The 72,089-nt window shown below is 37.2% G+C and overlaps 1 protein-coding gene and 1 non-coding gene across 2 annotated transcripts; both read right to left on the bottom strand.

The window, feature by feature from the left end:
• Window positions 1-28,967: 28,967 nt before the first annotated feature.
• Window positions 28,968-29,039, bottom strand: TRNAP-UGG (transfer RNA proline (anticodon UGG)). The gene has a single exon. It is a non-coding gene; the product is annotated as a tRNA-Pro (tRNA).
• Window positions 29,040-64,614: 35,575 nt separating this feature from the next.
• LOC137235743 (dynein regulatory complex subunit 5-like) lies at window positions 64,615-68,083 on the bottom strand. The gene is given in 7 exon segments (XM_067758604.1): window positions 64,615-64,890; window positions 64,960-65,210; window positions 65,277-65,473; window positions 65,548-65,725; window positions 67,430-67,756; window positions 67,759-67,773; window positions 67,879-68,083. Coding segments are annotated over 7 exon segments (1,347 nt in total). The 3' UTR covers window positions 64,615-64,716.
• Window positions 68,084-72,089: the final 4,006 nt, after the last annotated feature.

Genomic DNA, 72,089 nt, shown 5'->3' with positions numbered 1-72,089 from the left:
ACTTTTCGCAATTTCTACCCCATTTTAACAGCTATAAGCTTCAAATTTCACCGATTGCTTACGTATATAGTATGTATTGTTGTGTCAAAAAATCATAGAGATCGGTGATATATATAATATATATATGATGGTATATATAGTATATATATATATAGTATATATATATTTTTTTTGCGATTTCGGCCTCATTTTAACAGCTAGGAGCTTCAAATTTCACCAAATGCTAACGTGTATAGCATATATTGTTGTCTGAGAAAATCATAGATACCGGTGGTATATATAGTATATATCTCATACAACCGATTGTTCAGATAAGAAACTTTGCGCAATTTCTTCCCCATTTTAACAGCTAGAAGCTTCAAATTTCACCATATGCTTACTTATATAGCATATATTGTTGTCTGAAAAAATCATAGAGATCGTTGGTATATATACTCTGGTATATAAACTCTAATTTTTGCCCCCTTTTTACGGCTAGAAGCCTCAAAATTCATCAAATTTCATCAAATAGTTACGTTTACGTCATATATTGTTGAAATACGTGATTCGTTGTCATAGTTTTTACACGCAGACCACAAAAAACCTGAAACTTTGCATCCTCACACAAAGTACCTACCTGTTTTTTATTTTATATTTATCTTAAAAATCGTTAAGGTATGTAGATCTGTTCACTATATATTTCTTATCTTATACATCCGATTATTCGGAGATTACGAGCGGGATAAGATTATTGTTCAGCCCCATTCATGAAAGGTATGAAGTCTTCGGCACAGCCGAAGACAGTGACGTTCTTACTTGTTTTTGTATTGTCGTCGTTCAATAGAAAACATGTAAATACAAACGAAATTCACTAGAACTTGCAGTCTTATGCATTCCAGTAACATCGCCACAATCAACCAAGATCAGGCATTTGTAAAAAGAAAGGAACTTCAGACTTAGCAATTTTTTTTTGTTTCTCCTTGCCTATTCACATACGAAATTTCGCGAAGCACTGTTATAAACATTCTCACTATACAGGTAAAATACTTGCTAATATATTTTGCCTCCTCTTCTTTTGTTTAAGTACAGTTTATAATTCTGAAAAACGTTTGAAAAGTACCAAAGAGTGGGAAAAATAATTTCACTTGCAAAGTGTGAAAGCACCCTTAGCCAAATCAAATGTGAAATTCTTCTTCTAATGCTTTGCTTGCAACAAAAGTTGGAAGTTGGCTACTTTTTCATGTCAGATGGCGCTAGTGTCGCTCGAACTGCCGTTCTCCATAAAAATACGTGCAATGTAAGAGACAGGGCTTTTAGTCATATCATACAATTTTTGCGAAGATTTTGTTGGCATTATTTTGAAGAATCTTTCGAAGTTCTTTCAGAATATTAACGACATAAATAACTCCAATATTCAGTATTGCAAAACGGCCTTAATTAGACTACTTTGGAGTAGTACTTCACAATTATACTTCACAACTAATAACGTGCTTAAATCAAACTGATTACTGATTCCTCAGCTTGCGCTGGTTTTATACTCTCGGTTACCTCGTTCGACCATTTCTCCTTAGGTCTATACGTTTCACGCACATGCCTTCTAGAACAGTTTTATCTCATGCTTGGATCTTTAGCTATATATGTACACGTATATCTATAGTTTATGCTTTTCTTCTAGCCATAATTATGCTCTTAGCTGCCTGCTACATAATCTCTCTGCTTCAGGCTGCTGTTTATGTGTACGGAATATTCTTCGTTACCTTGTGCATAAGTGTGGCTGCTTGCTTTTTTTGTTGCTGTGATTATTTACTAAGAGCATAGTGATGCTAATATTCGCCACAATATTTTCGGTTTGATTTCAGTGCTGTTTAGGGGCTAGCTTCATTACTGTCTCTAGGATTAGCACGGAATCTATTCTAAATGACTTTTGAAGCTGCTTGAAATTTGATACTTCAATACTTTAACACAGTTTCAAGACGAATATGAAAGTCGGCACCGGCACCATTTCGCAATTATTTTTTGGTTTATTTAAAAATTTCTCGATATAGTTTTTGACGAATGATTGCGAAGACATATTAGATTATTATTAGGCATTATTATTACGTGGCTAACTTGTTATATGGTAATGAGCGGCGGGCGGGCAGCTATCCTTGTGTCCTAGGCTAGATTGTCGTCTTGGGCGGGGTATTTCACCACCGACCTCACCCACAGCCACTGGTGTGCCTGTTCGTCAATCGGTAATTGTCCTTACTACAATTGTTAAGTTTGGTGATAAATTTGAAATTAGTGTTGATATTACTCTGGAAAGTCTTAAGACTGCACTTTATTTTATTGTATGCACAATTGCAGTGACAGCATTTATTAAGGTTTAGGCAATGATGTTACTGCTCACCTCCATCTCTTCCACCGATGAAACCTCTTCAAGTTGACTCAGTTTATTATATGCAAATTCTGATATTTTAACCAGTTCGCTACCTCAGATATCTTAAGCAAAATGCTGCCTTTCAGATGATAGCCACGGCTCCTGGAGCCACATTACTTTGTTAGATGCTTTTCTCCTCCAGCATTTCTACCTTCTTTCGTTATTCAGTTATTTACAGCTTTTCAAGTAAATGTGTATCTCTCCCGCTTCTAGGTTACTAAGCATTGATGACAATCCTCCGTTGGCTGAGATACGGGAGGTATCTTCCAGCCCTGTGCCGGTATCCTTGGGTTCTGCAGCAGTAACTAGCACAGCGCGTCCTCCAACCTCAACACTAATTAATCGTGGGGATGAGCCCTGAGAGGGAAGTGGATCGTTCACTTAGTTCCGTACCATTTTGATTATGATACTAAGCAAACACTGTAAATAAAACTTATGGTTGTTGTGTTTGAAATTTATAAATAAATAAATAAATAAAATAAATAAATAAGCAGCTATCTCTCTCTCCAAATCTCCAACTCTTATGGAATCTACCCATATGGATTGTTGCGATCTAGCAGCATCACTGCGTTATCTTCAATTTGCTCCTCCGTGTGTTTCTTTGTTGCCTCCTACTGACTTCTTAATCACTCTCTTAGCCTTTGTTTTATTAGTGAAATTTGTTTGATATCACTATTTCTTCCTTTTCTCTGCCTTGCAGTTCTCGATGTGCAGACATCATATCTTTAGCGACTCCCTACATTCATCTGCGCTGAGTAGATGCCTATGAGCTCTTCCTACTCGAAATGTTTTCGATTTGCTTCCAATCGCCAGACAAACCTCTTCAGCGCTGCCTTTACTGAGATAGAGCTCTCCTCCCCTCTCTATTTCGTGCTCGTATTTCCACACCGATCTAACTGACGATCCGCTATCGTCGCTCTACTGGCTAGGGCCTCTGTTTAAAGCGCTGTCTCTAGTAACTTTTACCGAATTTATCTTGATCATACTTTACTGACTGTCTGACAAGATACCGCAGAAGTGCCCTTCCTGCTGTAAGGATACCATTACTTCCCGATGTGACTCGGTGCCGAAAAGTTTCAAATAAGGTGAAATAGAGTGTAAACAATACATAATTTGCTAGAACTTGTCAGGCAGTATTTCAGAAATAGTCACAACATTTAATCCTCTCATGGCCGAATTACGACCGAAATCAGCTGTGACTCAAAAGTTGCTACACAATAATATTAACATTTTGCCCAAAAACATTCTAAGCAATATTTTGAAATTTGCTCGTATAATCCCGAATGGCCCGGAAGTGATTTTGAGATGACCCTGCAATAGTTTAAATTTAATCCCAATTGATCTAAAATGGTCCTAAAAGCATTCTACTAATTAACAGAAAAAATCCCGAATTGGTTCCGAAAGCAGACCTTATTGGATCCGAACTAATTGTAAACAATATCAGCAGTCTCGAATAGGAAAATTCACGTAAAAAAGTCTAGACGCAAACCACGACTTATACCTGATTTACCTTCAATTTTTCCAGTTTTGTTTCTATGCACACTCTGTGTAGATACTTAAGAGACTGCAAAACAAATAAAATTAAACCTTAAACTGTTAAACGTTAACAGATATGGGCTTCCAAATGGATATGCGGGCGGTTTATGGACTCTGCATTAAAAGCAACAACAATGGCAGGCAGAGTACACATTATAAAATTGGCCGCACAAACGAAATGCTGGTCAACAACATCGAGTAGAACAAACTACCAGATAGCTTTTCATACATCTCAACTACCCTCGTACTCACACACACATTTCTATACACATACAAACTTACACTAAACGGAAATTGTATGCCAGTGCACGCATCGCATGACCACTAACTCCTTTTGTGCCTCATTCCCTGTTGGAACTTTACGTTGCGATTGGGTTGGACTGTCACTTGCATTACAACTCCCTCGGGTGCCATCACAGCCAATTAGGAGAATATTTCGAAGCTAAATCGCTGCTTAGCAATGCAAATGGTGTTTCAACTATGTACTTTACTTTACCCTTCTGCAAAAAGACTTTGATGAAAGTTTATTCTACACGTACACACTTTGTTGTTTGGTTTTGAATGCATTGGAATTTCGCACCATAAAATTTCTGGGAACACTTACCGTTCATTCTGTTTAATATTTACTATTTTACGTTTGCTGCTTGCATGCAGATTATAAAATTTACGCGTGATATATTATTTTCAATTGAACACGATTCAGTAAGTCCACATTAAGCCTCTCAGGTCGTCAGAGCCCCGCCGGCTAAATCTGTATATTGAGGAAACTGTAAGGATTTGTATTGTGCTTAACAGCCAATTGAATCCCCATGGTTGAATTCATCTATAGTTATAAGAGAGATTTTGATATAGAGGTCGGGAAACCTCCTGAAGAAGTTTCTGTGGTAGAGGCACAACTTCAGGATGGTTTGGGTCCCTCTGTCCAGTTATATAATCATCTACAGTGATATCAATATTTATAAATCTCCAATAAGTATTGAAAGTAGGCGTGGTTAGGTACTATAGCTGTTTGCAAATAACTCAAGGCAAATAGGGTGGAAGAGGTAATGTTAGGGGAAGTGGATGAAAAACTTCTGAAAATTAAGTTAATATATGCAATATAATTTTCACGAAAATTTACAAGCCTATTCAATAAAATGGCATTTATTGAAGAAGTTAAGGTTAATGGTAAAGGATAAAGGGAAGGACATGGTAGATACGTAGGTGCAGAAGTAATAGCAGAGGGGAGAGGAATTCCAGGCTGAGTGCTGACGGGGTTCTAAAGATTGATCCATCAGAAAACACGCAAATTGTGGGATATGCTGATAATATTGCAGTGATAGTAGTGGCCAAGAAACTGGACCTGCTTCCAGCAGTATGTAGTGACGCCGTAGGAAGAATAAATGAATCGCTGAACAATACGGGACTGGAGTTAACTAGCCAAAAGACAGAAGCGGATTAATAAGCTCCAAACGGTCGGCGAATGAGTTAGTCTTAACTGTTTGGGATCATCAAATCATCTTAAAGGATTCTCTAAAATACTTAGGAGTGCACCTTGACTCTAAGTTAACTTTCAAAGAGCACTTCAGAGCGGTGGGTTAGAAAATTACCAAAGTTCATGGGGCACTTATGCGAATAATGCCTAACATTGGTGGTCTAAGCGAAGCTACCCGTAAGCTATAGTCAACAGTAACCAGCTCGATAATACTATGTGCAGCACCAGTATGGTACGGATCTAAACGGATCAGTCATAGATACACATATTAGCAGCATACCGACTTGCAGCTATAAGAATAGCAAGTGCTTATCGGGTGGTGTCCGACGACGTGATTCTGCTCCTAACCCGAAAAATCCCAGTGGACTTATTGGAAATGGCCGATCTGTATAACTCTAATATCGAGCGACCATCGGAAGACGCCAAGAAAAAAGCAAGGACACAAAGAATAGCTAAGTGGCAAGAACGATGGTAGGCCTCGAGTAAAGGACGTTGGGCCTTCACGTTCAATGGAATGAGTAGAAACACAGCGAACTGAATTGCCATCTCACGCATACACTGAGTGGACATGGCGGTTTCGAGGAGTATTTGTGGAAGCATAGGAAAGAGGAATATCCTCTTTGCCCAATGTGTACCACCGAGTTAGAAAAAGCAAAACACGTCATGTTCCACTGCCCCTGCTTTCACGAGGAAAGACTCACCTTGCATAGGTGAGGAGGAACATATTACTAGAAATTTTGTATTACAAATGTGCAATTACAAAAGGTATTTAAAGTCATGGCACGCCTGATGGATGCTTAGCGAGAGCGCAGGCGAAACAGTGCCGATTAAATCGACACTCAGAGCAAATAGCGGGAACCTGGACGCGGGGACAATAGGAGGCTCTTAAAAAATGGGAAATATGGAACGCCACCCTGTAGTAATGCGAAAGTGGTACCGGGGTGGGCGACGGTTCCAAAACTGGGCTGTTTTTTAGTCTACGGACACACGGTTGCTACGATGGCACCAATTAAGGTGCATTGGGCATTTTTAACGCTCCGCAAAAAAAAAAGGGGGAGAGAAACTACAGGCTGAGTGAGACTAAAAGTGAGTGCTATTGGCATAGAGTGTCCGAAAAGGGAAGGAATTGCAGAAATGGGGTAAAAATGTGTGCGGAGTAGCTAATAAAATAGGAAGAGTGAAAAAGATGAGAAGAAGTAGAAGAACTAAAGGAGAGAGAAAAGAAAGAAATGCGCGCTATGAAAGTTCTTGATTTTTGTTAAGTTAGTTTATAATGCCTATAAATAAGGATGCTCCCAATTTCAACTTAAAAGAACGCGGAAATCCGCGCTTCTTTGATAATATCAAGGTGAAGAAGTACTTTCTTTTACCATGGTCAATGAAACTGGCATCAATTATCACACAACACTGATGACTGGTGGCTTTGTTGAATTCGGAATAATCATCTAGGTGGTTTAAACCTTAGACCGTTCACCAGTTCAAGTTACAGCGCCCTACGCTTTTTGATTGCTCTTAGACACCTCAGCGGGTTATGGCGTATAGAATATACCCGAGGCAAGTATGCCTATCGTAAAAGGCGACTAAAATACCCAATTGATTCAAGGAATTGTGTAGCGCACCCATTCAAGGGGTTGCCAGCGCAAGATATAGCTTCTCCAACCCAATTTTCAACCGCATCTACCCTTGGCGAATCCTGTTTCTTTAACTGCCGAGGTTCTGGCGACCCCAAGTTGTTTATGGATCTATGGATGGGAGGGCGGTATGGCTTAGAAGATTTCATGTGGTCATACTAAATCGTTCCCGAGATGGTTCGGCTGGTGTATTAATAGTGCTTGTTACCGGAACTTACCGGATCTGTATCCGGCAAAGGACCATCAACATCGATAACACTCCCCAAGGCCTTCGGGGAGTATCGTTATCGCTACAACATCAGCAACAACAACATAGCTCTTAGACAATTGCCTTCCGTTATTTTTTCCACCACTTTTCGGATCTACTTCAATCGAATTTGGGCCAGAGTTATTTTCGAATTCCTTGTTGCCGTTTCTAGGACGATTGAGACCTACAATTCCATCCATTGGACCTTTTATCAATTCTTTTTGAAACGGTTGGCTGCTTCGTTAGACAAGCTTTCAGTTTTTATTAACACCGGTACCATATTCAGTTATCTGGAGAGTTTTTCCATCCATCTCGTCATGTGTCCCTTTCTGAGTAAGCACCTTTACAAAGGATCTGGAAAGACCTGTAGAAAAAAGGCTCAGAAAGACTGCCAAGGGAAGGGTGAGATTAGTTTAAATGCTCCCACATGCTCTTGTGACACGGGTATAACTCCCATTAAATTAAAAAAAAAAAAAACAAGACCCTTAACTTATCAACCATCTCTAGTATATATCATGGATCTCAAGCAAACATAGGATTTCAAAAAGGATTAATCTGTATGTTTTTTTCCTGCACATTATTTTCACACATGATTCGGTAATTTGTAGTCATACGAAAGATGCAAGAAAATTAGGAAATTGCAATTTCCTGCATATTAGATTTTGCTTGTATTTTAGCGGATAAAGCTAAACATGTACAAGCTCACACACATTTATCGAGGTATTCCGTTTGAAGGAAGCTGATAAGATACACATATCAGTTTGTAGCTGGCGTGTGCTCTCAAACCTTTCTTCTTGGCGAAATTTTACTTTCTGAGCATTCTTAGTGGAGATTAGCGCGGTCATGTGCCAGTTGATTCCAGGACGCTTTCAATACCGAAAATTGAATATTTAGATCTATTTCGTACCCTTCTTCCCTGACGATTCCCCTTACATGGCGTTTTGGTTTGGTGAGTCCCAAAAGACACTGCTGCCCACTCCAAAAAGACAAAAAGCGTGCAACGAATATTTCTCAATCAACTCTGGTCGCGAGTTGAGAAGTTGGCCTGCAGCTCGAGCCGCAATTAACCCGTGATACGCCGGATATAAACTTATGAGCTGTGGCACACATGAATTTTTACTAAAACTGGCTTTATTTCCTTAAAATCAGGCTATTGTGCATCGGTTTTAAATGAAACTTTTGTTTTTGTGCCAGGATATAACACCAACCCTGTTGCGCAGATCTCCTTGCTTGACCTGAGCATGCAGCTGGAGGTTATTGGCAGTCACTCTGTAACTCCATTTACCACTAATAGTCTACTTTTGTCCAGATGGGTCTCGGGTCAGCTAAGCAAACGCCAGACTAACATTAACTCTTGCCAGGGTCGAGCTCTTTCTGGCTGGTTGTGAATGTAAAGCGCTCTGCGAAACTATTAGGATTCACTAAGACTCGTCTCTCAATGGAGATTGGAGTGTTGGTAGGGCACTATTTTATTAACGTTGTGCGGCTTAATATTTTGCACAACACCAAGGGAAGTTGTAGGCTTTGATTCTACATTGCCAACCAGAGACACAAAATATGCAGGACATATGTTCATTACGTATGTATGTAGTGATTATCCTGGGTTCTCCCTGCGAAGTGTGCTTTCCTATTTTGCTATGGTTAGTAATTTAGTTCAGCTAATGGGGGTCTCCGGACATGATTCGGAAGCTTCCGACTATATGCGGATACGGTTGCAGGAATGGCAATATTACTTCGTATTTCGTCACAGCATTTAAAAAAAATTTCCCAGGTTCGCTTGGTATACAGAGCTGCAACAAGTCATTGGCAGCTTGGATGGCCTGATTGGAACCTGTTGCCATTATGAAACAGTCGTTCACCATCCAATCTTGATTAATTGCACTGTGTTATGGTGAAAATACGCTTGTTCTGATACAAATATCAAGTTGACGCTTAACCGTCTAAGCAATTTCACTACTATGTTTGGCAGGTGCCGTTGGCAAATTGGAATAATACATGTGGGTCCACCACACAATTTTTAGTAGTAAGTGAAATGAAAAATTTGGTATACTGTGCTTATTTCTCTCATGTCAAAAATTGCACCTCCTGACCAGCCTATGAGCTGTCATTGTTGTTGTAGCGATAAGTACACTCCGACGTTGATGGTCCTTTGCCGGATGCAGTTCAGGTACGTTCCGTTAACAAGCACCATTAAGGCACCAGCCCGACCATTTCTGGAACTATTTAATATGACCGTGAGGAACTTGGGGTCGGCAAAGCCTCGGCTGTTAAAGAAACAGGATTCGCTATGGGTGCGTGGGGATGACAATTGGATTGGAGAAGCTATATTTTATGCTAGCAACACCTTGAAAGTGTTGCGCTACACAACCCCTTGAATCAATTTTGCTTCTTACGACAGTCATAGCTGCCGGAGGTATATTCTAAGCCCCTGATCCCATGGGGGGGCAGCTTATCAGCTGTCAGGCTCATACTGAAGTGCTCGGCAATTTCATTGAGAGATATGCGGCATTCATTCGACTTTGTGTTGTCAAGACATGATTACAAAGGCTTTAGTGTGACTTGACTGTTTGAGAAAATAATCACGCGCCTCTCATCTTCTTAAGTCCCGGAACAAGCAACAACAAAGCAATCTAATACACATACTAGGGACAAAGGGGAAGAGATGTTACCTCCATTTCGTGGAGTATGGTGCCGTGTTTGACTGTGTCAAAAAGTTTTGACAGTTCAAGTGGTACGTGAACAGAGCTCAGCGAAGCACTCCCACTAGTTTCTTCGATACTAGCAGAGAGTTATCAACTTAAGTAGCGGTTTCACCCTTGTCTGTTGACATTTCTCATTAATGACACAGGACTTCGCACCCCAGCCAATTCTATATACTCGTGTGGACTAGGGATTTGTGTGCGACCAAAGGCTTTTCATTTCACTTTAACCACAGCTAATTTCTGGGAGTCCTGTTCCAAGGTTTTTTCTGTGGCTGTTAACTTAAACTGACCACCGGACGTTTTTACATCGAGAAAGCTTTATACCACTTGCTATCGGCAGTAAAGCATATACACCACTTGAGCAAACTTGCTTAATTTTAAATACGCAAATAAATGAGCAAAAAATCAATCGATATTATTCGTAAATGCTTTCACGTAAATAAATATCAAAGCAAATAAGTATTTATCTCAATTGAAGTATAGCATAGATTTGGACACAAATGACGCCACACCACAGCATTTATTGCATATAGTTATATATGGGGTATTCCGTCACATTTCGACCAATTTTGAACCCGACACCTTTAAAATTGGCTGAAAGTTGTTCTTCTTTTTCTAGCTTACGAAAGATGTTTTTCAGAAGTTTTTCAAATTTTTTCATCCAACTCAAAAAAAGTTATGAATTTAAAAAAAAAACACCGTTTTTGTTTTCAAAATGCTATAACTTTTTCAAAAATTACCGTTTGGGGAAGCACGAGGTTTCACACATTGGCGCTAGTTATCTCATCGAAGAAGCAACTGACGCGCTCTTGTTGGACGGTCATAACCGTCTAAACGGTTAAGCACCAATAAAGTAAATAAATTATTTGCAATGATTAATATTGAAACAGTTTTTAATGTTTTAGTCGAAATCGGTGCCATTTGAGAGCAATACGGATTGCGGAGGTGCACTGTTCCTTTGTTGGATGTTCCAACGAAAAGAGATACCACATGTAGACCGCTCGTCGAACTTGCAATGGCTATAACATCTATAGGAAAGATCGTGAGATAGATAAACAATGTTGACTAGTGGCCGTCTAATGACTCCAGATCGACCATATTTGCCATGACAAAGTTTCGAAAATCTCGAAGCAGCGTCGTCGGCCATTTATCCCCGCTTCTTTGAAAAAATAATGGTGCACAGACGCAGGACTAAGAACTGACCCTAACCGGATGGCCATTGTACTCTTTAACAGGGGAAGGACACTGAACTGGATGAGGCAAATCGTAAGAACTTGGAAGTGACTTCGACTGTAATCTACTGTGGAGAAAGTACGTCCACAACATCACATCAAACGGTACAAGAGCAATAATAACAGGGAAATCGTGGAATTGTAGCCCCAAGATCATAAGATGGATGTGCACAATGATAGTGAGCTCCATCCAAGTGCATCGAGCAGTTGCGTGGAAATCAAGAGCTCTTCCGGCGACTGTACATAAATTAACCACCAAGCTTTAAATGTTGGCGTTTGTCTTCATTATGGGAAACATTCAAAGTGCTGCTCGAGTTAACGCCTCTATACATAGTAATTGAGCAGGCAGCCAGGAGCACTTAAGTGAACATTGCTAAAGAGAAATTTGGGAGAGACAAAATGACGGAGCTTCAGAATATGGGGACAGTAAAAGAATTTATTCCACTCATCAAACTTCCCAGGTATGACACCAGGAAGATGATTAAGTTTGAAAAGCGTTTCAGAATAGACGGGTTAAGGGGGCACTTCCACACTAAAGGCGTTCCTGTAGTACCACACCTTATATGTTGTACAGATGCCTCGAAGTTACGAAACGGTGATCTTCAGCGCCAGAGTCAAAATGTTAAAACCACTCGAAAAATGTTTAAGCTTTTTCAAGGCCAATGATATAACCCGGGGGGGTGGGGGGGATGCAGAGATTAGCCTGAAACTATGCTATGTTAATGAGAGGTTCGTTATACTCAGCTACGCTACAGTCAGGCCTCGCTCAAGGCAATATCTTCAGTTGAGAGGAGATCCGCAAAAGTGCTTGAGTGCATAGAGAGATTGCATCGTGTAGAGGTAATAACAGCATTGGTTTGGCTTCGGTATCGGGCCACAGACAGAGCCAGGTAGGCAGCGGCCTAAAGGCTCATAGGGCCCGAGCCCACCATGGAGATAGGGTCACACAATGTCAAGTCAACCTTTTGTCATGTTAATTGCGTCATAATGTAAAACTAACATTGGCATAGAATCAAAAGTAACAATGAGTAACGTTTGACTACGTTTGTAACCCAAATATGTAAACTTTACGGCGGTTTCAAGTTTTGTTCATTTGGTGAATGTTTCAGAAACCAACTCGGATGTTAAACTCCAGGACTGCGGTTAAGCAACTAGCGCTTAAAGCGTCATAAAATCATGATTAACCTCCTAATCAGCCGTAAAGTTTTAAAAGGCATACTCACTGGTCACTGCCACATGTACACAAAAAGCCACATGTACAAACTATATATTTGGTCAATAGCCTCAGTCGGCTCTGCGACAGCAAGGATCATATTGCAGAATGCGATACAGTCGCGAGAAAAGACTAAGGGTCCCTGGATCGCTAAAATTTGAAAGTAGGCACATAATTTCTCTTCGATCACAATTCTATACTTGCTCAGGGAACTCGGCTTGGGCGAGGGTACAATTGATGTATAGGTCGCAGTGCATAGCCTCACAACGATCTATCCATTTAGTCCCTACTCTAGGACTTTTAATTTCAATGCAATTTTCTATGAATTCACAAAAAATAATGTTTCCACCAAAACCTTCAACATATCATAGAGTTCGCCCTAACCATACTCCTCCAATGTCTACTCTCATTATCTCATTTATGTGTCTCACTTCAACACCACCGCATACGCAACAACGCCTACAACCATTTGGTGTTAAAACTGCTGACAACGGTTGGTTTTAGTGACAACAAGCCGAACATTTTTTAGTTAAGTCCCTTTTTTATGTCGCCAATTTCTTGTCTTGCCTTGGCTGATGGTCAGCAACTTCTCATCGTTAGATTTATCCGCTTCTACACAGTAATAGTAAACGTTAATCTGTAATGAGGGTGATTTCTGTGATGACGACGAGTATTTGTGGTAGATTTGTCCACTTAGTATGTGGTATGCCACTGTGGACTTGTATCACAATTTTTATCACTTACAACACGTCAGGCATGGAAAAATGGACTATGTAAAGTAAAAGCAGTGGATTTAGTGAAATGTTTTCGCTTGCTGACCGTCCACCATCGCATCCATCCACAAATGATGATCCTCCTGATGAAGCTTATTATTATGAGAGTAATGGTAATGTTGAATATCACAGTGGCTTTTCAGCATTTTCTTAACACTTACCGCTTGTTTAACGCACTCACATTTAACGGTACATGTGTAAGTTTTTGGTGATGGAATGAATGCTTGGGATAGCCGAGATTTATGCTAATACATTGCATGCTGTGCAGAATATGATAATGTAAATAATTTTGTATGTTTGGTTTTTATTGTCCATTTGGAGCTGATGCTAAAATATTGTCTGTGCATAAGTTGCACTTTTTTATGATTGGGTCCTGTGTTTTTTATATACCCAGCTGCTGCCACAGTCTGCCATACTGTAAGTCATAGGCTTTCTTAGTCTATTCCTGTCAAAATCTCCTCTGAGTTATATCGTGTCATGACAGCTCGCAGCTGCGGCGCTAATTGATCATAGCAATCCTTATGGACAGATGTCTTTCGAAAGGTGGAGAATTAAAGAAAGTGAGACGTAAAGGAGCAACAATGTTACGACCCTGAAATATCTAAAGGGAGTTTTTCACAATCTTAAAGAGCACATGGTTTCTATTTGTGGTGAGGTCCGAGAAGACACAGTTTCTGTTGCAGAATGTATGGATACGGCTTTGGAAGATGCTTCACGTATCTGGGTTCACAGAAGAGGTTCGGTTCCAAATTATCACAATAAACCAGAAGGCCGACGAAATGTTGTAGGCAATGTTTGGGACATGCATAATAGTTATGTCATCATCAGGAAGATAGGGCCAAATAACAATAATCAGAACTAGTTCGAAGTAGTGGAGGTAGAAAGTGAGAACACACCCGTATCTTAGCATCCTTCTATAAAGCCTACTATTTGAAGGCACCCCCAGAGGCGCACAAAATTCTGGTGGATGAAGGAGGTCGTAAAGAACAGCGAATAATAACCACAATACGTGTAGAGGTGCGGTGCCGCAAGGTGCAGTGATAACACTATATTGTCAATAGGTTCGGGCCCTCACATTAATGAGCTCTGCTGTAAAATAAACAACAATCTCCCTAGCTTATTCAGTTTTCCTCGCCACACGAGACGAGGCTTCCGACGTGGACGACACAAGTGTAATAAAATCCCCTGGCATTTGGATCTTTGCAGCTTCTGCAGTAGTCGTTATACGGAATGTCCATCTTTTCGCATGCGTACCTACTACCCAATGACCGGTGCAGACTGCTATCAGTTTGCGTGTGTTAGCCCTGTATTTGTTCAGAAGGCTTCTCGTCCTCTTTCCATCATAGTTTGCCCAAATGGATTTTGATATTGCACAGGTTGTAATGTTATTCCACTTTGCTTGTGCTTTCTTCAAGTAGAAGCTTTGGATATTACCCTTGGCTACTGCTAAGGGTATGCCTACTTCGACACTGGTTATTTCTTCTTTCATCTCCGATGAGCCCCTGCGTGCTAGCTCGTCGGCCTTCTCGTTACCCTCTATCCCCCTATGATCCGGGACCCAGATAACGCGTAGTTCTAGATTGGTGGATAACTGGAATATGATTCGCTTACAAGCCTACACTAATTTTGAGTTAATGTGTGGCGAGGAAAGCGCTTTTATCGCTGCTTGGCTATCCGAAAGGATGGACAACTTTACCAGCTACATTCAAGCCCTCCAGTGATTTGAAGGCTTGCCAAATCGCGAGGATTTCTGCTTGAAAGACGCTGCAGTGCGATGGGAGTCTGAATGATGCAGACAAATCTAGGGACTCAGAGAAGACTCCGGCCCCACTCCCGATTCCATCTTGCAGCCGTCAGTGTAGATTTGGATGTCGTAGACCCTTATGCCCGGGTTTCTCTTCCACTCGTTCCTGCTTGGAATGGCGGTATTCCAACGGTACTACATGTACCATCCGGAAGTTTCTTTAGGATACTACTATGCCCTTGCTGAGTATCTATCCAAAACCCAGGCTCCCTGAGTCTCAGTGCGAATCTATGCTACTCATCCCCGCAATGGTCCTGTCAAAACACCGCGCTCGTCGAACACCATGTACACAGTGAGGCAAAAAAACTCCCCATGAAGGCGAGAAACTTAATAATGAACAAACAATTTCTTTGAATACTTAGAAACCTCGACTTTATAACAGATATCTGATTAAAGCGGCCCCCAATTAATCATCTCCGCAAGCATAAAAAGGCGCTAGGGGTCATTTGCAATGAGTCGAATAGGCCCTATGCCGATAAATGGCCGGCAAACCCCTTTCTCAATGATAAATACCCGCAACTTGCAATTGAGGAAAGCAGACTTCTAAGGGAGTTGCTCATCACTCAGGCACAACCTGGATCTGGATACTGTAATAGGTTAAAGTCTAACTTGTACAAATTGAAACTCGGACAAACGCAATGTATGTCCTGCCTGTTTTGTATTTCCATGTGAACCTAACGATCTTTTCTATTGCATTGTGGAATCAACACCTCTATTGCACATGCCTTGTTGGTCAAACCCTGTTAAAACTGCAAGTTTTCTTGTACTTGCGTCAAAAGATATCGATGGCAATTAGTGAGTAATCGCGCCTATTAGAAGAAGATAAAACTAGGTCCATGCTTGGTTATATATCTATTAAAAGGCAATTTGCAATCAGCCAACAGGGGTCTTATTCCTAGATATGCTGGATTAATATCAAGTAAAAATGCCTACATCATATTGGCCTACAATCATGACATAAAAAGGCTGAAGTCTTTAGAAACTCTATTTGAAGTAGCCAAATTCCAAAATTTTTAGATAGCAAACTTGGGCAGCTTAAGAACCACTGTTAAAGAGTTGGAAGAATTCAAACAATTTCATAAACAAGATGTTAATAAATATATTCAATAAATTCTACCATTACTCGGGATCAAGGGACGAAGCAAAGCTGACACGGTGAAGAAAAGAGCTTGGGATTCTTCAGCAGATGGAAAAGTCAGAAAAAGAGCGGTAAATGGACGAATACAGGGATCTGTTGACGAATTGCAAAAACATTAGCCGATTAGAAAGAGCATAAAGGGAAACTTCTATGCAGACGTTGAATTATAGCGAAATAGCAAAATTCGAGAAAGTCTTAGCTAGTGACGAAATAGTTTAGGGTCTGGTTACGAAGGACAATGGATAATGGACATGTAAAGAGTTACAAAGTTTCATCGGGAGATTATGCAGAAGATCCAATGAACACGGTCACAAGGCGAATAGTGCTAGGGATGTTGAATTATACCGAAATCGACTGGATGGAAACAAAATTTCCAGGTTTTCTACTGAATTATGTCCCGCACTAGTGTTGTTGTTGTTGTAGTGCTTTGCCCCATACAGTAGGTGCGACCGATCACAAATTGTCATCAATATCCTCTAGCGGGAGTCCAAGGAAACTTGTAGTTTGAACAGGGGTGGAGCACAGCGAGAGGGGTGTTAGAGGCGTTGGTTCCATATTACAATTGAAGAGATGGTTGGTGCCATGTTGGGATACATTACAAGCAGAACATGGATGTTGTATGTCGGGGTTGATTCTGGATAGGTAAGAGTTTTAGCTGTTACAGTATCTGGATCGAAGTTAACGTAGAGTGACGCGCGTTTCCCTAGGGAGAATGCGTTTCTCTTCTGCGAGTTCTGGGTATTTTTCTTTAAGAACTGGATTCGCCTGGCAATTCCCGGCATAGAAGTCCGACGCCTGTTTGTGGATATCACTGGGACCTGCTTGTGCTTTTTTGCTTCATACGGCTGTGTTCTCAGGTGCCGTATTTCCTCATAATGCTTACGGAGATTGCTCCTTAAGCCCCTGGGAGGTGTAAACTCATCAATCAGATGTCTGCTGGGATGCCCAGGTTTCTGAGCATTCAACAGAAACTGTTTGTTCGGCATTTCATTTCTCTCCCTAATGGGGGGTACGGTGTTCTGGGGACATAGGCACACAGCCCGTAGCGGTTCTGAGGGCTGTAGTGTAACCCCCTTGAACCCGCACTCTTGGCGAACAGTTTGATTCGCCTTCCTGCTGCATTCGGAAAGATGATTCATGTGTTCCAGTAAAAGTAAAAGCCCGTTGGTGCAACATCTTTCCAGATCAAAATCTTATGCCAGCTGAATATAGGAAGGAAGCCCTAATACAAGCTTGTATGGTTGCCGATTACTTCTAGCGAGCGGTACCCTATTGAAAGCGTGAAGGATTTTACAACGTGGTATACTGTTCAGCCCGGACTGAATTCCGACGACAATTTTTTTCTTTTTATTTTCGCTTATTTTTTTGTTTTTATGTGCTAATGTGTAATTTACAAATTTGTGAAATATGATACTTGACCAACCATTTGTTTGCCGCTTTGTCCTATTTGTTTCGTATGCATTTGATTTATGCTGGCTGGACCATCATATGTGACAGTGACAATGACAATCGTAATCTCGATTTTCTGCTAATGAGCTTGGAATGATTGGCTTTGTTTGCTTTCGTTTGCCTTCATTTTAGTACCTTACTTATTTTGATTGACAAATCACTCCATATTTATAAACTTTTCTACAAAACCACTAATGAGTTGAGCGCTTGTTATATTTGCTTTGCACATTCCTCAATATAAACCCTTGTTACTGGTTCTACTTTTTTCGAGCGCATTTTATATCATCGAATTCCTCAAAGTCCATTTGTCGAAGTTACTAATAAAATGACTTTTCCGTTGTCACCTCAATTTCCGCAGCTGCAGCCCATCGTCAACGGTCTGAGCGCGCTCGCTAACCAACCAACAGCTGCCCGTTTCATTATTGTACGCAATTTTATATTCAAATGGTTAAAATTAAAATCTGTGACAGTTTATTTGAACAATTTAGACTTACCGCCATTATTGTCTTGGCCATTGTACCTCCGACGTCTTCATTGCCATCACTATAACATTGTGTTTGTTGCTGTATTGCTTCGACTTGTCAGCTAGAGTCTATCTCTTTCGTCTTGCTACTGCATTGTTCTCATTCATTTAAGCGCTTAACATCACGGTTGCCACTCTGGTCCATTTGGACCAAAAATTACCCTTTTTGTTTAGATTTGGTGAGCTTATGAAGGGTTTGAGATTTCTTAAGTTTCTAAAATAAAAGTCAGATTACTATACTTCCAAAGTCTTATCATCTCGAGCGTTATCTCAACGGTACTCGAAACCTTCCTATAAATAACCACCCCAATTTAAAGCAGCTCGATTCTGAAAGAACTCAAATGCAAAGATTTTCGAAATGCATATATGGTGACTATACTGGCTGTACGTCTTCTCTAGCGTCGAGTCCTTAAAACTTTCAATGTCACACATATAAATCTCAAACTGATAAAAAACTCAAACTGATAAAAATTAAAATATAGAAAGCGCGTGTTTCATGCCAGATTTCAGTACTTCATCAGCAGAAGACATATATGACATCTCAGTTGGCAGAGCAGTACGAATCACAAAAGGCTTATATATCTTCGCAGCTAAAGGAGGAAATTTCAGAGCAGGTGGCTTCCAGTATTGAGTTGAATCTGAATGAACAGAAAATATACATATATGGCATATCAGTTAGGGCTAAACCGGGACACTTTGAAAATTCAAAAGATATAGCCGCCCCCTCCCCCCCCCCCCCCCCCCCCCAACAAAAAAAAAGTTAACCTTTTTTATTTACGGACATAAGTATTATTATACCTTTCATGAAAATGAAATGGTATATTAATTTCGTCACGAAACCCAAAATTGTAAGTCCTTAAAGGAAAATAGATAGGCCCACCATTAAGTATACAGAAATAATCAGGTTGAAGAGCTGAGTTGATTTAGCCATGTCCGTCTGTCCGTCTGTCTGTTTGTATGCAAACTTGTCCCTCAATTTTTGAGATATCTTGATAAAATTTGGTGAGCGGGTGTACTTGGGTGTCCGATTAGACATTTGTCGGAACCGGCCGGATCGGACCACTATAGCATATATCCTCCATACAACCGATTTTTCAGAAAAAGAGGATTTTTGTAATATCTTACTCAATTTAACAGATTGAAGCTTCAAACCTCACCATATACTTTCGTATATTCCACATATTGTTGCCTGAAAAAATTGATGAGATCGGTCGTATATATAGTATATATCCCCCACAACCGATTTTTCAGATAAGAAACTTTTCGTAATTACTGCCTATTTTAAGAGCTAGAGGCTTCAAATTTCACCGAATGCTTACGTATATAGCATATATTGTTGTCTGAAAAAACCATACAGATCGGTGGTATATATAGTATATATATGGTGGTATATATATATTATATATATATAGTATATATATATAGTATATATATATATTTTCGCAATTTTAGCCCCATTTTAACAGCTAGACGCTTCAAATTTCACCGAATGCTTACGTATATGGCATATATTGTTGTCTGAAAAAATCATAGAGATCGGTTGTATATATAGTATATATCTCATACAACCGATTGTTCAGATAAGAAACTTTTCGCAATTTCTACCCCGTTTTAACAGCTAGAAACTTCAAATTTCACCAAATGCTTACGTATATAGCATATATTGTTGTCTGAAAAAATCATAGAGATCGGTGGTATATATATTATATACTTCATATAAACGGTCATTTTTGCCCCTTTTTTACGGATAGAAGCTTCAAAATTCAACAAATTTCATCAAATAGTTACGATTACGTCATATATTTTTGAAATACGTGAAGCGTAGTCATAGTTTTTACACGCAGACCACAAAAAACCTGAAACTTTGCATCCTCACACAAAGTACCTACCTATTTTTATAACTTTCATGAAAATGGAATGGTATATTAATTTCGTCACGAACCCCAAAATTGTAAGTCCTTAAAAGAAAATAGATAGACCCACCATTAAGTATACTGAAATAATCAGGTTGAAGAGCTGAGTTGATTTAGCCATGTCCGTCTGTCCGTCTGTCTGTTTGTATGCAAACAAGTCCCTTAATTTTTGAGATATCTTGATAAAATTTGGTGAGCGGGTGTACTTGGGTGTCCGATTAGATATTTATCGGAACCGGCCGGATCGGACCACTATAGCATATATCCTCCATACAACCGATTTTTCAGAAAAAGAGGATTTTTGTAATATCTTACTCAATTTAACAGATTGAAGCTTCAAACTTCACCATATACTTTCGTATATTGCACATATTGTTGCCTGAAAAAATTGATGAGATCGGTCGTATATATAGTATATATCTCATACAACCGATTGTTCAGATAAGAAACTTTTCGCAAATTCTACCCCATTTTAACAGCTATTAGCTTCGAATTTCACCGATTGCTTACGTATATAGCATATATTGTTGTCTGAAAAAATCATAGAGATCGGTTGTATATATAGTATATATCTCATACAACCGATTGTTCAGATAAGAAACTTTTCGTAATTACTGCCCTATTTAAAGAGCTAGAGGCTTCAAATTTCAACGAATGCTTACGTATATAGCATATATTGTTGTCTGAAAAATCATACAGATCGGTGGTATATATAGTATATATATGGTGGTATATATAGTATATATTTAGTATATATATATAATATATATATATATTTTCGCAATTTTAGCCCCATTTTAACAGCTAGAAGCTTCAAATTTCACCGAATGCTTACGTATATGGCATATATTGTTGTCTGAAAAAATTATAGAGATCGGTTGTCTATATAGTATATATCTCATACAACCGATTGTTCAGATAAGAAACTTTTCGCAATTTCTACCCCATTTTAACAGCTATAAGCTTCAAATTTAACTGGTTGCTTACGTATATAGTATATATTGTTGTGTCAAAAAATCATAGAGATCGTTGATATATATAATATATATATGATGGTATATATAGTATATATATATTTTTTTTTTGCGATTTCGGCTCCATTTTAACAGCTAGAAACTTCAAATTTCACCAAATGCTTACGTATATAGCATATATTGTTGTCTGAAAAAATCATAGAGATCGGTGGTATATATATTATATACTTCATATAAACGGTCATTTTTGCCCCTTTTTTACGGATAGAAGCTTCAAAATTCATCAAATTTCATCAAATAGTTACGTTTACGTCATATATTGTTGAAATATGTTATTCGTAGTCATAGCTTTACACGCAGACCACAAAAAAACCTGAAACTTTGCATCCTCACACAAAGTACCTACCTATTTTTTATTTTATGTTTATCTTAAAAATCGTTTAGATATGTTCAAATTTCACCAAATGTTTACGTGTATAGCATATATTGTTGTCTGAAAAAATCATAGGGACCGGTGGTATATATAATCTCATACAACCGATTGTTCAGATAAGAAACTTTGCGCAATTTCTTCCCCATTTTAACAGCTAGAAGCTTCAAATTTCACCAAATGCTTACGTATATAGCATATATTGTTGTCTGAAAAAATCATTGAGATCGGTGGTATATATAGTATACATCTCATACAACCGATTGTTCAAATAAGAAATTTTGCGCAATTTCTGCCCCATTTTAATAGCTAGAAGCTTCAAATTTCACCAAATGCTTACGTATATAACATATATTGTTGTCTGAAAAAATCATAGAGATCGGTGGTATATATAGTATATATATCATACAACCGATTGTTCAGATAAGAAACTTTTCGAAATTTCTACCCCATTTTAACAGCTATAAGCTTCAAATTTAACCGATTGCTTGCGTATATAGTATATATTGTTGTGTCAAAAAATCATAGAGATCGGTGATATATATAATATATATATGATGGTATATATAGTATATATATATAGTATATATATATTTTTTTTGCGATTTCGGCACCATTTTAACAGCTAGAAGCTTCAAATTTCACCAAATTCTTACGTGTATAGCATATATTGACGTCTGAAAAAATCATTGAGATCGGTGGTATACATAGCATAATCTCATACAACCGATTGTTCAGATAAGAAACTTTGCGCAATTTCTTCCCCGTTTTAACAGCTAGAAACTTCAAATTTCACCAAATGCTTACGTATATAGCATGTATTGTTGTCTGAAAAAATCATAGAGATCGGTGGTATATATATTATATACTTCATATAAATTGCCCCTTTTTTACGGATAGAAGCTTCAAAATTCATCAAATTTCATCAAATAGTTACGCTTACGTTATATATTTTTGAAATACGTAATTCGTAGTCATAGTTTTTAGACGCAGACCACAAAAAAACCTGAAACTTTGCATCCTCACACAAAGTACCTACCTATTTTTTATTTTATATTTATCTTAAAAATCATTTAGGTATGTAGATCTCTTCACTATATATTTCTTATCTTATACATCCGATTATTCGGAGATTACGAACGGGATAAGATTATTGTTCAGCCCCATTCATGAAAGGTATGAAGTCTTCGGCACAGCCGAAGACAGTCCCGTCCTTACTAGTTTTTATTTGCACAACACAAAAATAAAACCATGAACAAATGATATACCTTCCAGGTATATTTTCTAAAACCGCTAATCATAACTACAATTCAAAATAAATACTTTTAAAGTGGTTCATATAAATAAGTAGGTACATATGTGTCTATATATGTATGCTTAAATACTAGGTTTCGTGAATGGAACATTTTTTACATAAGTATAAAAGGATAAAATTAAACAGCTCAGGGGCAGAGATCAGCTGCCTCTTTATTGTATTTGGATTAACAAAAAAAGAAGAAATTTATTTTGAAGTAGACGCATCTCATAACATTGATTTGAGCTTGGAACGGTCGATAAAATCAAGAATATATGAGCCTCCACCGTCACTTCTTCCAAGCTTCATAAAAGACCATTTCCCTTTGTATGAGAGAAGGAATTTACGTTTCCTCTTTGGAATTTTCTAAAAGTAATTGAAAGTATTATAAACACATCTATTTTATAAATTATGTGAGAAAACTTACAACGACATCAAAAATACCCAACTTGAAGAACGAAATACTTAGCGCAAAACAAAAACAGCTGCAGCTAATTAGGAATAACACTTTACATCGATAATCGATATATGTGTACTATGCAATGTGTAACTATCTAGCGATGCTAGAATTTTACAATTAAAGTCGGTAGTTGGTACTTGTATTCAGACTAGTTGGAGCGCACATTATAAGCAAACCAAATAGTTGGTAGATTTCATGGCTCTTTACAATCGATTAGATTGAAAAACCGGGACACCTAAACGAAACCCGGAACATTTTAGGGTTGGACCGGGACACCAGGACAAATGGCCTAAAACCGGGACGTCTGGCAGCCCTAATATTAGTTGACTGAGCAGTTGAAGACACAAAAGTTGCGCTTATCTTTTCAGCTATAGGCAGAGGTGACAAGGTATCAAAGGTATCAAAGCTTCATTATTTGATAGTTGTGTTCCTTTTCACTTACTGAAACTCAGTAGTGAGGAACTGGAATGCAAATCATAAATTCATTCATTGAAACGTGAAAGATAATTCGGAAAGGAACATTTATCGAAACTTGAGCGAGCGTAGGAAGCAGATATTACAAGTAAGTTTGCTAATGAGTGATTGCAGGAATTTTCCACGGCCGTTGAAAGGCTAACTCATTTCAAATGCTCACCCACACAGTAAATACATGAGAGACTAAAGATTAAGAGCTGCATAAATAGTAAACGGAATTCCAAAACGAAGCGAGCAAATCCAAATGGGATATATGTTCAGACGGTTTCGCATGCTTTTTTCGAAGCAGTATCATCGATCTTATGCAGGCCAGCTTATTCTGGCTGTCGTTTGGTAGCGCCAGAATGGAAAAAGAGGCAAGCCCAATATAGAGTGAACAGGAAAAGTTTATTTAATATTCCCCTTGCTTCTGCTCTCTTTAATCATTACGCTTGGCTGACTCGACTCGACGCTTGACAAACCGCTGCGCATCAAAGACTCGGAAAAAAAAGTTATGATATATTATATATGTAAATCAATCGCGTGAACAGGATTAGCCTGGTTTTATTGGGTCACTTGAAAACAGCGCGCTGCCACAACGTCCGTTACAAAAAAAAAAAAAATGTGTAACTTGGGCCATTGTTTTCTCCAGCGCCAGTACCTCAGGTACATTGAGCTGAGCTTGGCAAGGCAAGGAACAAATTGTATGAAGACTGAAGAGGTTTCAGTTGCTCTTAAAAAAACAAGAGTAACGCTATCAGGAACAAGCTTTAGGAAGATGGAAGAAGCGTAAACTGGCAGAGAAAAGACAAGAGTGACATCATCAGTAGTGGATTCATCGACGGGAATCAACCGGATTCACTGTGCGTGATACGCGTGATTCACATTGCGTTACTCGAAGCGACTTGGTCAATAAGAGAGTGATACCATCATAGAAATATACTACAGTTGTGGACACTAACGGATGATAATCAAGTGCTTGGAGAGTTATAATGCAAGGAAGTAATAGGGAATGTGGCTACGTATTATAAAATTTTGGTAGCGGATTTGTGGACAAATCATTGGTCATTTCTTAGTTGAGGAAAATTTACCATCAATAAGAGCAGCAGGGTTGTGATTAAAGATTGTGGTTCTTGTTATATATTTTTAAACCTCTTTAAAAAAAATTTGGGTCTTGTAACAAAATTCAGTGTGTCAACCATACCAAGCAGTCATCCCAAAAGCCTTGCCACTTCATTTAAATTTTCACTTTACTTTCATTATACTTACAATTTTCATTATGCTCTAAATGCTTAAGTGCGGTACGTATTTAAATAAATGGTGTATTCAAAAAAGACGAATTTTATTTTATACTTTCCAGCTGTCTACAACAAAATCAAAATGAAAATACTAGCACGCTAAGCACTGCTACTGTGGTTGCAAATTCGTCTACATCCGCAACAACTTCCTTGCGAGGATGTCTCATTCCTTTCACTTACTCGAATATTACCTTTTTACTGGTCACCTTTTTACTTATATATATATTCGCACTTAGCTTACGCATAGGGATTGTCATTTCAATGTTATGTGAATTTGTTGGGTGGGTTATGCCACCGCCACTTTCACTGCTTGATTGGGTTTCGGTTGGTCGAATTGTTGAGTTCATTGAGTTTAGATTCGCTGCGATTGACAGTGGCAGCTTTTATTTTGTTAGTATGTATTATGTTGAGGATTTCAATTGTAATTTTATTTTATATTTAAATTTTAAAATTCCTTTCCGGACAGGAAAATGGACAATTTGTGTTTGTGGCAATTGATTGGCAAGTTGTTGGTGTAATATGTATCGACTTCAGAATAGCTTGATTAATATTCAGTGTGGTTAAAGCGAAGATGAGTTAGGTATACGGTCTTGGTTGATGTTAATCAAATTTTATTATAACACCTTGCAAGCCAGCTCTAGGAAAAAAGCAGCTAGAAGACTGGCCGTTGCGTGGCAAATTACGTCAGTTCTACCAGCCCTAAGAAAAATAACAATAGATGGCGTAGCACTAGAATATGGAACAGTAGTAAATTACTTGGGCGTCATTTTTCACACCAAGCTTCTTTGGGAGCAACACTTCAACTCAATGATAACTAGAGTTCGTGGCTCTAGTCCGTCATGGTATGCAAACGTGTAGCGCGCAAATCATTGGGCTGCATCCCACATGTACTAAGATGAATCTATACTATGACAGTAAAACCCTTCGTAAAATGTAATCGCTACTCATCGTTATTGTATAAACATGCTAACGGTATATGGCGGTAAATCCCCTCACCCTCCTAATTAATATTAAGTTAAAAGCAAAAATTATAGTCATATCAAACTATTATGTTTTATTGCATTAACACGTTCTTTGTACTTCATATGAAAATCTTTAATACTATTCTTATAGGCATAGGTATAGTGGAACTAACAAAAGTTCGGTACGCTGAGTCCAAATAATTATTGCACAGTGTTACAAATAAGATGCATATAACACTCTCAAGAGCTTTGGGCAAAAAAGTTGTTAGCTAGTGGGCTCGCGGTTTTTTTGATAAAAATGGCTGATCTTTCCCGCCTTTGGCAGGAGGAGGACGCGATCTGTTCACCCATTAAATATTATACTCAGCACTTTTACAATCTTGTTACTTGCCATTTGTAGTGTAGTATAGCAGGGAACCCACCTCTGGACATGACAACTTAAACTTTGAAAAAGTTTAAAACGTGATATCAAGCACATCTGTTCAAAGGGATCACGGTGATCAGTCAGCGCCATAGTTGGGGATTTCTTCAGTACGTCACCCATTTTTCCTCCAGATTCTCAATTTCACTACCGTTTGGCTTCCGCGAGAAATAGGGAGTTTTGATGTTACCTCCCTTTGACTTATCACCCACTTCCAAATCCGTGATCTATGTTGTGCGCATATCACCACTACGCATCCCCCTGCCGTCCCTTTAACTTATCAATACAGCTAACTTTTCCCACGGCCGTGTGAATCGTTCCTTTCTGCCTTTTGAAATAAGGCTTGTAGGCTCCAGCCGATCACTGCTTCTTCATTCTGTCAAAAGCTTCCTCCTCATACCAGTTACAGTATCGCAGTGAAGCTGTTGTCAGCCAACTGCCTTCGACCACCTTTTACAGACCCATACCAAGCGCTCACTCATTCGGCAGTACGTTACTCTGAGAGGACTCCCTTACTCTCTCTGCTTTGTACTCTTCGGCACTCTTATTCTCTTCGTACACCTTTCCACTCTTATTCTTCAGATCAAGGCGGAACGATACAAGGTGGCCGCATCGAACAGCTGATTATAACAGTTTTTATTTGATTTGATACATCAACCTCCGGCGCAGTACGATTTTGACATTTGTTCATCGAATTTACAAAAACAAAGTACATGGAATTCTTATTTATGTATGTAGGTATGTCACCATGCTGCCACCTTGTATCGTTCCGCCATGCTTCAGATTAACGTAACGCTCTCTCACGAAGCTAATTGGCGACTTGCTCACTTCACTCTTCAAGTTCAACATACCGCTTTTTTCACTTCCATTTTCCCTGGCTTGCAATTCGATTCTCCTTCTCTCCTCTCCCTCTACATAAGACTGTGGATTAGTCGTACGGCCAACTGCAACGGTATATGTCAACTGCACAATCCAGTAAGCACAGTCCGCTCGATATTCTGGTTTTACGGGGCAATTCTTGGTCACCCAATTCCCGCAGCCCACCTACGGGGCGGAATGGCGTAGGTACAAGCCTCTTAATTATGTCGAGCGATATGGAGTTTGCCCGAGTCTTGTTGTAGTTGCTGTTGTTGTAGCGATAAGGACACTCCCGAAGGCCTTGGGGAGTGTTATCGATGTTGATAGTCCTTTGCCGGATGCAGATCCGGTACGTTCCGGTAACAAGCACCATTAAGGTACTAGCCCGACCATATCGGGAACGATTTGGTATGACCACATGAAACCTTCAGGCCATACCGCCCTCCTACCCTTTAGATCCATAAGGAACTTGAGGTCGGCAGAGCCTCGGATTTTAAAGAAACAGGATTCGCCACGGGTAGGTGAGGTTTACAGTTGTGTTGGAAAAGCTATATATTGGCCTGGCAACCCCTTAAAAGGGTTGCGCTACACAACCCTTTAAATCAATTTGGTATTTTAGTCGCCTCGTACGACAGGCATACTGGGTATCTTCTAAGCCCCCTAGTCCGCATGGGTTCGCCTAAGTCTTCACTCCACTTTATACATTGGTTGACTCAACCTACAAAAGTTTGGATATTTAAAAGAATAAATGTATAAAGTATTAAAAATATGTCGAACTGTTACTGATCCCCTCAAATCTTTAGATGCTTTTCAAGTTTTACAACCAAGGAATTCCCCCAACAATTGTACAGTGTATAGCAAACAGTTCCCACGCCATTCGATTGGAATACACATATCACAGTTTTTTTTTTTGTAATTTGTTGTTGTTATTGTTATTGCTTGTATATCAAACGACTACACGATTGTTTTTTTTTGTTTGCAGACTTTGTATTCCCAAGATCTTCATCTGTATGAAAGTAGTGAACATGTCAAGCATATGGAGAAAACGCCAGCAAGAATAAGAATATGCAAATGAGCTTTGTGGTTCAACTGAGTCAATATGAATAAGCATCATCGGCTCATAGACACTCATAAAAAACTTGACTAAACCTTAACTTGTACAACGGTAATACGCTACTAAAGGAGTAAAATAATCACATAAAAAAAGTTTCAATGACAACGACAAAATCCTGAATTGAATTTTTATATGCAAAATTTCACGTTTATTTCACCCACTAGCAAGTTTTGTTGGTAGTAAAGGGCGATAGGAGGGGCGACAATAAAATAACATTGACAGTTGCTTATTGTTTCTTTATATATTTTATATGTTAATGCAAAAAGCCAAACATGAATTTGTTGTTGTATCGAGATGTCATATTTAATATCTGCTCTTAATATATGGTTTGTTGTTGTTAATGTTGCGACATTTTATTTTATGGGCATAATCAAAAAATTTGATATACACAAATTTAAAGAAATGTAGAACGTTTTTATACTCACCCACCCACTTTCATATACCACAATAAATTTTTTTCTTTCTTCTTTTAAAACAAATAATTTTTATTGCCTGATTTTCCGTTTATTTTGTGCGAATTCATGCGGTTACAAACGCATCATAAATACCAAAATTTTACATTCGATTTGGTGCTTAGAAGTTGAATGCCATTGGTGTTGGAACTTTATGTTGTAAATAAAATTGTATATAAAAATTAGAAATAGTATTGTAAAAATTAAAAGATTCGATCGGGCTCAACCGGGATTTGAACCCTGGACCTCTCGCACCCAAAGCGAGAATCATACCCCTAGACCATTGAGCCGCACAACTGAAATTGTTAGGTTAATGGTATATAAAGACGATAACGCAAATCAAATACATATACACATTTTTTTTGTTATTTTTTCGCTGTCTACTTTTTGGCGTTTTGTGCTATTGCGTTGTTAAAAAACTTCTGTTACGTTAAGAAAAACTAACACACGTGCTGTTAAGGTCCCGAAATGACCAGCCCTATGTTTTCTATGTATATCGGCTTAAGGTTTATAATCTCAGAAGCAGTTTTCAACATTTATAAATTTTATTGATTATTCTTAGGTTTATAGACAAAGTTTAGGTTTATATATGTACATATATATGAGCTCTTATACTGTTTTCACACAGACGGCTAATTGAATAATAAAGGCATTTTTCTACATTAAGACGCTTATTGAGCTCAATCTTCCCTACAAATTTCGAATCTATAATTAATCATTAGTAGCTAATCGAATGCCTAATGAAGTCAAAAGCACAATGCAACTCTGTTGGGAGCGTTCAGTTTCTTAGTTTTTGGTGTGTTCAGTGCTTAAAAATGTCATTTGTCAAAGTAAATGTCATTGTCTGCATGGCGGAACGATACAAGGTGGCCGCATCGAACAGCTGATTATAATCTTTTTTTATTTGATTTGATAGATCAACTTCCGGCGCAGTACGATTTTGATATTTGTCCATCGAATTTACAAAAACAAAGTACATGGAATTCTTATTTATGTATGTAGGTATGTCACCATGCTGCCACCTTGTATCGTTCCGCCATGATTGTCTGTCATATAGCATTGTCATTTTATTCGCTTGACATTTCATCCTTCATACTAATCGAGCAGTTACTTCTGTGTGAAAGCAAAAAATTTACGATTTCATTAGAAGGTGAAATGAGATCATTAAGTATCTGTGTGAAAACAGTATTACGATACATTCTAAATTGTTATGCTTAAGACAGTATTGTGTATTATTGGTTTTCACATATGTAAATATTTCTTTTTACTATTTGCAATGCTTATTGCTAAAAACTGTGATAATTTCTGATGCAGTTGGTAAGATTCTGGGGCGTAGCGACGGGGAAGGCGGTTTTGGGGGTTTAAACCCTTCCCCCTTGCCTCCGTATCATTTTGTTTTAGGTCGTTAAAATTCAAATATTTGATGTTTTTATGTCTATGTTAATAAATTTCTTTATAATTCTGCTACGTATTTACTTTGTTGGTGATATTATATTTTTAATATGCAAGCATATGTATGTACGAAGTGAACACATATATTTTAATCATATTCTGCTTCATAATAATTCTGCAATTTATTAAATATACAAATGTACATGTTAACTTTTACTATCATTTCATAAAGAAGTTTCCTTGTAAATTTGCCTAACGACCATCTACATACATATCAGAGAACAGCAAAAATCGAACACAACAACGTTCGATTACATTCGGCAACATGATCTTGTTCAATGATCCAACTTGCTTAAACCAACATAATCGACATTGATTTAAAATTTTAAATGCGTGAATATTATCAATTCAGGCGTTTGCTCGATTGTGTACATCGGAATGAAAAGGCAAATATTTTTAACATTTAAATAATGTTAAATTTACAGCATTTTTTTGAAGTACACATTTCCTATTTTGAAATATAATGCAAATTTGATATTATTTTCCATGTGGAAATCACATTATTATAATGTAATATCTACATTTTTTAATGTCAAAAACACATTACAAAAATGTAAAATTCAAATGGTTTGATAAATGAAAAAGAATGTGTTTTTCACATTTTAAAATGTAAAAAACACATTAGTGTTTTTTCCGTGTAGATATGACTTTTCTAAATAAAATTTTTTTCTTTTCGATCAGTTTCTTTCTTTTGAATTTTATATACGTATAAGTTAGATCTCATGCATAAGCTCAAAAAGCATGAATTCTACTTATTCCTGAAGGAGGTACTTCGGTTTTTTTTTATCAATTTATCTATGATTAATATTACAGGAATGCGATTCTGTGGCTTTTCCTAATATTCACATGGTGTTGAAAATCTTGTGTACGCTTCCAGTAACAACGGCAACGAACGAGAGATCTTTTTCAACTCTTAGGCTGATTAAAAACTATTTGAGAAACACGATGAGTGAAAAACGATTGAATGGCTGTGCATCACTAAGCATCCACCGTGATCAAATTGTTACCGTTGATGAAGTTTTAGATGGAATGTTAAAGAAAAGCCGACGCATGCGCTTGAGTTTTTAATGTAACCTTTTTCATATCATATTTTAAATATAGGTACTTTAATGTTAGAGCTAAAGACAACATTTTTTTTACTTATTTAACTGAAAAAAAAAATGTTTTTTGAACCCCCCAAGGCAATTTTCTGACTACGCCCCTGGTAAGAATCATTGGTTTAATTGATTATATATCGATATTCTTGCGATAGGGTGGGCGTGGTATATATGTAGGATGCCGGCCTAACATACCGACAGTCCTTAGTTCAATGGTAGAACTAACATCAAAACATTTTCAAAAAAGTTTTTTAAGCGGAATTGCCTCTTGGAAGTGATCTGGCATACCTTCGAAGTGTATTCTGCAATGAAAAGCTTTCCATATTATAATACCACTCCTTAAGCACTCATCATTTGAAATAGGCATATAAAACATAGGTCTCCATAAATCTTTAGAAAAAAGTAACCCCGTATCACTAATTGAAAAAACAACTTCGCCTAAATGTTCTAAAAGATCTATGGTATCCAATTACTATAATTTTTATTATTTTTTATACGATGATATCTTTTTATGCTCAGAACAACAACTCTGGTTACGGAATGACCTCATGGTGCGCCCAACGTAAGTTTGTTTATTATCAGTTATTGGAATAGGCTAAATTTTGCTTTTAGGCTTTTTAGAAGGAGTTTCACTTACTTAATACACAAAGTCATGAAAGGAAATTCCAAAATGATTTTCGTATCAAGTGATATCACAAACAAATTAAAAACAAAGCAAACAAGTAAGGAAGGTTAAGTTCGGGTGTAACCGAGCATTACATACTCAGTTGAGAGCTATGGTTACAACATAAGGGAAAATAATCATGTAGGAAAATGAACCGAGGGAAACGCTGGAATGTGTTTGTATGACATGTGTATCAAATGAAAGGCATTAAAGAGTATTTTATGAGGGAGTGGGACATAGTTCTATAGGTGGACGCCATTTAGGAATATCGCCATAAAGGTAGATCAGGGTTGACTCTAGAATTTGTTTGTACGATATGGGTATCAAATGAAAGGTGTTAATGAGTATTTTAAAAGGGATTAATCCTTAGTTCCATAGGTGGACGCCGTTTCGAGATATCTCCATAAAGGTGCACCAGGGGTGACCCTAGCATTTGTTTGTACAATATGGGTATCAAAAAAAAGTGCTAAAGAGTATTTTAAAAGGGAGTGATCCTCAGTTCCATAGGTGGACGCCGTTTCGAGATATCGCCATAAAGGTGGACCAGGAGTTACCCTAAAATTTGTTTGTACGATACGGGTATCAAATTAAAGGTATTAATGAGGGGTTTAAAAGGGAGTGGTCGTAATTTTATAGCTGGTGGCTTTTTCGAGATATCGCCATAAAGGTGGCCCAGGGGTGACCCTAGAATGCGTTTGTACAATATGGGTATCAAACGAAAGGTGTTAATGGGTATTTTAAAAGGGAGTGGGCCTTAGTTCTATAGGTGGATGCCGTTTCGAAATAGCGCCATAAAGGTGGACCAGGGGTGACTCTAGAATGTGTTTTTACGATATGGGTATTAAATTAAAGGTATTAATGAGGGTTTTAAAAGGGAGTGGTGGTAGTTGTATAGGTGGTCGCCTTTTCGAAATATCGCCATCAAGGTGGCCCATGGGTGACTCTAGAATACGTTTGTACAATATGGGTATCAAAAAAAAGTGCTAATGAGTATTTTAAAAGGGAGTGATCCTTAGTTCCATAGGTGGACGCCGTTTCGAGATATCGCCATAAAGGTGGACCAGGAGTTACCCTAAAATTTGTTTGTACGATACGGGTATCAAATTAAAGGTATTAATGAGGGGTTTAAAAGGGAGTGGTGGTAATTGTATAGCTGGTGGCTTTTTCGAGATATCGCCATAAAGGTGGCCCAGGGGTGACCCTAGAATGCGTTTGTACAATATGGGTATCAAACGAAAGGTGTTAATGGGTATTTTAAAAGGGAGTGGGCCTTAGTTCTATAGGTGGACGCCTTTTCGAAATATTGCCATAAAGATAGATCAGAGTTGACTCTAGAATTTGTTTGTACGATATGGGTATCAAATGAAAGGTGTTCATGGGTATTTTAAAAGGGATTAATCCTTAGTTCCATAGGTGGACGCCGTTTCGAGATATCTCCAAAAAGGTGCACCAGGGGTGACCCTAGCATTTGTTTGTACAATATGGGTACCAAAAAAAAGGTGCTAATGAGTATTTTAAAAGGGAGTGATCCTTAGTTCCATAGGTGGACGCCTTTTCGAGGTATCGCAATAAAGGTGGACCAGGGGGACTCTAGACATTGTTTGTACGATATGGGTATCAAATGAAAGGTGTTAATGAGTATTTTTAAAAGGGAGTGGGCCTTCGTTCTATAGGAGGTCGGCTTTTCGAGATATCGCCATAAAGGTGGACCAGGGGTGACTCTATAATATGTTTGTACGATATGGGTATAAAATGAAAGGTGTTAATGAGTATTTTAAGAGGTCGTGGGGCTTAGTTCTAGAGGTGGACGCCTTTTCGAGATATCGCCATAAAAGTGGACCAGGGGTGACTCTAGAATGTGTTTGTACGATATTGGTATCAAATTAAAGGTATTAATGAGAGTTTTAAAAGGGAGTGGTGGTAGTTGTATATGTGAAGGCGTTTTCCAGATATCGACCAAAATGTGGACCAGGGTGACCCAGAACATCATCTGTTGGATACCGCTAATTTATTTATATATGTAATTCCTGCCAAGATTTCAAGGGTTTTTTATTTCGCCCTGCAGAACTTTTTCATTTTCTTCTACTTAATATGGTAGGTGTCACAACCATTTTACCAACTTTTTTCTAAAGTTATATTTCGCGTCAATAAACCAATCCAATTACCATTTTTCATCCCTTTTTCGTATTTGGTATAGAATTATGGCATTTTTTTCAGTTTTCCTAATTTTCGATATCGAAAAAGTGGGTGTGGTCATAGTCGGATTTCGTTCATTTTTTATACCAAGATAAAGTGCGTTCAGGTAAGTACGTGAACTACGTTCAGTAAAGATATGTCGATTTTTGCTCTAGTTATCGTGTTAACGGCCATGCGGAAGGACAGACGGACGACTGTGTATAAAAACTGGGCGTGGCTTCAACCGATTTCGCCCATTTTCACAGAAAACAGTTAACGTCATAAAATCTATGCCCCTACCATATTTCAAAAGGATTGGTAAATTTTTGGTAAAATTTGTTCGACTTATGGCATTAAAAGTGTCCTTGACAAATTAAATGAAAAAGGGCGGAGCCACGCCCATTTTGAAATTTTCTTTTATTTTTGTATTTTGTTGCACCATATCATTACTGGAGTTGAATGTTGACATAATTTACTTATATACTGTAAAGATATTACATTTTTTGTTAAAATTTTACTTTAAAAAAAAATTTTTTTTAAGTGGGCGTGGTCCTTCTCCGATTTTGCTAATTTTTATTAAGCGTACATATAGTAATAGGAATAACGTTCCTGCCAAATTTCATCATGATATCTTCAACGACTGCCAAATTACAGCTTGCAAAATTTTGAAATTACCTTCTTTTAAAAGTGGGCGGTCCAAATTGTCCAAAATTTTACTTATTTTCTATTCTGCGTCATAAGTTCAACTCACCTACCACATTTCTTCGCTTTATCTGTCTTTGGTAATGAATTATTGCACTTTTTCGGTTTTTCGAAATTTTCGATATCGAAAAAGTGGGCGTGGTTATAGTCCGATATCGTTCGTTTTAAATAGCGATCGGAGATGAGTGCTCAGGAACCTACATACCAAATTTCATCAAGATACCTCAAAATTTACTCAAGTTATCGTGTTAACGGACGGACGGACGAACGGACGGACGGACGGACATGGCTCAATCAATCAATTTTTTTTCGATACTGATGATTTTGATATATGGAAGTCTATATCTATCTCGATTCCTTTATACCTGTACAACCAACCGTTATCCATTCGAACTTAATATACTCTGTGAGCTCTGCTCAACTGAGTATAAAAAGGTCACCAAATGAACTTAACGTAACCGAAGGGTTAATACAATTTTCAATTAGTGGACATCCTAAATATCTGATAAATTATATATAACTAATTAATTAAGGTTTTTAATACGAATGATTTTCCGCTACTTATCTATATAAACACATTAGCATATCGCATCCTTAGATTAAAAGAGATCTAACTCAAAAACCATAAATTTAGAAGTTATGAGTTCCTTCGAGCTCCCTAATTTGGTACCTGCTGAACTATATACTCGATTTACTAATATCTCTACTAACCAGCGAGAAAAGACTTTGTAAAAAATAAAAATTGCATTGGCGCATATGGGAAAACCATCAGTTTTTCGTGTTTTCTACCCATTGCAATTTTTTGAGTTGATCGCTGTTTTGAACAAGGTTTGCGATCTACAAAATTTATGCTATGTAGGTGGCTATTTGAGATAACGAATTCTCAAATTTGCTCGCGAAAAAATTTCACGCAAGTATCGGCTAGGCTAGGCTTTAGAATCTCGAAATACTCGTCAGGCTTGTGAGCTTCTCTTCATTCCATTCATTCGCCGCATTGGCTATATTATATGAAGAGCTCAATACTGGAGAAGATAATTCTAGCAACATAACTAAACCCTCCCGAATTAAAATTTTTTTTTATAAATCTTTATTGTCGTTTTTGGTGGCCACCATCGTGAGGTGATAAAGTATTGCGCTTACCCCTATAATGGTCTTTGGTTCAAGCCCTGCACAAAGCGACCTCAAAATTTTAGAACAAAGTTTAAATAAATAAACAATAAATTTTCCTGGGTTGAAGCCCTGGACAAAGCGACCTCAAAACTTTAGAAAAAACTTTAAATAAGAAAAAATATCTTAATAACTTTTTCTATTACTCACGACTGAGACCAACGCTATTTGGTACATGGCTCATATAGTTAGAATAAGCCACCAGCTTCTCTCCCTGTATCATTTCAGGACTGGAATTCTTTTAGTATAATTTCGGCACTTTTTCGGTATCACCACTTCAGTATAAGTTCAACATTGTTTTCGAGATTGGTTTCGTTATCATCCCGGAACTATTTCGGGATATTTTCTGGAAAGTTTAGGAATATTTCCATACCTCCTTCGTAAATGGCTTGAAGGTAATTTTGGGAATATTTCGAGATAAGTTGGGTATCATTTGGGGACTATTTCGGGAGTGTTTTGGATGATAATTTCAGTATAGTTTTCGTAGTGCGGGACTCTTTTCAGGATTGTTTGTGTGATCATTTCTTGATTATTTGTTTGTTTATACATTGTCTGGCCATGTTTCTGGCACTATTCCCAGATCATAGGAAGATCGCCTTTGAGATCATTTTGATGAAGTTTAGTTCTTGGGGGTTGATTTCGGCACTTCGGGGCGGTTTTGGAAATGCTTAAAAGACATCTTTGGGTCAAATTTGATACAATATCGGAATAAATTCAGAATTGTTTTCGTTATTGGTTTCAGTATCATTGCGGAACTATTTCAGTATATTTTCTGAAAAACTTTGGGATAATTTCAGGTTTTTTCGCAATTGATTTGAAGGTGAGTTTGGTGATATTTTTGAATAGGTTCGGTATCATTTGTGAATTGTTTCGGGTGTGCTTTGGAACTAATTTGCGACCATTTTAAGGATCATAACGGACATCATTGTTTGTCTTATCAATTCGAGATTGTATTCGGAATATGTTTAAGACCAATTAGCATACATTTCAGATTTTTTTTAGACTCACTTCAGAACTATTTCCGAAATTATTGCGAAACTATTATCGAAACTACTTTAGAACTGAATTGCTATTATTTTCACGATAAATTCGAGCCTATCTATCATTTTCCAAATCGTTGATCTCTGAATTCGTCCGACTTAGTTCAAGAAGATTACATATACATATATGTTAGTAAGATGGGTTTTGTTCTTGAAAAAGTTCTTAAACTTTTTTGAAGCACTTTGTTGAATCATTGTTTATATCTTTTGAATTGCCTACTTTTTCAACATTGCATTTTAACAAATATTCCAAAGAGTTTGCAGCAACTCTTGGAGTATGTGGTTTCGTATTTTAACCAATTTAAGTCTTACAAAGTATAAGTTTTGTCTCTCACAGTACGCGATGATAATGAAAATTTTATCTGGAAGGAGTTTTAGACTGATGTAAATTGAAACGATTTTCTGTCTTGGTTTGGAGACCCAGCGGTTTCGGCACTGTGCCATCTTAAGTGTAATTTTTCGCTCTAACTGCAAACCATAGAGATTTCGCTTAGAGTGTGAGAGGTACGGGTATCGATTTTTAGATCATAATACATATTATATAATTTTTTTTTTAACAGGTAACTAATTATTCATTTGGAAAACAAATATTTTACTTTCTTGGTCAGATTAATAAATTAATTGAAAATAAGCTAAAACTAAATAAAATGTTTTTTTTTTAAATAATTCATTTACCTTAACTTTCTGGTTAATTATTGAGCTCAAGGCCGCAAGGATAAATAAAACACCATGTATGTTGTGGTATTATAATTTATATAATTGGTCGATATTTCGGTTTCAATCTGAAACCATCATCAGGAAAAAAATACATAAAGATGGTATACCGCTACGACCTATTTGTTCTTCATTTGACTCCCCGTTTTACAATTTATGCACATATGTCGTCAAAATCCTCAAAAATTTAACCAACTCATCGAAATACAATGTCAAAGATGCGGCAGAGTTTAAAGAAAAAGTGAAGGGTACATACATCTACGACGATGAAAGCTTAGTGTCCTTCGACGTCGTTTCCTTATTTCCAAGCATTCCAGTAGATGTGGCCATCGAACTCATAGCTTCTAAGTGGAACGACATAAAAGAGCATACGTCACTATCCAAACAGCTATTTTTAACGATTGTTAAGTTTTGTATAAAGGAATATCGTTATTTCAAATTCAACGGAAAAATATATGAGCAACGAACTGGAATGCCAATTGGATCTCCAGCTTCCTCGGTCATAGCTGACATGGTTATGGAGGAATTGTTAATGAAATTCGAGACGGACGCCACCAGAAAGCCACGATTGTTAACGAAATACGTGGATGACCTTTTCGCTGTTGTCAGAACGGATGAAATCGACAAAATGCTCACGAAGCTCAATAGTTACAACAAGTCCATACAATTTACAACAGATGTAGAAAAGATGAGTGCTTGCCATATTTGAACACTCTGATAATCAGAAAGGATAACAAGTTATTTATCGACTGGTATAAGAAGCCTACAGCGTCCGAAAGGCTAATTAACTACAACTCGAAGCACGAAAAAAGAACCATTTTTAACACCGCGAAGAATTTTATATCGAGAGTACTTAAAATAAGCGATAAAGTATATCACAAGAAAAACATTGCTATCATCAAGGCAACCCTGGAACAAAATGAATTTCCTAGAGAGCTAGTTAAAAATCTGATCCGAAACTTTTACAAGACAATCTCGCAAGATAGTACTAGCAATTGAAATGTAAAAATATACAAATCTGTCACATATATTCCAGGAATAGCAGAGAGGATAAAAAGATCTAATTTATACGACCGGGAAAAGTATCAAATCCCATTCTCATATAGCAACACACTGAGACAAATTTACATCAATACAAAAGACCGAATCCCGAAATATGAGAGATCCGACATTATCTACCAAATTCCATGCAATGGCGACGGGTCCAACGTATGCAAAAAGGTATATGTTGGGGCAACTAAACAAAAATTAAAGACAAGGATTTCCGGACACAGGTCTAACATCAAGTTAAGGAACAATGTCTCGGACAATAAGACGGCCTTGTCATCCCATTGCAATGATACTGGACATTTCCCTGATTTTGAAAATGTCGTCATTCTGGACAAGGAAAAATTTTATAAGAAGCGTTTTATTTTAGAAAAGCTACATATTATGAACACCCCTAATGAGAAGCGAAACAATTATAAATCTGACACAGAAGGCTGTGCGTACGTCTATCGAAATTTAGTGCTGAAACAACAACATACAATGTGAGTTGAGCAGTGTTCATTAAACGACGGCGAATATCCCGCTACCCACATATTTGGCGACAACAACAAAATAGCAAGAAGATGATTTGAAATTTGTTCTTATTGTTTGTTGTTACATATATTAGCCGTGTTTTTTAACACGCGCGTATACGTTTCGTTTGCGCGTGTAAAAAAACGCCTATCTTCGCTTAGATTATGCTTAGGAGACCCATCTATCGGCTGTGGTTAAACAACTAGCTACAGCAACAGGGCGTACCGAAAAGCGGAGACGCAACGCTCTGATGGCCATAGGGTATAACATATAGCTGAATCAGTTGCGATGAATTGTGGACACATATAGAATACATCGAATTAGTGTAGAGGGTGAAACAAAGACACATATTTCAGTTACATCTGAGTATAATGCGTATTGAATTTTAGTAGGACAAAATTTATGAGCAGCAATTTCAGAGGTGTATTTAAAGTTTGTCGCTCAGCATTCCATATCAAGTTTAAGCGTAAACGGATATACGCGTGTTAAAAAACACGGCTATTGTTAATTTTGTTTATACTTGACTGTACATGCTTTAAGAAAATTTGTTTATACTTACTGTACTTTAATTTTGTTTACCTTTTCTCCTGTTTTGTCTTTGTTCATTCATCTGTTCGAACATATGATCAGTCGATCAAGTACCATAGATGAATGGATTTGCAACTCTTTGTTTCGAGAGAGCGCTGTCAAAATGCACATTTTTTATAACATTTATCAATGATGCCACTCCAAACAAAAATGAGTAGATCTGAAAATGGGGATTTTTGACTTACATTTCGGCGATTATAGTTTCAATCATTTAATAAAATGATAGTCGTAAAATATTTATTTCCTTAAAGTTATTTTACAATAATACGACTATTTAGATTTAAATATAAACAAATGTAAGTAAAATTTACATTTCGATTAAATTAATTAGTCAAATATTGTAACGCATTTAACTCGCAGTGAAAACCATATATTCTTTTGAAATTTCAGTAAATCGGACCTATGATATAATAGTAAACATTATTTAATGGATAGGGCTTTTCCTACATGTCTGGCGTTCCAGGTTATTTGATCAAAATGGACTGGTTGCACCGGAGTTCATATTTACAAAACCTATTTTTAGTGATAACTTTTGAATGGGAAATAATTTTTACCCTCCGCCTTCGAACTAATAATACTTACACTAAAACAAGCATTTTTATCCTTTTCCCATAATTTTTGAACGCTATTCTACAGTTGTAGGTCAAACTAAAGTTTACCAAAATTGTTGGCACGTTTTTCGTTTTGGCTGGCACATTTTTTTTTCTGGCACCCGCTTCAGCTGGCGCGAGGGATTTATCTGTGATTGTTGCCAGCAACAACTAGAAGATAAATCCCTCGTGAGAGCGAAAATATGAGAGCGTAAGCAAAAGATTCGTATCAATCTAATCTATGTCAAGTACATTGATTCGTGTAAGTTGTATTTGTTTATGAAATATGCCCATATGCAAAATATCCACCTGCTATTTTTATGTTTGCCTAATGTTTGTTATTATATTTTGTGTTTTTTTAGTCCTGATGATGGTTTCAGATTGAAACCGAAATATCAACCAATTATATAAAAATACATGGTTTTTATTTATCCTTGCGGCCTTGAGCTCAATAATTAACCAGAAAGCCAGAAAGTTAAGATAAACTTAGAAGGCTATTAACAAAACCCAAAAATAATTCATTTACTTTAATTCAAAATAAAACAAGAGACGTAAATTGAGAAAAAAAGCGTTTGGGTTCACCAAAAGCCTGGCAATAACTATACCTATAACTTTATAGGCTAGTTAAACTATATAATTTACCATTCGCATTATATATTTCCCAAATTTATTTAAACTAATGCCAAAAATGGCAAAAAAACTTAAAATTAAAATTAAATATAAAACAAGAAATGAGGTTGGAGATGCGAGGCATCGATCCTCGTACCTCTCACATGCTAAGCGAGCGCTCTACCATCTGAGCTACATCCCCTCTTTTTCCTACTTTGTCATAATGGCTTTGTTATGACCTCACGTAGTTTGTTGCAAACAAAATTTGATATTTGAATCTTCTGTGCGTAGCAACTACAGATGGATTGCGCTAAAAATATCTTTTACATACATATGGGGTATTCCATCTCATTTCAACCAATTTTGAACCCGCCCGCTTTACAATTGGCTGAAAGTTTTTCTTCTTTTTCTAGCTTACGAAAGACGTTTTTCAGAATTTTTTCATCCAACTAAAAAAAAGTTATGAATTTTAAAAAAAACACCGTTTTTGTTTTCAAAATGCTATAACTTTTTCAAAAATTGACCGTTTGGGATCTTTTTTTTTTTAATTTGTTCTTAAATGTACTTTTCGGAAAAAATACAAAAAAATTTTTAAAGTTTTTTTTTTTTGTAATTTTTTAGTATTTCGAGATTTTTCGAATTTCGCCATTTTTTTTTCTCATAAAAAACTTCAATCAATTCTGCAATCATCCTCACTAATCCCGGAGTGGGCCGATTTTTTTTTTATTTAATTGAAAAAAAAAACTAAAAATATTTTTTCCGAAAAGTACATTTAAAAACAAATTTAAAAAAAAAAATCCCAAACGGTCAATTTTTGAAAATTTTATAGCATTTTGAAAACAAAAACGGTGTCCAACTCAAAATAAGTTATGAATTAAAAAAAAAAAAACGGTGTTTTTTCAAAATGCTATAACTTTTTCAAAAATTGACCGTTTGGGATCTTTTTTTTTTTTTAATTTGTTTTAAATGTACTTTTCGGAAAAAATACAAAAAATTTTTTAAGTTTTTTTTTTTCAATTAAATAAAAAAAAAAAAAAAAATAATCGGCCCACTCCGGGATTATTGGGGATGATCGCAGAATTGATTGAAGTTTTTTATGAGAAAAAAAAATGGCGAAATTCGAAAAATCTCGAAAAACTGAAAAATTACAAAAAAAAGAAACTTTAAAAATTTTTTTGTAAGTTTCCGAAAAGTACATTTAAAAACAAATTTAAAAAAAAAAGATCCCAAACGGTCAATTTTTGAAAAAGTTATAGCATTTTGAAAACAAAAACGGTGTTTTCTTTAAAAATTCATAACTTTTTTTGAGTTGGATGAAAAAATTCTGAAAAACGTCCTTTCGTAAGCTAGAAAAAGAAGAAAAACTTTCAGCCAATTCTAAAGGGGTCGGATTCAAAATTGACCAAAATGGGATGGAATACCCCATATGCATGTAGGTATAGATATTTTTTTATTAATTTTTTGATTTTGAATCAGTACTTGAAAAACTTTTTTCATAGTAAGTTATTTGGACACCATCTGCCATTGCCATGCCTTCTTAAAATATGCTTATAAAAATTTAACAATTTTTGCTGTTATATCGGCCTACTGATTTGTAAGATCGCGGGTTGGAATCGAGCTCAAGGCCTAACAATAATTATTTCATCATTGTTATAGCAGCGGCGCCTAAACGCTGCCGCTTCAGGAATTTAGCAGTTCCCGAAATGGATCTATACAACGAGCTTTGGCAGTTGTCTAAATTTCTTCTTTGTTCTATTCTAATTTGATAATTTTTTCAATTAAGAAAAAATTTATCATAACAATAAAAATGATAAAATAATTATTGTTAGGCCTTGAGCTCGATTCCCGCCCGCGATCTTAAAAGTTTAAACAATTTAAATTTTGCCGAATATTATTAGAAAATTATTCAAACAAGCAATTGCATTTAAAAAACTAAATTTATCCTAATATATGCTACTTTTGTCAGTTTATTATTATTAATTTTGTTAAACCCTTATCATTTAAAAATCTTTGATTTATTGACACTTAATAGCAAATGTCATATTTGGAATCTTTTTTTTTTTTATTTCACCCAAATCAGCGAAAGTGCTTGAGTCATCAACAATTTTTAATTTAATTTGAAAACTTTCGTGATGCTCTTCGTTGTTGTTGTTTTTTTTTGCTACCAACTTTTAGCAGCTATTAAAGAATTTAACCCTTTGCCATTAACTTTGCATTCAAAAAAAAAAAAAAAATTGATAAATAACACTAAACGCGTATCATAAATAAAAATGATAACTTTTAAGCAAATAGACGTTGGTTGATGACTGTAAATATAAGGGTTGATAATGCCGCCGGCTGTCTTGTGACGAATAAGCTCACAAGACGGTTTTTGGCTGATTGCCTTTAATTATGGTATTCTTATACTTAGATGCACTAATAAATTTTTACAGATTCAAAGAAAAAAGCCCTAATACGTGTGACTACTACAGAGCCGTGACTGTGGAATAAAAGCTAGATGAGTAATTTATAACAATAATCTCATCATATTTTTTGAAGGCAAATCAAAATTTGATGAAAACTGTGCTAAACGCAAATCTTTAAAAATAATTAAAAAGAGGTTTGGCTTTGTCCATTTTTGAAACAGTCCATAGAAAAAAAAAAAATATAGGACCTTCTGTTTTTAAGTTAGGAAGTTTTTCCCTGAAGATACTCCACAACATAACATGACATTAAATACTGGCTGCATTGGTCTAATTCTTAAAAAAGATGGACAGTTTAGTAAAGGTGCATAACTTGGATGAGTTGAGTTTAAAGAAAGTCTGCAGTTACGCTAGTCGGATGTGTTTTCCAGTAGAAAACGGTCGTTCTACCATCCCATATACAAGCAAATCTAGGCTCCCTCATCCCCGGATCACCTATACTCTAAACTCCAATCTTTCTTATAGTTTACAATCGGAAGAGTTTCGCATACAACTTTCCAGAAGCAAACCATTGTTGCATTTATCCACATGCGGCCAAACCTAGGCCCACTCACACACGTATAAAGTATTACCCTACCTCCAACTCTTCTTATAGGATACATCTAGTCAAATAGTTCGCAAACTAACAAGTTATGCTCACCATTTACTTGCAAGAATCGAACATGGACCTGAATTTAGGTATTTTGTTTAAATAAAATACATACAAACATATTCAAGAATCTAAGCACTTTTCGAAATTGAAGGTGGTGAGAATTCTATCAAACGAAAAGCGCACTCCGCCCGTTCAGAGTTAGTCGGAGCTCATGGCGTACGCTTCGGCCATGGCGGAACCAGAGAAGGTGACAGCACGGCAAAATACATATAAACATGAATAGAAATTCCATGTGCTTTGTTTTTGTAATACCATGGACTAATACCAAAATCGTACTGCGCCGGAGGTTGAAGTGAAACTGTATTAAAAAATAGTATCAATCAGTGGATTTTCGGCCGTCCCTTATATAGTTGTGCCATGGCTTCGTCGATACGTAGTGATTAAACGATTTCTTTCAGGTAAGCATAATGAAGTACAATACTTGGCCGCGAAGTCTCTTTCCCATCACATAACCAATACCGTGCCTATGTTTGGCGCTTCTTTCGCTCTATGCTCCACGCGAGGCGTCGTAGTACCTGGCCGTGTTTCTCGTGCTTCCTGTCTATTGGTGGTGTTAAACGTTTGCCTTACCTTGGACGTAAAACAATCACCATCGGTGGCTTTCTATGAAATTGCTCAGATATTCAAGCTTAGTATTTAGGAACATATTCTCTACAACGTTTGTCGTGGTTGTTATCAGAGTGAAAATATCTCATCCTAGGCTTATCACTTAACCTTAGATCTTGGAGTAGCTGACTGCACACCCATGGTTAGAGACGGGAAATCCCTAACTAATCTAACAAAGCTAAGCTTACAATGGGGTGTATTATGATCGGTCCCAGACAAACTGAAATGTGTTTTTTAGGTTTCCAATCGACAAATAACAATTAACTTAAATGGTATGTATAAGTTCTAAGTTGTGCGGATTGCAGCTTTTCCCAATCTCTCGTTAATTTGTATTTATTTATGTGTGTATGCACAACGCGTTTGTTTTAAAAATGCCTAAGCAACATTTTGTGAAAAATAAAGCCTAACTACAATGCTTCGACAGCAGCTTAAATAACTTATTTAGCTGTTATATAGATTTTATCTTGCCATTATGTTAGTAACAACATCTTCATCATAGCGAATACGAAGCAGGGCTACAGGCATCCAAACATATTTCGCATTGTCTAACTATTTTTGCATATTTTTGTAGAAAAACTTTACATCAACATAAATCACATTGTGAATCCGTAAAAGATTTATGTGGTGCTAAATATCCAACCAACCACAGCCCAACACCCTCCCACAGAAACACCAAGTGAGGGAGTGCGGTGTTGAGCTAAAAGAAGTTGAACCCACCATGTAAGAAGGAGTGTGTGGTACAAACTACTTGTTGTTAGACTGGCCCTTATGCGTTGGTTTGGTATTTGCCAAATCCCCCTACATAAATATATCTTACATTATTGTATTTCAAATAAGAATATCTGCTTTTGAGGTGCATGAAATGTTGATTTTTATACTCAGTTGGGCAGAGCTCACAGAGTATATTAACTTTGATTGGATAACGGTTGGTTGTACAGGTATAAAGGAATCGAGATAGATATAGACTTCCATATATCAAAATCATCAGTATCGGATTGAGCCATGTCCGTCCGTCCGTCCGTTAACACGATAACTTGAGTAATTTTTAAGGTATCTTGATGAAATTTGGTATGTAGGTTCCTGGTCACTCGTCTCAGATCGCTATTTAAAATGAACGATATCGGGCAATAACCACGTCCACTTTTTCGATATCGAAAATTTCGAAAAATCGAAAAAGTGCGATAATTCATTACCAAATATGGATTAAGCGATGAAACTTGGCAGGTGAGTTGAACTTATGACGCAGAATAGAAAACTAGTAAAATTTTGGACAATGGGCGTGGCACCGCCCACTTTTAAAAGAAGGTAATTTAGAAGTTTTGCAAGCTGTAATTTGGCATTCGTTGAAGATATCATGATGAAATTTGGCAGGAACGTTACTCTTATTACTGTATGCCTGCATAATAAAAATTAGCAAAATCGGAGAACGACCACGCCCACTTTTAAATATTTTTTTTTTTTTAAATTCAAATTTTAAAAGAAAAGTTAATATCTTTACAGTATATAAGTAAATTATGTCAACATTCAACTCCAGTAATGATATGTTGCAACAAAATACAAAAATAAAAGAAAATTTCAAAATGGGCGTGGCTCCGCCCTTTTTCATTTAATTTGTCTAGGATGCTTTTAATGCCATAAGTCGAACAAAAATTAACCAATCCTTGTGAAATTTGGTAGAGGCTTAGCTCCTAGGACGATAACTGTTTTCTGTGAAAAAGGGCAAAATCGGATGAAGCCACTCCCAGTTTTTATACACAGTCGGCCGTCTGTCCTTCCGCTCGGCCGTTAACACGATAACTTGAGCAAAAATCGATATATCTTTACTAAACTCAGTTCACGTACTTATCTGAACTCACTTTGTATTGGTGTAAAAAATGGCCGAAATCCGACTATGACCACGCCCACTTTTTCGATATCGAAAATTACGAAAAATGAAAAAAATGCCATAATTATATACCAAATACGAAAAAATGGATGAAACATGGTAATTGTATTGGTCTATTGACGCAAAATATAACTTTAGAAAAAAACTTGATAAAATGGCTGTGACACCTACCATATTAAGTAGAAGAAAATGAACAAGTAAGGAAGGCTAAGTTCGGGTGTAACCGAACATTATATACTCAGTTGAGAGCTGTGGAGACAAAGTAAGGGAAATCACCATGTTGTAAAAGGAACCTAGGGTAACCCTGGAATGTGTTTGTATGACATGTGTATCAAATGGAAGGTATTAAAGAGTATTTTAAGAGGAAGTGGGCCATAGATCTATAGATGGACGCCATTTAGGGATATCGCCATAAAGGTGGACCAGGCCTGACTCGAGAATGTGTTTGTACGATATGGGTATCAAATGAAATGTGTTAATGATAATTTTAAAAGGGAGTGGGCCTAAGTTCTATAGGTGGACGTCTTTTCGAGATATCGCCATAAAGGTGGACCAGGGGTGACTCTAGAATTTATTTTGTACGATATGGGTATCAAATAAAAGGTATTAATGAGTATTTTAAAAGGGCGTGGGCCTTAGTTCTATATGTGGACGCCTTTTCGAGATATCGCCATAAACGTGGACCAGGGGTGACTCTAGAATTTGTTTGTACGATATGGGTATCAAATGAAAGGTGTTAATGAGTATTTTAAAAGGGAGTGGGCCTTGGTTCTATAGGTGGATGCCTTTTCGAGATATCGCCATAAAGGTGGACCAGGGGTGACTCTAGAACTTTTGTGTACGATATGGGTATCAAATGAAAGGTATTAATGAGTATTTTAAAAGGGCGTGGGCCTAAGTTCTATATGTGGACGCCTTTTCGAGATATCGCCATAAACGTGGACCAGGGGTGACTCTAGAATTTGTTTGTACAATATGGGTATCAAATGAAAGTTGCTAATGAGTATTTTAAAAAGGCGTGGGCCTTAGTTCTATAGGTGGACGCCTTTTCGAGATATCTCCATAAAGGTAGACCAGAGGTGACTCTAGAATTTGTTTGTACAATATGGGTATCAAATGAAAGTTGCTAATGAGTATTTTAAAAAGGCGTGGGCCTTAGTTCTATAGGTGAACGCCTTTTCAAGATATCGACATAAAGGTGGACCAGGGATGACTCTAGAATTTGTTTGTATGATATGGGTATCAAATGAAAGGTGTTAATGAGTATTTTAAAAGGGCGTGGCTCTTAGTTCTATAGGTGGACGCCTTTTCGAGATATCTCCATAAAGGTAGACCAGAGGTGACTCTAGAATTTGTTTGTACAATATGGGTATCAAATGAAAGTTGCTAATGAGTATTTTAAAAAGGCGTGGGCCTTAGTTCTATAGGTGGACGCCTTTTCGAGATATCGACATAAAGGTGGACCAGGGATGACTCTAGAATTTGTTTGTATGATATGGGTATCAAATGAAAGGTGTTAATGAGTATTTTAAAAAGGAGTGGGCCTTAGTTCTATATGTGAACGCCTTTTCGAGATATCGCCATAAACGTGGACCAGGGGTGACTCTAGAATGTGTTTGTACGATATGGGTATCAAATTAAAGGTATTAATGAGGGTTTTAAAAGGGAATGGCCCCTAGTTGTATATGTGAAGGCGTTTTCGAGATATCTACCAAAATGTGGACCAGGGTAATCCAGAACATCATCTGTCGGGTACCGCTAGTTTATTTATATATGTAATACCACGTACAGTATTCCTTCCAAGATTCCAAGGGCTTTTGATTTCGGCCTGCAAAACTTTTTCATTTTCTTCTACTTAATATGGTAGGTGTCACACCCATTTTTCCAAGTTTTTTTCTAAAGTTATATTTTGCGTCAATAGACCAATACAATTACCATGTTTCATCCATTTTTTCGTATTTGGTATATAATTATGGCATTTTTTTCATTTTTCGTAATTTTCGATATCGAAAAAGTGGGCGTGGTCACAGTCGGATTTCGGCTATTTTTTATACCAATACAAAGTGAGTTCAGATAAGTACGTGAACTGAGTTTAGTAAAGATATATCGATTTTGCTCAAGTTATTGTGTTAACGGCCGAGCGGAAGGACAGACGGCCGACTGTGTATAAAAACTGGGAGTGGCTTCATCCGATTTCGCCCTTTTTCACAGCAAATAGTTACCGTCCTAGAAGCTAAACCTCTACCAAATTTCACAAGGATTGGTTAATTTTTGTTCGACTTATGGCATTACAAGCATCCTAGACAAATTAAATGAAAAAGGGCGGAGCCACGCCCATTTTGAAATTTTCTTTTATTTTTGTATTTTATTGCACCATATCATTACTGGAGTTGAATGTTGGCATATTTTACTTATATGCTGTAAAGATATTAACTTATCTTTTAAAATTTGAATTTAAAAAAATTTGTTTTTAAAAGTGGGCGTGGTCGTTCTCCGATTTTGCTAATTTTTATTGAGCAGACATAAAGTAATAAGGGTAACGTTCCTGCCAAATTTCATCATGATATCTTCAACGACTGCCAAATTACAGCTTGTAAAACTTCTAAATTACCTTCATTCAAAAGTGGGCGGTGCCACACCCATTGTCCAAAATTTTACTAGTCTTCTATTCTGCGTCATAAGCTCAATTCACCTACCAAGTTCCATCGCTTAATGCGAATTTGGTAATGAATTATCGCACTTTTTCGATTTTTCGAAATTTTCGATATCGAAAAAGTGGGCGTGGTTATTGTCCGATATCCTTCATTTTAAATAGCGATCTGAGATGAGTGCCCAGGAACCTACGTACCATCAAGATACCTCAAAATTTACTCAAGTTATCGTGTTAACGGACGGACGGACGGACGGACATGTCTTAATCGATTTTTTTTTAATATTGATGATTTTGATATATGGAAGTCTATATCTATCTCGATTCCTTTATACCTGTACAACCAACCGTTATGCAATCAAAGTTAATATACTCTGTGAGCTCTGCTCAACTGAGTATAAAAAGTTTTGCAGGGCGAAATCAAAAGCCCTTGGAATCTTGGAAGGAATACAGTTCGTGGTATTACATATATAAATAAATTAGCGGTACCCGACAAATGATGTTCTGGATCACCCTGGTCCACATTTTGGTCGATATCGCGAAAACGCCTTCACATATACAACTAAGGGCCACTCCCTTTTAAAACCCTCATTAATACCTTTAATTTGATACCCATATCATAAAAACACATTCTAGAGTCACCCCTGGTCCACGTTTATGGCGATATCTCGAAAAGGCGTCCACATATAGAACTAAGGCCCACTCCTTTTTAAAATACTCATTAACACCTTTCATTTGATACCCATATCGTACAAAAAAATTCTAGAGTCACCCCTGGCCCGCCTTTATGGCGATATTTCGAAAAGGCGTCCACCTATAGAACTAAGGCCCACACCCTTTTAAAATACTCATTAACACCTTTCATTTGATACCCATATCGTACAAACAAATTCTAGAGTCACCCCTGGTCTACATTTATGGCGATATTTCGAAAAGGCGTCCACCTATAAAACTAAGGCCCACGCCCTTTTAAAATACTCATTAACACCTTTCATTTGACACCCATATAGTACAAACAAATTCTAGAGTCACCCCTGGTCCACGTTTATAGCGATATCTCGAAAAGGCGCCCACATATAGAACTAAGGCCCACTCCTTTTTAAAATACTCATTAACACCTTTCATTTGATACCCATATCGTACAAACAAATTCTGCGTCACACTTGGTCCACGTTTATGGCGATATCTCGAAAAGGAACCCACCTATAGAACTAAGGCCCACTCCCTTTTAAAATACTCATTAACACCTTTCATTTGATACCCATATAGTACAAACAAATTCTAGAGTCACCCCTGGTCCACGTTTATGGCGATATCTCGAAAAGGCGTGCACATATAGAACTAAGGCCCACTCCTTTTTAAAATACTCATTAACGACTTTCATTTGATACCCATATCGTACAAACAAATTCTGCGTCACACTTGGTCCACGTTTATGGCGATATCTCGAAAAGGAACCCACCTATAGAACTAAGGCCCACTCCTTTTTAAAATACTCATTAACACCTTTCATTTGATACCCATATCGTACAAAAAAATTCTAGAGTCACCCCTGGCCCGCCTTTATGGCGATATTTCGAAAAGGCGTCCACCTATAGAACTAAGGCCCACACCCTTTTAAAATACTCATTAACACCTTTCATTTGATACCCATATCGTACAAACAAATTCTAGAGTCACCCCTGGTCTACATTTATGGCGATATTTCGAAAAGGCGTCCACCTATAAAACTAAGGCCCACGCCCTTTTAAAATACTCATTAACACCTTTCATTTGACACCCATATAGTACAAACAAATTCTAGAGTCACCCCTGGTCCACGTTTATAGCGATATCTCGAAAAGGCGCCCACATATAGAACTAAGGCCCACTCCTTTTTAAAATACTCATTAACACCTTTCATTTGATACCCATATCGTACAAACAAATTCTGCGCCACACTTGGTCCACGTTTATGGCGATATCTCGAAAAGGAACCCACCTATAGAACTAAGGCCCACTCCTTTTTAAAATACTCATTAACACCTTTCATTTGATACCCATATCGTACAAAAAAATTCTAGAGTCACCCCTGGCCCGCCTTTATGGCGATATTTCGAAAAGGCGTCCACCTATAGAACTAAGGCCCACACCCTTTTAAAATACTCATTAACACCTTTCATTTGATACCCATATCGTACAAACAAATTCTAGAGTCACCCCTGGTCTACATTTATGGCGATATTTCGAAAAGGCGTCCACCTATAAAACTAAGGCCCACGCCCTTTTAAAATACTCATTAACACCTTTCATTTGACACCCATATAGTACAAACAAATTCTAGAGTCACCCCTGGTCCACGTTTATAGCGATATCTCGAAAAGGCGCCCACATATAGAACTAAGGCCCACTCCTTTTTAAAATACTCATTAACACCTTTCATTTGATACCCATATCGTACAAACAAATTCTGCGTCACACTTGGTCCACGTTTATGGCGATATCTCGAAAAGGAACCCACCTATAGAACTAAGGCCCACTCCCTTTTAAAATACTCATTAACACCTTTCATTTGATACCCATATCGTACAAACAAATTCTAGAGTCACCCCTGGTCTACATTTATGGCGATATTTCGAAAAGGCGTCCACCTATAAAACTAAGGCCCACGCCCTTTTAAAATACTCATTAACACCTTTCATTTGACACCCATATAGTACAAACAAATTCTAGAGTCACCCCTGGTCCACGTTTATAGCGATATCTCGAAAAGGCGCCCACATATAGAACTAAGGCCCACTCCTTTTTAAAATACTCATTAACACCTTTCATTTGATACCCATATCGTACAAACAAATTCTGCGTCACACTTGGTCCACGTTTATGGCGATATCTCGAAAAGGAACCCACCTATAGAACTAAGGCCCACTCCCTTTTAAAATACTCATTAACACCTTTCATTTGATACCCATATAGTACAAACAAATTCTAGAGTCACCCCTGGTCCACGTTTATAGCGATATCTCGAAAAGGCGCCCACATATAGAACTAAGGCCCACTCCTTTTTAAAATACTCATTAACACCTTTCATTTGATACCCATATCGTACAAACAAATTCTGCGTCACACTTGGTCCACGTTTATGGCGATATCTCGAAAAGGAACCCACCTATAGAACTAAGGCCCACTCCTTTTTAAAATACTCATTAAGACCTTTCATTTGATACCCATATCGCACAAACAAATTCTAGAGTCGCCCCTGGTCCACCTTTATGGCGATTTTTCGAAAAGGCGTCCACCTATAGAACTAAGGCCCACGCCCTTTTAAAATACCCATTAACACCTTTCATTTGATACCCATATCGTACAAACAAATTCTGCGTCACACTTGGTCCACGTTTATGGCGATATCTCGAAAAGGCATCCACCTATAGAACTAAGGCCCACTCCCTTTTAAAATACTCATTAACACCTTTCATTTGATACCCATATAGTACAAACAAATTCTAGAGTCACCCCTGGTCCACGTTTATGGCGATATCTCGAAAAGGCGTGCACACATAGAACTAAGGTCCACTCCTTTTTAAAATACTCATTAAGACCTTTCATCTGATACCCATATCGCACAAACAAATTCTAGAGTCGCCCCTGGTCCACCTTTATGGCGATTTTTCGAAAAGGCGTCCACCTATAGAACTAAGGCCCACGCCCTTTTAAAATACCCATTAACACCTTTCATTTGATACCCATATTATACAAACGCATTCTAGAGTCAACCCTGGCCCACTTTTATAACGATATTCCGAAAAGGCGTCCACATATAGAACTAAGGCCCACTCCCTTTTAAAATACTCATTAACACCTTTTATTTGGTACCCATATAGTACAAACAAATTCTAGAGTCATCCCTGGTCCACGTTTATGGCGATATCTCGAAAAGGCGTCCACACATAGAACTAAGGCCACTCCTTTTTAAAATACTCATTAACACCTTTCATTTGATACCCATATCGTACAAACAAATTCTAGAGTTGCCCCTGGTCCACCTTTATGGCGATATTTCGAAAAGGCGTCCATCTATAGAACTAAGGCCCACGTCTTTTTAAAATACTCATTAACACCTTTCATTTGATACCCATATCGTACAAACAAATTTTAGAGTCACCCCTGGTCCACGTTTATGGCGATATCTCGAAAAGGCATCCACCTATTAAACTAAGGCCCACGCCCTTTTAAAATACTCATTAACACCTTTCATTTGATACCCATATAGTACAAAAAAAATCTAGAGTCACCCCTGGTCCACCTTTATGGCGATATTTCGAAAAGGCGTCCATCTATAGAACGAAGGCCCACTCCCTTTTAAAAAAAACTCATTAAAACCTTTCCTTTGATACCCATATCGTACAAACAAAGTCTAGAGTCACCCCTGGTCCAGAAAGGCCCACTCCCTCTTAAAATACTCATTAACTCCTTTCGTTTGATACCCACATCGTACAAACAAATTCTAGAGTCACCCCTGGCCCACCTTTATGGCGATATCTCGAAAAGGCGTCCACCTATAGAACTAAGGCCCACGCCCTTTTAAAATACTCATTAACACCTTTCATTTGATACCCATATTGTACAAACGCATTCTAGACTCACCCCTGGTCCACTTTTATAACGATATTTCGAAAAGGCGTCCACCTATAGAACTAAGGCCCACTCCCTTTTAAAAAAAACTCATTAAAACCTTTCCTTTGATACCCATATCGTACAAACAAAGTCTAGAGTCACCCCTGGTCCAGAAAGGCCCACTCCCTCTTAAAATACTCATTAACACCTTTCGTTTGATACCCATATCGTACAAACAAATTCTAGAGTCACCCCTGGCCCACCTTTATGGCGATATCTCGAAAAGGCGTCCACCTATAGAACTAAGGCCCACGCCCTTTTAAAATACTCATTAACACCTTTCATTTGATACCCATATTGTACAAACGCATTCTAGACTCACCCCTGGTCCACTTTTATAACGATATTTCGAAAAGGCGTCCACCTATAGAACTAAGGCCCACTCCCTTTTAAAAAAAACTCATTAAAACCTTTCCTTTGATACCCATATCGTACAAACAAAGTCTAGAGTCACCCCTGGTCCAGAAAGGCCCACTCCCTCTTAAAATACTCATTAACTCCTTTCGTTTGATACCCACATCGTACAAACAAATTCTAGAGTCACCCCTGGCCCACCTTTATGGCGATATCTCGAAAAGGCGTCCACCTATAGAACTAAGGCCCACGCCCTTTTAAAATACTCATTAACACCTTTCATTTGATACCCATATTATACAAACGCATTCTAGAGTCAACCCTGGCCCACTTTTATAACGATATTCCGAAAAGGCGTCCACATATAGAACTAAGGCCCACTCCCTTTTAAAATACTCATTAACACCTTTTATTTGGTACCCATATAGTACAAACAAATTCTAGAGTCACCCCTGGTCCACGTTTATAGCGATATCTCGAAAAGGCGCCCACATATAGAACTAAGGCCCACTCCTTTTTAAAATACTCATTAACACCTTTCATTTGATACCCATATAGTACAAAAAAAATCTAGAGTCACCCCTGGTCCACCTTTATGGCGATATTTCGAAAAGGCGTCCATCTATAGAACGAAGGCCCACTCCCTTTTAAAAAAAACTCATTAAAACCTTTCCTTTGATACCCATATCGTACAAACAAAGTCTAGAGTCACCCCTGGTCCAGAAAGGCCCACTCCCTCTTAAAATACTCATTAACACCTTTCGTTTGATACCCATATCGTACAAACAAATTCTAGAGTCAGCCCTGGTCCATCTTTATGGCGATATCTCGAAACGGCGTCCATCTATAGAACTTAGGCCCACGCCCTTTTAAAATACTCATTAATACCTTTCATTTGATACCCATATCGTAAAAACAAATTCTAGAGTCAGGCCTGGTCCACCTTTATGGCGATATCCCTAAATGGCGTCCATCTATAGAACTATGGCCCACTTCCTCTTAAAATACTTTTTAATACCTTCCATTTGACACACATGTCATGCAAACACATTCCAGGGTTACCCTAGGTTCTTTTTACAACATGGTGATTTTCCCTTACTTTGTCTCCAAAACTCTCAACTGAGTATGTAATGTTCGGTTACACCCGAACTTAGCCTTCCTTACTTGTTGTCTATTATTTTTGTTAGCTTTATTTTAAATTCAATTTAACACATTTACACGATGCGAAAATTGAAAAACCTACATATGTATGTACTTATGTATGCATTTGGGATGTATTTGTATATATTTTGACTCACATTTAGTTATAATCAGAGCTGCTCAACTCCTATACACTTAAAACCAGGGACGGAAAATAATAATGTTTTTTTTCGGAGTCGAAAAATTCCAGGTAAAAAAATTGTCCTACGTGAAAATGTTTGAGTTCCAAGGTATCCTTATAGCAATATCATGTCGAATCTTGCATCCTTTTTATTTTTCGGACTTTTTCCATAAAAGTCCACATATAAAAGTAAAATCTGTATTTTTATTTTTTTAGTCCGATAGAACTAGAGTCCGACGAATGTTCGGCTTCGGCTTCGGTTTGCCGATTAGTCGGCTGTGTTTTCATGTTAGGCTAACTAATCGGCTTCGGACAAAAAAGCGGCCGAAGTTTTGGCCGAAGCCGAACATTAAGCCCTGATTTTATTTTGAAATTGAAAAGCAATCGAAACATGAAAATAAACATCATATTTTGGGCTACCGCGAGTTATTTTGAGGATAGCAAAAGAACACACCGTTGACAACATTTTCGTGAGATCAGCTGACTGTCAGTGCATATCAAAGCACATTTTTTACAATGTGTTTATTTAAGTACATTTATATTTTCAATTTTCATGCAGTTTACTAAATGGCTAAGATTTGGGAATATTTCAAACGTGAGGAAGCAAGTGCATTATGCAATGAATGTGGTAAGAAATTTTCGTTAGGGATCGCCGACAAAAAAAGCAAACGACGAGGAATATAAAAAATAACTTAGAGAAAATTCACCGGCATAAATAGAAAGATTTCCAGGAATGTGTTGAAAAGAAGAAGGAAAACTTCAAAGCAAAATATGACACCAGCAGCCCGGAAAAAGGTGTAAAACAGTTGACGATGAGAATATGTGAATGGTTTTTGATGTTTTATGTTTCCTTAAAAAAAAAAAAAAATTAATAAGAAGTTATGAAAAGTATTTTTTATTTGAAAAATATGGAGTTATTCGGCTTAGGTAATCGGCCGATTAGTAAATCTAAGCCGAATGTTCGGTTCGGCTCCGGCTTCGGCTCAAAAACCTGCGTTCGGTTGGACTCTAGAAAGAACTAGTTAAACTCGGACTTTTAAAAATAGAAGTCCGGAAAAGTTAAATTCGGACTTATTTTTTAAGGCCAAAATAAAAGTCCGGCTGGATAACAAAGAAATGGCTTATCCGAATTAAAAAAAATTGTTTGTTTCGGTTAAGCCGTTTCTTTGTTATCAAGCGGGCCTTTTATTTTGGCCTTAAAAATAAAAGTCCGGATTTAACTTTTATTTCCGGACTTTTATTTTTAAAAGTCCGAGTTTAACTAGTTCTGTCGGACTCAAAAAGTAAAAATCCGAAAATAATTTTTATCTTGGTCCAAATATATTAAAAGTCCAAAATTAATAGTTTTGCAAGGAATTATATTATAAAAGGAATAACAGGTTCGGGCCCTGCTTAAAACACTTTTGTTTTTGTTTTGCCCTAAAAAATAAGCACAGATGCAAATTCACACTTTGAATATAAAAAAAATTTCATAGCACTCCCATATGCCTTACATATAAACTCGATTCATATGAAAGTATGTAACTGAATTTCATATGAAAGTGCAAAGAAAACGCACTTCCGTACGAAACCAAGGCACTTCGGTATGATATTCAAATTTACACTAACAAATAGGCACCAACCAATTTTTAAAAAAATTTGTAGCACTGAGAGAAATTTTAATTCAAAATTTATTGATTGAGACCATCAAAATTCTTCCAACATTTAAAATACTTTTTTTTTCAATTTAAAAAAGTTTTAGTCTATATATAATTTTCTATATGTATGTATTGTGTTTTGCACTTCTATATAAACATATTTGAACAGCCCTGTTTATGACTAATGTATACTTTCTGTAATGTACTTAGTGTTTTTTTTTTACAAAAAACATGCAGGTTATTAAAAACATATTTACCACTTTTCCATTTGAGAATCACCAATTTACGTTTTTCACTTCACATAAACATTGCAAAGTATTGCTGTGAGCATCCTAAATAAACAAAAGTTACAGTAAAAGAAAAACAACACTCCAAGCCAGACAAGAAAACAATTTGATTTTAATTGAAAAATAGCATACGCGAAAAATTTTTTATTCTTCGTCGTCCATGTAGGAAAATGAAGAAAGGTAGGAGAGAGTAGGTATGTGTATAATGGATATTGGCAAATGCTTATGAGTGGCGAATCATTTTAATGGTTATCTTGTTAAAAGCAATAGCAGGTACATACATAGATGAAATCATGTTAGTTAAAAATTAAATACCACAAATACCCTTAACAGGTCCAAAGTAGTAGAAGGAGAAGGGTCTGCGGTATACTGTGCTGATTCAGAAATAAACAGATCCTACAAACTGCCTGATCAATGTAGCGTTTTCCAAGCAGAAGTATTACCCGTAACCAAAGCAGTAGAAACACTGGAAGATAATAGCTTTAACTGCAGCCGTGTTAACTTTTGTATTGACAGCCAAGCAGCAAATTAAGGCAATAATCTCGAATAGCACAGCATCTTAAAGTGTGTTAAGAGTGTAAGAAATCCCTGGAAATAATAGAGATAGGGAAAATCATACATCTACATTAGGTCCCAGGTCATATGGGAATAGATGTCAATGAAAAAGCGGATCAACTAGATAAGAAGAGCGCATCCCTTGAAGTTTGAATACAGCTTCTGGCCGAACAAAGAAGGCCAAGGGTTAAAGGTTAAAAAATTGCGCAACTTCCCAATTTTATTTAATTTTAGTATTTATTCTTATACATACATAAATATTTAGGTTAAGAACTGAAGTTATATAAAGCCAAAATTTATAAAATCCATCAGATCTCATTAATTGTGTATCATTAAAAAAGCAAAAGTTTAAATACTTAAAATATAACTTGAAGTTTCATGCAGCGCCCTCCACTTATGCTTTGAACCTAAAACAACAATTAAAACTGATGACCAAAGTTGAAATCCCTACAGCAATTTGTATAAAAGCTATTAAATGAGAGGAGGGAGCAGGGCCGAATTAACCCTCAACGGGGCCCTAAGCAACAATCAATTTGGGGGCCCTTTTTTTCAAGTCCGTTGCCTTTCTTTTCGATTAAAAAATACAAACTTATATCTCTCATAAAAAATTTATTGTCACAATGTAATAATATCAATAAAATTACTATATACATTTTAAATATATCGTTTTCTACATTTGTTTTCGGAAAATCCATCAATTATATCATCAATATCGATTTAGTTCAATAAATCTGACTCAATGCAAAGTAAACCAGCAGAGTTGATTCTTTTTAATTGCGAGAAGGATCGTTCGGCAGAATAATTTGTGATCATTAATGTTAAAAAAATCCGAAGAGCTATTTCTGTGTTAGGAAATATATCGGCTAGTTGATCTTCCATTACTTACACAAATGACTATGAGTTTTTTGTGCATCAGTTTATCTGGAGTTCACGTAACTTTGGAATTGTTTCACTTCAATGAAAAATTCTTCAAAATCACAAGAATAAAAACGAGTTAAGTTATTTATAACTTCGTGGAGGTCTCCATCACTTAGAGAAAAGTTGATGAGAAAGGCAAATCTCTCTGAAACTTCCATATACACTTTCGCACGTCGCTTGATTTCACTGTGAAGATTGTCGATGATTTCGAAGAAGCCTTTTGTCCTAAAATCATCGCGAGGCGAAAATTCTACTTCTGGAGCAAATTCGTCATTATTTTCTTCTACGACGAGTACGTGTTACAAATAATTGTACTAGTCCCAAAGTAGACTAAATAAAGACCATATTACAATACTGAATATTGGAGTTATTTATTCCACAGTTCAGCGATACAAACTTTAGCAGAAGGTGAAAAATATCAGGAAATCCCCAAACTCGTTAAAATACATTAATTTATTTGTCATCCATCATTAATCATTCACTCATTCATCATTCTAGTTGAAATTTCCGTTTCTACACCCTCTGTTCCGAAAAAAACCGAAATTTTTCAAAATAAAAACAACCAGTGTACATTTTGAGATAATTCTTTTTTATTAGTCAATATACTCTCCTTTCAATTCGGTACACTTCTTTGCACGCTCATACAATTTGAGTTGGAAATGTACATTTAGGAAAGAGTTCTTCGGTCGTCGCCTTTGAATGCGGTCAATTGAGCTTTATTTATTTGACTAAAATTTATTTTCAGTTCTGATTATATTTTTCTTTCACTCTCTAGAATTTTTTGGTTGTAAGAAAATTTTAGAAGTCCTTTTCATATTTTGCGGCCCCCTAAAATCGGGAGCCCCAGGTAATTGCCTATTCTGCCTACTTGTTAATCCGGCCCTGGTAGGGAGGATAAGCAGCGAAGTATGTATGTTTGAAGTATTGTTTTGTTTGACTATACTTGACAGCACTTAACGGTTTATTCGCTTATTTTTTTATTTTCGTTATATACGAGTATGTACCACCTTGAATTCTTCTTCAAGTGATTACTTATATAAGTATACTCCGATATGCTCATATATGTACTAGGTTGGCTCTAAACTGCTTGGGGTTATTCATAACACAGGTCGACAAAATTTGAAAAAAAGTTCAGAACCAGAAACGTGCTAATACTTTTCGAAAGCCCTTTGGCTCGCTAATTCAGAATACCGAATCAGATTTTTCATATTTTTTCTTGTTTTCCAAATATACTTACATAAAAATCTCGTTTTTCGGCTGCATTGAATATAAAACTTTACCACGAAAACAAATTTTTATTAAAAAGCTATATAATATACTACCGCTTTAAAACACAATCATTTCCTTCAAAAACGCTGAGTTTTTCTGACATATTTTATTTTACTTCGTATAAGTCCTTGATAGCTGCGAACAAAAGCAATATGTGTAGCATAATTTCAGGCCGACTTTCTTATATGGGCTTGGAGTTGTGTAGCAGACGAAGTGGTCGATATAATTCCTTTTAACTTTAATGTTTTAGTTTAATTCAATTTTATTTCAAACACGCGAAGCTTGCTATATGCAGTTGTTAAGTGACTAACATGCCTAAAAGTAGACTTGAAATTTGTGAAAAAATTATATATGGAGAAAATATTGCAAACATAATACAGTTTGAAGAACAGTAGCCGTTTTCTTTTTGTATATACGTCTACATTTGCAACTATAACAAAACGTTCATCGAAATCTACACATAGTATTAGTGCATGGAAAAATAGTGGAGACACATACCTTTTCGGCTATAGTATATAACCCATACCACAACTTAAAGTGGAGAATAGTGGAGACACACTTTTTATACTCAGCTAAGCAGAGCTCACAGAGTATATTAATTTTGTTCGCATAACGGTACCCCGTTGATCTGGGCGAAAAAAGAAACTCATTTAGCCATGTCCGTCCGTCTGTCCGTAAACACGATAACTTGAGTAAATTTTGAGGTATCTTAATGAAATTTGGTATGTAAGTTCCTGGGCACTCATCTCCGATCTATTTAAAATGAACGAAATTGGATCATAACCACGCCCACTTTTTCGATATCGAAAATTTCGAAAAACCGAAAAAGTGCGATAATTCATTACCAAAGACGGATAAAGCGATGAAACTTGGTAGGCGGGTTGACCTTATGACGCAGAATAGAAAATTACTAAAATTTTGGACAATGGGCGTGGAACCGCCCACTTTTAAAAGGTAATTTAAAAGTTTTATAAGCTGTAATTTGGCAGCTGTGTATGTAATGTTCGGTTACAACCGAACTTAGCCTTTCTTACTGGTTTAGTACAAATTTTGTGCGCTACAATTTTATAAGTGTAGATTAAGCTATGCACTTAGCAGTTCATACAAAGTTTAAGTGCATATGTATATACATGTAAAAAAAAAACACAGCTTAATTCGCATGGGGAGCTTCCCAAAAAATAAAGTATATTTTCAAAGAAAATGACTGCACTTTCAAATTTTATTTGTTTTGTAATAAAGAGAAATTTACATGACGAGAAAGTGTAATGAATGTAACAGGAAACACAATTTCCTGCATCTTCAAGAACGAATGTCTTCAAAACCATTACCAATTTCAAATTCTGAACACCAAAGGCCTTTAGAAAAGTATACGCTCATTTCTGTGTCTAAAATTTGTCGACCCCGTGCTATTTTCTGAGATCTGCCCCAAATTTCAACCTTCCCTAACACTAAAACTCCATCATCAAAAATCCCTAAAACAGTACACAGTGCGCAGAAAAGTATGCGACTTTAAATAACATGATGTCACAAGGAATTACAGCCTAACTTCTATACCTTAAAATAGGACTGAGGCGGTTATTCCTTATAATCATATAGTACTAAACGTTGCATACTTTTCTGCACACTTGGTACTATTTCAGAGATTTTTGGCGATGGAGTTTTAGCGTTAGCGAAATCTGAAATTTGGCGGCTGGCTCATACTAGAGCTATCAAACAGAAACCTATAACTTTTTAAAAACTAAGAAAAAAAGCAAGTATTGCACAACTTTAAACATTTTGTATTGGAAAGCCAAATAGGTGCAGCCACTCCAAATGTTTTAGCGAGAGAATTGAATGAACCCTCCTAAATATGACGTAACATAATTAAAGCCACATGTTAGTATAAAACCCCTATTCTTAATGCTCCGCATCATTACTTATTTTGGATCACCCTAGTGTATACCCTTTTCATGGTTCCCCTTGCATTCTCTAGCACCACTTTTAACACTCATCCAAACGTACGTAAGTAGCTCCCTCAAATAAGAGCGATTGTCCACTTCAGCAAAAAGTTTCTGCTGTTATGTTATTCTTGGCACTTTTTGTGTTGTTATTGGTTTTTGAAAGTTGGTTGTTTTAAGCATTTGCTTCTACATATTTGTTGGTTTTGTGTATAATTTTTCATTTTTTATTTTCTTTTTTAAGGACCTTAGAGGAAAAGGTGTTTTTCTTTGTTAATGGCTCTAAGAGGGTTAAAAGTGTTGCGAAATCTAATTGCAGCCAAAGTTGGTGGAAAGAGGGACAAGTCAGATTTTTTTTTGATAAGTATTTAAAAAAATGGTTTTTGTGATTTTTGAGGATTAAAAGCTGGGTGCCTTTATGTCGCAAAATTAATAAAATTACACTGGTAAACAAAAAAAGTTTACTTAAATAATGTAGCCACCAATGGTTACCAGATAAGATAGAGCAGTACAGCACTTAACTCTACCCAGCCAAAGCACTTATCATTGATCGTTATCAAGATCACCGAAAGGTGATTGCTAGAAAGCGACCTGAAATGGCGTGCAATTAGTATTGGCGTTTGAGGAAACAATAGGGCGCTTGCGTGATCGGGGATTAATTTTCCAAGCAGATATCACTGTGAAAACTGTTTGACTGAACTTTTGGCCACTTGAGGCCTGTTCTAGTAAACGAGTCAGCTTGGAAAGAGCTAATATGGCACTGGTCTCAAAATCTATTATCTCCCAGCGTTCAGTAGAATATTTGTAACTCCACGCAGTGAGCTCCAATATCATGGAGAGTACCTTCAATACAATATGTGTAGCGATATCACCCTGCTCATGAAGTTATGTCGGCTCAGTAGCAGGGAGCCATTCAAAGAGTTGTGCGAACTTGGAGCTTAATCCGAAACCAAATCGGAGCAACGCTGGTACAGCGCGCGACAACGGTTGAATAGCGGGCAGCCAACAGCGCAAGTTAAACGACTGATGGTATACCTTCGCCGTAGCTACTGGTCTCAGGAAGTAGGCCCTTTAATGACACTAAGGATATTCATCTTAGAAAGGTAGGAAGCTGGTAGGGGTCTGAATAGAGGGCGGATTTGTACCAGCTGGACACCGTAATCCAACCCGTGGGTAGTAGGGGTAAGTGGGACCTTTAGGTATAGTGGTAGCTCCCTGGGCTCATGCGCCCGTACGCGGTCAGATCCCCTGAGAAGATCTCGGTGCTCTACAGCTTCCGCAACCCAATTGTCAACATCAGCTCTCGGGCAAAGCCCTGTTATAAATATGAATGTGTCATACACATATTAAGAATACTCCAAGAAGACGGTGCAATGTGGTCATACTAAATCGTTCCCGAGATGCTCAAAGGCAACAACAACCACTGGCCTTCTTTGGAAAACGTCAATCCCGCACCCTTGCATCGTATGTGCCAAGGGGTGGTGCTCCAACTTTTTTTGTGTAGGAAACTTTGATGGCGTAAGATTAGGCGTTGTGCTGAGGTTATGTAACGCACCACTTTCAAGGAAGGATAGCGCTATTTTTTTTCCGATCCAACCTACCTGTGGCCAATCCTGCTTAGTTAGCAGGCGAGGCTCTGACGACCACATGTTCCTCACGGAAGCAGGGAATGAGCCAGAGATTGAACGTCGTCATATTAGAACGTGCTATTTTCCGAAACGTACTACATGCATCGGTAAAAATCGTCAAAATCTTCGAGGGGTCTCTTTATTGCTACAAGGAGAAAAATAAGATGTGCAAGTCTTATAGCATTCGACAAAAACTTATAAATAAGAGATGACTACAATCTGAGGATGGGTGTAATTACACTGCCTTTCGGAGACGTATGCTCATAAATTAGGCGCTGTTAGTAGCAGCATATAAAGGAAGTGCGGGCTGCAGTAAGAAACGGTTGGTCTCGTTCTGTGTGGTGTCCTGAGCTCACGAGGTTAAGTCTCCAACTCCTAGATGCGGCAGAGTAACCAATTATCGAGACAGCAATTAAGATGGGCCCTAAAAAATTGCTAAGAGGAAAGTATTATTTTAAAACATAAGTCCTGTTGCTTTGTTGAGTTTTTTAGTATGATCGTCAACCAAATTCTGGAAACACTCTGCAGACATCCAGTCTGAGTTTAATATACATCGTATCGTGTACTATTTTTTTATTTTTTTCTACGAATTGGAGGACCTACATCGAATAGCATCTGTCAATTTTTTCCTTTTCATGGCAAAAATACTCTGGAAGGCTGATATACCACCGAGAGTCGACCTCGTTTAAGAAAAACTTTTCTTATGTAAGAACTTGTACGTGAGACCATCGATATGGTAGTGTGCTGAACAATCTCTATACGATGGCTTGAGCCGGAAAATGAGATACCTCTTTAAGCTTTCGCCGCTAATATTTTTTTGAGGAGGGTTTTGTCTTTCATCTGATTCAGCTTAAGAATATCCTTAATTTTGATTCGCCTTTCGATACTTATTCCGGTATTGCGTAAATCTAAATGTTGCAACACCTTGTTGAAACCAATGACTTTGCAGAGTTGCTTGGCAAATTCCTGTAGTAAAACAGATATTAGTTATTTTTATAAAAACTAACTTCAGGACCAAGTTTGAAAGTGTGTTACCTCACCCACATCATTGTTCGAAACATCAATACTAATTAATGACTTATTCGTCACAATCAATTTCATGAATAATTTCGTAATCGATGAACAAATGGAACAACCACTTATATCAATCATCTCTACGGGTATTACATACATGAGCGAAAAAATGGCAGCAGCACCATCACTTTCAATTGGATTCATGCGTAATATTAGTTTGCGTAGAGAATGTCCTCTAATAGTGCGACTGAGTATGTATGCGCCTTCGGAGGCTGAAAGTTAAGGAGAAGAAAAAACCTGCAAAATATGAGCTTCAGTGAAGGGGTTTCCATACTCACTAATTCTATTATCCGTCAGATCGAGTACCACCAATGTGCCAAAAGATTCCTTATTGCATACACTCACAAATTCTTTAATCCCAGCATCACGCATAGTGCAATGAATTATAGACAATGAAGTTAACTTGTGACAGCCTATATCCAGAGCGCACGCCAATAATGGCAATTGATATGATTCGAGTTTGGTGCTATGTAGGCTTTCTCAAGAAAAAGGGTACTATTAACGTAAGGTGATGGGAGCCATACAATACTACATGCACTTGAAGCTTACCAAAATGTGACTAACTCATGACACTCACTTAGTCCGCGTGACAGTGTCGTTATATCTTTCTTTGACATTGTATTGCTACCCAAACAAAAGTTACTGCCCACCGTCTTTGTTGCGTAAGTCATGCGTAGCATTTGCAATTCGGGTAAGTTGCTCAATATGAAATCGAGTGGAATGTGATCTGTCGATATGGAGTTAAGACAAAAGTATAAGGAAGTCACCGGAAGAATTGTAATATTAATACACTTTTCATCTGTTTGGTGATTTCCGTACCACCTTTTTTGCAAGAAATGAAACCGGTTTCGTTGTACGAGTTTGTATCGTTAAAGTTTCGGTTTCGGCTTTTATGAGAAGATCAAGATGCATCACAAAAATGAAACCAGTCAAATGCTCATAATTGTACGATTGAGCCTTTGAAAAATTAAACGGTTAAAAATTAATACGATTTGTATTTTGGCTTTACTGTGCAGCACTTCGAAGGACTTCGATTATGGTCTCAATTTTATATTTGAAAAATGAAAAGATCCTAAATGGTATCGATTTTGAAAAGTAGAACCGCGGCTACCGTTTCAATTAGGTTTTGAAAAATGAAACGGTTCTAAACGGTTACTGTTTCATTTTCGGTTAAGGGAAAAAGAAAGCTTCGTACCGATTACTGCTTCAATTTAGCTTTCGAACTGATAACGGTTCAAAGCAATTACAGTTTCGGTTTCGAAAATTGATATGGTTCTTAGCGCTTATGGGGTCAATTTCGTTTTTAAAAGTCACATTTTTTGGTTTCGCGGTTGAAAAGTTAAGCGGTTCTAAACCTCTAGGGTATATGGAATAAATAAGCTCCGGTTTTGAAATGTAAAACGGTTCTAAACGGTTTCGATTTTCATTTGTTTTGCAAAATACTACGTTTCTAAACCATTACAATTTCGCTTCTGGTTTTTAAAAAATCAACTTCCTAAAGGGCCACCTTTTCGATTACGGTATTGAAAAAGAAAGTGACTTTAAACGGTTACGGCTTCAATTTCGACCTTCAAATAGGAAACAGTTCTAAACGATGACGATTTCGGTTTGAATTTGAAAAATGAACCTGTTTTAAACGGTTACCGTTTAGAATTATAAAGCGGTTTTGAGAAATATAACGGTTCAACTGCGGCTTTGAAAACTGAAATGGTTCTAAAAGGTTTGCAAAGATGGAAAGTCCCAAATGGTTCCAATTTTGGTTTCGGCTTTGAAAAATATAACGGCTCTAAAAGGTTCGAAGATTTGAAAGGAGAAAAAATTTCCCAAATTTTTACAATTTCGTTTTCGGCTTTGAAAATTTAAACGGTTCCAAATGGGTACGATTTCGATTTCCATTTGGAACAACAGTGTAAACGTTCTGTTTCAGTAACGTTCAAAATGGGTTACATTTCCTATTTTTGTGTTGAAATAAAGCGGTTGTAAATGGTCACGAATTCTATTCCAGTCTCGAAAACTGAAACGGTTCTAAACAGTTTGAAAAAAGGAAATGTCCACCACGTCAACAACTTCGTATTCGGTTTGAACAATAAACCGGTTTTAAACGAGTATGTTTCGATTTCCGTTTGGAACAACAAAACGGTTGCAAAGGGTTACATTTCCCATTTTATTTTTGAAATGAAATGGTTCTAAACGGTGGTGGTTTTACAAAATGAAATGATTGTAACGGTTGACGTTGCGATTTTGGTTATGAAAAAATTCAACGGTTCCAAAAGGTTGGGTTGCAATTCAATTCCGATTTCGGTTTCGAAATAATTAAGCGGTTCGAAATGCTTGGGTTGCAATTTCAATTTTGTTTTGGTTTCATGGCTTGCTTTTTCACATATTTTTTCTTACCCCCAATATATTCCTATACTTTCCTTTGCCTACTCACCATTACGTCCATCGGTGGCCGGTTGTAAACGTGTTATCTCCAGTCGATTTACATATGGCGCACAAATATCCAACACCACTTGCGCTTGCTCTTGCTCGTAATCGCACGTCTCCACGCATTCGATATAGTCCTGCAGATGTCGCTGCATGTAGATGCTAATCCATGGTTGCGCTTGTGACAGACTATTTGTGTGATGATGTGGCTTCCAACGTTGTTGACAACAATGCCGCCAAAAGTTGTTGTCACGTATGTGTTCGGTAAGTAACTTCAGCGGCAGTTGCGTATCCAGGTGAGTGAGTATGTAGTTACGATCCTCTTGACGCGTACCTCATAGATGGGATTGTCTGGCAGAAGGCAAGAATTTTGCGTTAAACATATACAGATATTATTTTGATTTAAATATGCTACTTGTATTGTCGTTGATATATAGTTAGTAATGAAATTATTACCATTCCAATTGGCAACGATAGCATCGAGCGCCAAATGGCGCAATGATTCCGGTTGATTTGGCAATGGCTGCTGCTTCTGCTGGTCATGACTATCAAGTAAGGATTTATCGTGCAATCGTGGTAATATCACATCGCTTGGATTGAAATATGGTTTAGAGGTATTCCCACTCACACTAGAGGCAAATTCGGTACATGAGAAATTCATTGCATGTAGTTTTTGTTTTAATTAAAAATAAGTTTTACTTAAAGGCTTATGTGGATTAAATTGTTCAGGCAACATTTATTTATGCAGGCAAAATAAATAATGGTGATTGTGTCGTCATGGTAATTGTATATGTGTTTTAGGCCTTTTACATCTACGAAGTGGTACACAAATTCATAGGCAGCATTAAACCCAAAAGAGATGTTCAGAAGCTCTGAATGCAGCGCTGATAGCATACCAAATTGATCAGAATGACGAACTGAGTTGATTTAGCCATGTGCGTCTGTCTGTCTATCCGTCCGTCCGTCTGTCTGTCTGTTTGAACGCTAGCAAGTCTCACAGTTTTTGCGATATTTTGATGCAATTTGGTGAGCAGATATATTTGGGTGTCCGATTACTCATTTGTCGGAACCGACCGGATCGGACCACTATAGCATATACCATCCATCCAACCGATTTTTCGAAAAGCCGGGTTTTTTTCATTTGTTTCTTATTTAGTCAGGCGGCGATTAAGGCAATAATCTCACGCAGTACTTAATCAAGAAGTGTTTTGTTATGCAAAGAACCATTGGAAAAACTTCGCTTTGGCCTTGCCATATATCTATACTGGGGTCCCGGTCAAAAAGAGATAGATGGTAGCAAAGAGCCTGGTGTATTGGCAAAGAAGGGTGCAACACTCGCTGAAACGACAATAGACATCCCAATCCGTTTGGGTGAAATCAATAGGAGCGCGGAGTTGCATATGATCCATCAAACAGGGTACGGGAACGTGCCGGATCTGCATCCGGAAAAGGACCATTAGCATCGATAACACTCCCCAAGGCCTTCGGGGGTGTCCTTATCGCTACAACAACATACATCAAGCAGGAAAGGTGTGGACAAAAGCGCGGGGCTGCAAAATTTCTAAAATCTTGTGCAAAGCCTAATTATAAGACACACAAAGTGGTTCGTATCTCTGAAGAGAGAAGACTTAAGGCCCACGATAGGCATACTTATTGGACACTGCCTTCTGGCGTCACATGCTTATAAGTTAGGCCTCGTCAGTAATAGCTGGTGTAGGAAGCGCGTGCTGCTGTAAGAAAAAGCTGAGCACGTTCTTTGTTCATGTCCTTGCCAGATATCGAGGCAGCAATTAAGCTAGGTCTTAGAAAACTTCTTGTATTTGCCAAGAAAACGAAGTTATTCTACAACATAAGTCCTGATTGGGGTTCTTCCGACGTCAAACAAATTCTGGTAACACTTTGCACATTCAGTCTATGTGAGGTATTTATTGACCGGTAAGAACTCTTATACTGGTAGAAGGAGGTTTGTCCTGGACCTGTTCGACAGTGTCAGTAGCGTTAAAAAGGTGACCTGTCCGGTAGTACCCGTTAAGATATAAAGGGAAGTAGAGAGAGGACCTCTCCGACAGTGTCCGTAAGGATATAAAGAGGACCAGTCCGACAATATCGGTTCAGGCATAAACAGGTACAATTGGTCTTTCCAAGGTATATGATCAAACAAAAGGGATCAATCCAACCGATATTAAGAGATCAAAACTAGCTATAGTCGGATATGCTTTTTTTATGCAAGACCAAATACATTTTTTGCGGGGTATTTATTTAAGATCGAAGGAAACAAAAATCACACCCTACGAATAGCTTATCATCCCTATCCTGATGTAAGACTAGGAGTCATGGACGGTATCGAGAGAAGATGAGGTGGCCCGTGGAGTGTTCGAAAGAAAAATTCTCTGAAATATTTATGGTCCTGTCCATGATGCCGACACAATATTTATGATCCTGTTTATGAGCTTAATGCAGATATCAACATAGTACATTGAATAAAATCCCAAAAGCTTTGCTGGCTAGGTTATGTTATGCGAACTGATGAAGCCGGTATCGACGATTTTATGTGGAAGCTGATGAATGGCGAAATCTCCATTGAGTTGGGATGGGCAAGTGGAGGTGGCCCCAATTGGCGCCACTTATCGCGAAGCAGGGGTAGCTAGCACGGGATAGTTCCTAAACGGCGTAAATCGACTAAGCGGCGATTGAAAATCAAAAGGGGTTTGTTTAGTGCAACCCTCTCAAAGGATTGCTAGCGAAGTTTATAGCTTCGCCAATTATCATTCTCATCCTACAGTGATGAAACCTGTTTATTAAGCAGACGAGGGTCTACTCTGTCAAGCTCCTTACGAAAGAAAGGAGTTGGATGACGGGAAGGTTCAACGTGGTCATATCAAATTGCTCCCGCGTTGGCCGGGCTGTTACTTTAATGTTGTTATTTTCCGGAGCATATGGGATGTATATCCACAAAGGATCATCTACATCGATACCACTCCCCAAACCTTCGGAGAGTCTCGTTATCACTACAAGAAAAAAGAGGAAGGAGCCTAGGCGTTAAGGCATTGAGATGACGGTGATATTACCCACAAGGCATACTGGATATCGCTGACAAGTTTTATAGCACCTTGCTAAGTATGTCGACACGTACATCTGCTACGGATTCAGTTCACAACAGCCAGTAATTGCGCAATGGATTCGTATGTTTCATAATGATTCTCAGCCGATCTCAATGAAATTCACTAAGTTTGAAAAGTCTGGGTTGAAAGGGGAATATGAATTAAAGTACGACAAGGAATATATAATAGGCATTGGAATCGAAGTAGAAATAGGAATAGAAATAGAAACATGAATATGTAATAAAAAGAGGAAAGCTAATTGAAAGAGGACAATGTCTATGACAAGAAAACCGAATAGGAATAGAAGTAGGAATAACTATGGAAATCATTGAATGGAAGAGGAATGCATTTTGAAATAGGAAGAAGAATAGGACTATAAACACACAAAAAAATAGAAATAGGAGTAGGGATCGGAATCAGAGACGTAAAGGTAAAGAGAACCGCCAGCAGAACGAATGGTGGGAAACAGTAAACCAAGAATAGGAAACAATGAGTAAATCGGAGTTGAAATGAGAATATAACTATTAAGAGAAATAGGAATAATAATACGAGTAGGAATTTGACTTTAGGAATAGGAGTAGAAATAGTAATAGTAATAGTAATAGTAATAGTAATAGTAATATTAATAGTAATAGTAATAGCAACAGTAATAGTTATAGTAATAGTAATAGTAATAGTAATAGTAATAGTAATAGTAATAGTAATAGTAATAGTAATAGTAATAGTAATAGTAATAGTAATAGTAATAGTAATAGTAATAGTAATAGTAATAGTAATAGTAATAGTAACAGTAATAGTAATAATAATAGGAATAAGATGAGGAATGGGAACTAAAAAGACAATTTCTATAGGAATAGGATTATCAATTGAAATAGGAACGTGTCCACTAAGAATAGGAGTAAGAAGGATATGGAATAGGAATAAGAATGGAAATCAAACGGGAAATAGGAATTAGTATGAACAGGAATAGATATAGACACATATATGAATAAGAATGCGATGGGCAAGAGCCAGAGGAAATGGAGGTGGAAGAAATGGAAGATGGAAGGGCTGGGGAAGAGAAAGGGAGAGATAATGAGGGTATAGATTACTATTTTTTCAAACGTAGCCAGTCCATTTTTGAGCAGTTTACCCAAAAAATCACCGCTATTATGGTTGTCAATGGTGAGAAAATTAGTTTCGATGCTCATGAATTGTTATCGGCGTTGTCAAAGTCGATAACTATTGACAGGTGTTGATGCTTCTTTGGTATCGGCTAAAATAATACCGAAGTTGTGTTGACGTGACGTGACGCGAAATTTGTCACCATAGTTTTTGGTTGTCGTCACCAAGAGAAATTTATTCTTATAAATACACTTTATTTATTAATTTTTAATTAAATTTCAGAAAATGGTAAAAATCATCAACAACAAACAATTCACGGAGCTTGTTGCAGAATTGGAAAAGAATCCAACCCTTGCCAAGGGGTTTAACAAATTTTAAATAAATTCTTTATATTTTGCCCGGAATGAAGAATTGTGCTCTAATGGAAAGCAGCAATTATAGTACTAATTTCCTATCTCGCAA

The sequence above is a fragment of the Eurosta solidaginis genome, unplaced genomic scaffold (genome assembly GCF_040869045.1).
Source record: "Eurosta solidaginis isolate ZX-2024a unplaced genomic scaffold, ASM4086904v1 ctg00001059.1, whole genome shotgun sequence".
Classification (NCBI taxonomy): Eukaryota; Metazoa; Arthropoda; class Insecta; order Diptera; family Tephritidae; genus Eurosta; species Eurosta solidaginis.
Note: the sequence above shows the minus strand (reverse complement) of the source record. Positions and strands in the feature narration are given on the sequence as shown.